Source organism: Labeo rohita, chromosome 1 (genome assembly GCF_022985175.1).
Source record: "Labeo rohita strain BAU-BD-2019 chromosome 1, IGBB_LRoh.1.0, whole genome shotgun sequence".
In the NCBI taxonomy this organism is placed as follows: domain Eukaryota; kingdom Metazoa; phylum Chordata; class Actinopteri; order Cypriniformes; family Cyprinidae; genus Labeo; species Labeo rohita.
The window spans coordinates 48,323,860-48,395,948 of record NC_066869.1 but is presented as its reverse complement, the minus strand read 5'-3'; the positions used below and the strand labels follow the sequence as shown (position 1 = coordinate 48,395,948).

Sequence of the window (72,089 nt, the reverse complement as noted above, 5' to 3'; positions counted from 1 at the left end):
TATACCAACCCATAGTTGGGTTACTAGTTGGGTTATTTTTAACCCAACATTTTTTAGTGAGTGCTTTCGCGCAACCGCTGATCCAGAGAGAGCTCTGGTCATGTAAGATAAGCTTTATCTTTGAACAAGCTTCACGAGCAGAATACAAGTGATTTTATTTCATTTTTTTTTGTTAAGTCAATTTAGAAAAACGTTTGGAGCATTTTTATTCATTAAATATAGGCTAAGTTTTTTTTTTCAAAGTAACGACCAAGCGGCCAGTGGAAGACTGATCTAACACATTGATCAAACAGACACCGTCTGTTGCCTTTTCAAATCATCACGACTTGTCTAAAATAAAATCTATAGGTAAAGGCCCAAAAGAGTTCAAGTATGAAACAAACTTAGATAATTGTGTGCTATTAGGCGCATATACAATCGTTTGTGTGGAGAGTGGAAGCTAAAGCCGCTTTGCAGGACATGGAGGCGCCAGCGCGATAACTTGCATTTTTTTTTCAGTGGAAACGATTTAAAATATTCCGTCATTTTTGCTCATAAAGGTAAAAGTAATACATCATTCGGAACTGTTAAGGGTCTACTTTTAATTATGTGCACTCACAATATCAACAAAACGTTGCAAATGGTGCTTTTATTAAATTTAAAAAAAAAAGCACTTTCCAATGCCTCAACAGGAGCGCTTCACAAAAATAAAACGAAACTCAGCGAATACCGTACTTCTTAGAGGCCCCCCCGCAAAGAAGGAGATGGGGCCCCTCCCACCGGCAGCGATGTCTTGCACGAAAATTCATCACTGGGCACCAGTTAACATTAAAGTATTTTTTTCAAGATATTTCAAATGTTTGCTGTTAAAACACGCTTCTTGTAAAAAAAAAATCGTTTTGAAAAACATACCTCTCATTTAATTATCACATTTAGAAATAGCTGATGTAGGCTAAAATACCGGTAGCCTAAATTAAAATGTTTAAAAACATTATAAGCACAACTAGGCTTTTATTTTATTCCCTTCTCTCCACACCAAATTGTTCACAACATTATCCTTCACAAAGACTATAACAGCACAGTGAGGCGCTGGTCATGCTGAATGCAGAAACTGACTATTTGCACCAAATTCATCATTGGGCAACACATATTGTGCACCTGAGTCTGTCTCTCCCATTTACATAACTGATTTATCAGTTAACATTGCGCTCCGGAGAATTGTCTTGATCACTTTCAGTTTCGAGAACGAATGATAAATTGTAGGGCAAAATCTGGTGATGATTTCCGCTTCCATTGAAACAGGTTGTCACCAGGACACAAAAACATAAATATATTTAACTTAAATCATTAACGAGTTAACAAAACAAAAGGGGGAAAAATATGCTGAATTTCGATTCATTGTGACACGATCCAAAGTTCACGTAAACGAGGCGGAAAGCCGTTTTCTTTATTTTGTAAAAGCTTTACAGTTTTCTTATTTTTTCCTTTCTTTCCTGTTTTGCCAAAGCGTTACAGTGATGAATGATATCTTGCTTGTATGAGCAACCAGCATTGGTATGACTAAATTACGAGTAACAGTTGGGAAAAAATGCAGTAATCGCGCTGGCGCCTCACGCACGCACACATTTTTGCTACCTTGATATTGCAGCCTATTCATTTTTAAAAAAACATATAAAAGTTACAATGTTTAATTTAAATAGTCAGTTGTTCCATTCAGCGTGACCAGCGCCTCAATGTGCTGTTATAGTCTTTGTGAAGGATATTGTTGTGGATAATTTGGTGTGGATGGAAGGGAATAAAATAAAAGCCTAGTTGTGTTTATAATGCTGCGACGAATGTTTTTCAAAACGATTTTTTTTTACAAGTAGCGTGTTTTTAACTAAGGCAAACATTTGAAATATCTTGGGAAAAATACTTTAATGTCTTTTAAAGCTTTGAAAGTTTTTTTCTTTCGTTTAAAAATCTGACCAAAATCTAGAAAAGATGATGCTGTATTGGCTATGACTAAGGGCAAGATAGGTTACCAGATCAAGACTCTCTTCGTGTTTTTTTTTTTTTTTCTTTAAAAAGTAGCCTAAAGAAAACACTAAACGGTAGCCTAATAATACAGAGAAACCCATGAACAGAAAATACCGATTCTGCTCGGAGTGAACCGTTTTTTTTTTGTTTGTTTGTTTGTTTGTTTTTTGTTTTAGCCCTGCTTAAAGCATACAGAGACCCGCACATGACATGAAGGACAAAAAATAAATCGTCTGCACGAATTTGTTTTCTCATTTTACTAAATTGTGCGCACGAATATTCGTTTCCTCATTTTACTGTCTTGCACATAACATTAATAAATCGTAACCAGGATTTAGTCGGATCAAATCAAATAATTTTTAAAACGAGGGAGCGAATAATACTGTGGGCACGATTTAAATTTTTTTCCTGTCATGTGTGGGGCTCCGTAAGCCACTTTAAGCGCAAAAATATCCTCTTTCATTACGGTGCGGTTGTCTTAGAAGTAGTGTTTATGACAAGAAATGTGAGAATTTTTCCCGGTTGTTATTTTAGAACATTAATCCCGCTCCACTGCACTACCTTTGCGCTCACGTCTCGCCTTTTTTGCAGTGTCTTTTAAAATGTCCTACAACGGGGCCCCCCAAAAGGTCGGGGCCCCCACGCACCGCGGGGGTGTCCCGTACGCCACTGCCTCACAGATATGATACATATATCTACAGAAAGCCTCACAGATATGATACATATATCTATAGAAAATTATTACTTAACGAAATAAAACAAATACTCTTTCACAAAAACAAAAACTCTTTTAATATGTAATCTTTAAAGAGGCATTTCTCTAAGGCGCATCCAAAGAGGAGATGGTGAGTCAGGATCGGCAATTTCATCTTTGCGACACTGACTCAGAAAACACTGGTTTATTAATAAATAATTCAGATATCTCCTTACTATTTCCCCCGACATTGTGATTACTTTTGCCGGTGCTTTGTGGCAAGTTTCAGCCTATTGCGTACGCTTGAACGCGGATCTCTTCCAGCTGCGCTGATTTGCTGCTGCTGCTGCTGGTGGAGACACTAAACGCTTTCCGAGCCGGTCTCGAAAGTGAAAGCGAAAGTCTTGTGTTGTTTCCACCAGCGCTGAAATTTGTTTTCAGCACCATAATTGGTGTATGTATAAAAGAGTCCCGAAGCCCGGCCCGCGTCTGAACTATGACGTGAAAATTGTCCCGAAGCCCGAAATGTATAATCTTACAGACTTTATAGACCCCCCCCACCCCCTGCCCCACCACACACACCTTCCCGGGCCCCCCCCCTTCTTTTGGTACGTTCCGCGATCCATGACTTGAAGAATGTTAAGGTCCAAACAACAATGGACCACACTGACATTTTTTATGAAAACAAAAAAAAAACTCACATTTCTCAAAATATATGCTTGTGTGTTTCACAGAAGAAAAGTCACAGATTTAAAAATACATGATTTACATAAAATACAGAATTGTCATTTTTGGATGAATTGTAATCAAAAAATAAAATAAAATGTTGTAAACAGACACAACAATAAAACACCAAAATAAAACATGCAACAATGAATTGCGTTTGCCACCATTTCCTAAATTTATTCAAACTGTTTGGTATTTAGAGTTGTCGATAAAGCAATAATTGAATATTACGTAATTGAGATGACCTGACTGAATAGGAATTTACATTAGCAAAACACACATTTTAAAACAATGGCAAAAGCATTTATTTCCTTCTAAATACATTGAAAGAACATAGTAAAATAAATTAAACTAAATTTAACTACATACCCACGGCAGAATACAATATGGATACAAGCCATATTTATGATCTAAAGGACACTGAGAGCAGAGGCAGTTTCCAGGAGTTCATGTACATGTTCATACTCATCACAACAGAGCATAATGATGCTCTGAGAACTTCCTTAATTCTATATTAATCCCTGTTTAAGAAACAGTTGCTGGGTTAGTGTTTCTCTGTTGTTCCTTTTTTGAAGAAAGAAACACACAGCAACATAGATTTAACACCATTCAGGGATCAAGTTCATTCAGTTTTTTATACATTCAAATTTGTATACATGGCAAACCACAAACAGGAAGTCTACACCCTCTGGCATATGGTAAAAGACATATTTTCATCCTTCAAACTGAACTTCTCAGGATCCATATGATCAGTTATTGGGGCACTTTCAGATTAAAAGGTTAGTAATGTGACCCCAGAGAAGGTGATCTGTTGTTGGTCTCAAAATCAACCAACATTAAAAAGACATGCATATGTGGTGCTTGTATTATTAAAAAAAGAAAAATAATAGAAAGCATATTTTACAATTTACATTGTAAATGACATAACAGATATAAAATAGTGCTAAAGTCTACATAAAGCAGTGACAATATACAATATGATAGCATACTTAAAATCAAAAATGAAACTATGACAGCATTAGTGAGCTATGAGTGAATCAAAACCGCACCCTTAACACTAAGGCGAAAGTCTAAGCAATACAGGAGTTTCTTATTTGGCTCGAAGCTGAGGCTTTAAAATGGGGAAATTTATTAGCGTTTCAGAGACATGGCTCTGAAAGCCCTTAAAACTCCAGAATGAAGTACACACAAAATACAACAGACATTAAAGTAAGGTAAGATAAAAGAAACAAAAATAGAATTTGTTTTTACATTTAGATTATAAAAACCTGGATATTTATTATCCAGCACAGTAATTGCACATTTGCACAAACTACAATGAATGACCTAAAATTACATTTTCTGTTTTTCTTCGAACTGCAAAAACGCAAAATTTTATATCATGAATTAATCTGAATAGCATTCAGGCCACATGACTCATATTTCTGGATAACACATTTGACATTTTGTCAAAGTAGCACAAAATGAATTGTTATGAATTGTAGTCTGGAAGCATAAGTGAGAACATGTTCACACTAATTTTCGCTGATAATAAAAATTGCAGACTCTGCTGATCATTCAGTAGTTGACAGTTTAGAGAATAACTATTCATGCATTTTTTAAAAATATTTTGGATCGTTTTATTTCTCAGTAAGCGAAGAATAGTTTCCCCTAGCAACTGATTTCATCTAAATTTAATTAAGGAACTGTCTATTTACACTGAGTGCAAACACCAAAACTATTTTTACCAACTCTATCCACAAACCTCTTAACAACAAACAGCATATTAATACTAATCAAACTTTATGTGATTACCATTACTGTCTGCATTAACTGCTATTAGTTGCTATTTCTACTTGGTACAAATAGTATACACTCAGTGTAAATAAAATGAACCCCGTATTTTACAGACAGACTACCTACACTGGGCATGTCACATCAAAAGCAAAAAAAAAAAAAACATTATAATTAATGATGGAAGAACCACAAATGATTGCACTATTACTGTCAAAAATGGATTTGCACCCAAATTTGTACTGAGAGTCTCAAGTCATTGCTGCATCTTGAGTTAATGAACAACATTCGTTACATCTAGTTAACAGCTGTGCTAGCAAGTATAATGTCGCCCATGGTGATCATTGGCTATATTCACACTGGCAGAAGATATCACATTTTCTTTGCACAACCACATTCAATTAGTAGTATGGCTGTGACTGCTCTGTCTCAAATCAGGCATCGAGATGAACACACCTAAAGTTACAGCTGTCAATGCAAATCTCCTGTTTGCACACCAGCCTCTTTCTGGTGGGCACCAGAGTCATTGAAGGTCCAAGAAGGAAGCTGGTAAACATCGTTAAGCCTCTGTCATACCACCAGCAAGCTTCTGGAGGACACTTCGAAGTCAAGATGCCACTCTAAGACTATCATCACAAAAACTACAAGGGCAGATAACACAGATTGCCAAAAACATCACAAATAACACACTGATTCAACTGATGAAATGCAAACAGTGTGGATAGTCTGCAGCAATTTAACAAAGGGGTGATTTATGAACACAGGCAAATAATGTTGAATAGTTCACAAATATTTCTTTAAAAAAAAAAAAAAATAAAAGTAATTCACATTCATACAATATTTACCACTCATGTCTAAAAAGCAAAAAAAAAAAAAAAAAAAAAAAAAAAAATTAAAAATCCTTGTGAAAAGTGATAAGATGAAAAGTCCTCATTCTGAAGTTTCTTGACCAAACTCTGGAGACATTCTCAAAGAAGCAGAACTGTTTTTTTCTAGAAAGTAAAATAAGCCATAAGCATTTGTATTTGGAGCAGCAAAGCTGGAACTATCTACTAAACAACATGCTGACCTAGCAGCAAATGATTTTCTTGATTCTACTTATCAAATTACTGCTACTGAAATTGAACATGACATAGTATGAACTTACCTAGCAATACATTTTTATGACTCAGCTGAATCCGGAGTTTTTTCTGTGGTTTTAGCCATAAGCATTTCATCTATGAAATCACAATAATAAAGAGGAGTTAAGGACAGATTATAACTAAAGTGTCAAAAACACACTATGTTCAGAGAAAACAGAGTAAAGCATTATAAACATCACAGTACTTCTGTTAAAATAAAGCCAGTTTTTCTGTTTCTGTCATTATTACGATAACTTGATAACATTACACGCTTTAAAACAATTTCCATAATCCGACCTGTGCCGTCATCTGTCCTTTTGTTCTCCTCACCTTCATAATGAACAAATAACAAACAATTAGACATGCATTGAAATGCAACTCTTTTTGTTACAAAAAGTTGGGAACTAACTAATGCCTCGTGTTCAACTATCCATACTCTAATCGTTCTGTAATTTAAACCATCTGAATTTACTCAGTGTGTCAGAGTTACTAATGATTTATGAAATATACAATTAAAGATGGCTTCAGAACTTAGAGTTAGCGTCACTGAGAATATGTTTCAGATATTTCTAGATTTTCTGCAACAGATTTATTTTTCTTACCGTTGGCATATACCGCTTCTTGCTCAGGCTGTGCATCTTCATTTATTATGAGAAAGGAAGATTCAGTTTATCAATTTCATGTACAATGGTAATGAATAAATTACTACTACTAATAAACCGCTTTAATTACAACATATAATGCACACCCATTTTTTTTTTTTCACCCAGAATTATACCTTTCATTTTTTTTATGAATAGCAATTAATGTTTTAATTCTCTCGCTTTGTTTATTTTATGTCACTATTACAGCATAGCATTCAAATTTTAATACAGTGAACTTAAACATAGTATGTATGATTTCCTTTTACGTTTTGTAAAGAACTGCACAGAACAACAGAATAAGTAATTGTGTCATTTTATGTTCACGATCACATCTAATAATTGTGATTAGATCAAATATTTATGATGGAAGTGCTCAATTATGTTGCTCAAAAATTTAAGAGCATGCCTGAAATATAATATTTTAAAATGCTTTAGGGCAAATGATAAATACGAATGTTTAAAAATTACATACTTTTCTTTCCATCCAGACGTTTCAAAACCGCTGAAGAGAGAAAAATTGTAAAATAATTAAATGTTAATTAAATCACCCATATCAAGTATTTTACATGACGTTATTGGTTTGGCACATGACTGAATTTCTTTGGAAGACAATCACTCCAAAACAAACATAAACATACCTCCTATACATGGTTTATCTCCTAAGTGTTCAAAAACTAATCCTGTTGTAGAAAAAAAAAACACAATTATAAATCAACCAAAAATAGAGTATCCAACAGAAAGTGCTAATAAGATTCCACAAGAAAAATGCTTTACTCCACTTTACTGCATTAATACCACTAGAAGTGTAAATATTAATTCAATCTGTCTCCAAAATAAGGCATGCAGAAATACAGTAATAGCCAAAAGTGATGTCCAGAGGGAACATTCACATAATATTTGCTTTAAGTGGCCCTAATAGTTTAATTAAACCATTACAATATGAGGAACGAAATAAGAGGAAGACATTGGTTAAGGTATTTGCCTGACAAAACTACTTGGCAAAAAAGGCATACTGCAGCTTATCATGGTAATATGCATTTTATTTTAATATGCCTAAATAAATAAATAAATAAATGCACAGAAAAACAAAAGGTTCACAGGAAATTAAGTACAGGGAGCACATACAGTACTGTAGTTCTACACCCTCCAAGCACAACTATGCAATATGCTTTGAAAATCTACATCAACATAACATTAATATGTTTGATTAAGGGGTGAACATATCAATTTTCCTAAGCTGGACATCACTTTTGGCCACTACTGTCTACATAGGTTATAAGTTTATATACAATATTTTACTCTCCTTAAAAACAAAACACAGTAAGAAAACCTACCATGAAATGTTGGCCAGACCTTATACAGGAGAACAGGGAGGCAGAACAAAAAGAGGACTAGGATGAAGAGCACGATGAGAGGAATCCACCAAGGTACACTCTCTGAAGAAAAAGAACATAAAGAATAATCATAATATATAACATGCACAGCTGAGTCATAATGCACTCTAAATGACTAAATAACAATCTGCTGGTCAAAACTATCAGCAATCACAGAAACCAAAATGCATCAACCTTTTTTTGATTATATGTTTGGTCATCTGGTTTGGAAATACAATATAGATGAAAAACTATACAAAATGATTAACCATCAGTTGGATTAATTTACAGTCAAATACACTGCAGAAAATGAAAGAGTAAATGAAGATGCAATGTCCCATTTTCAGAACATTATAAAACCTAAACACTTTCTAATGATAGTGACATTTACTGTGATTTTCTGTCTATTACCAACTCAAATCAATTCAATTGAACTCAAGCATTTGTAAAAAGTGCATTTTTGATTATCTTTTGTGACATCAGTACTAAGTTTCGCATCTGTACCAATATCAAGAAAAATAGTACTAAAGCCAATAAAATAATGTTTGTCTTCATATTTTATTCAAATACAGTAAATGTATCTGCCTTCTGAAATGACTACTTTTCATCTGATGTCATTAATCCTTCTTATATTTCAACAACCTGACTCCATTCTGGTATGTAATGCCCACTTTTTACAATCCAATCACTTCCCAGTGGATAAAATCAAATCACACCCTACATTTCTCAACAAATAGATCTGATAAACGCATCAGATTATGAAAGTAAAATTGGTTGTGAATCAGTCCAGCAAATGTGTGTTTTCAGATTTCATAATTATCAAAAAAAATAATTCTCTAACAAAACAAAGTGTGATCAGCCACCAGTTCAACTATGACTGTTCTCTATTATGCAAATATCTCTTAGGACCATCTAAACATAAAATCGAATCTGACACTCAGTGATTTTAGTAAATGATGCTTAAGTATATCACAATCTTACCTTCAAACAGATCTCTCTTATAGACCGGATCACTGGTCGCATTACTCACAGCATTCACAACTGTGCATGTGTAGTAGCTTTCAGGATTTCCATTTTGTTTAACTGTGATGAACTTTCCTTTCGGATGGTGATTTGCAATCACCAGATTTTCTCCAGCAGAATTCTTCCAGATGATCTGTCCATCGTACTCGCAAATTAAATACACAACATTAGGGAGATTATCGGGCCTATCTATTTTTATCTCAGGTTTGGGGACCAGTGCTGTGAAAGAAACAATAAATAAACATGTTAAGTTCCAGTCCACAGAAAAAAAAAAGTGAAATGAAAAACATCAACACTAACTTTGAAAAAAAGTCTTGTAACAGAACAATGATGGTTTTAATTAGTACCATAATAATACTATGGTACTAATACAAACTATGACTTAAAAATGACTGTCATACTAAACTTATTTAGGCTTACCATAGTATGACATTACAGTCATATACCATCTGTGTTAATCAGTGTAAATGTATCAATGTAAAGCTTTTAAAGTATTTTAATAATTAATATCCACTCACGCAATAATTCCAATCTGAATCTTTGTTCCTGCTCTTTACTGTTGATGTCGATGGTATAAACTCCACTATGATTCTTTTTTAAATTTCTAATTGTGATTTGTCCAGTCGTGGTATTAAGATCTGTGATTTTTTGGAATCTCGGATTCGGGATGACAATACCATCATCATCCCATTCAATCGCCTTGGTAACAGCAGTGCTGCTTATTTGTTTCCATATAATGCTGGTGACCGGAGGATTTAATTTGCCTGGACCAAAAGACACTTCACCACCAAGTGCACCAAATACTTCTTTCTCATTTTGGCCTAGTGAATGAAATGTGAAAGACTACGTTAGTCAATATTCAACAAGCAAATGTCTAAGTTAGTTACTAATAGCTTCCGGTTAGCACGTCAACAAAAAGTACCCGATAATGTACTGTATTTAGATACAAAATGCCATATACATACTGTACATAATAAACAAAGCAAATAAATGTAATTATTATCATAAAATATTACAATAACCAAAGTATAACCATCTAAACTATAAACCGCACCCTTTCTGTAGCGGTGTAGGCCTTGGCCTGTTGCTAATCACTTTACACAAAACTAGGCCACGACAAAGACTGTGTCGTGGATATAATTACGTTTAATACACCGCTATCATTTGGTAGGCGTAAATAATACACAATATTATAATATATGTTAAAACTAAACGGCTTTGAGCTAACGTTAGCTAAACATGCCGCGCCGTCATCGAGAAAATAAGGTTAACCGAAATATCAAGTACCTGAAGCAGCTCCTATGGCGTTAAACACGGCGAAGATCACGATCGTCCAGTATCCCAACGGCAACATTTTCATAAAAAGTACTCTTTCATGCGTTCTCCTTGTATATTTTTGCTAAAAGCGTTCGAGGAGCACGCCCCAGAAGGCCAGAGAAACGGACGGAGACTGTTGCGGAAATCAATCGAAACAAAACTGAAAGTGGGTAGGTTTGCAGGATTCAGCTGAAGCGGTTTATGTTGCCATCTTGTGGCCGTTCGATGTCAGGACCTCTTTAACCATGTATTAAAACTCAACTGTTTAAAACGATTAATTAAAAAAAGATTCTATATGGAACAAATTTCCTAATTTTATTTATTTAGGAAAATTTGAGGTAATTTCACCAACAGGCTTTATTATACTGGTTTACAAACTAGTGACGTTGATTTATTTGGAATAATCAGAATATTGTTTACAGAAAATAAATTCTTATTTTTTGAGAGATGGTATTTAAATAATATACGCTATACTTTGTTAAGCAGTTGGTAGAATGGCAATGCCATTCCTAGTGGTATAAAAACCTTTCATATATATAACAATTCTATCTCAGTAAAAGTGATTTTGATTGTTGAGGACAAATTCAGTCTTATAAATTGATGGCACTGTACAATGTTATGTGGAATCTTGTTTGGTCTCTTCCACAAAAAAAATTATTAACAAACAAAATAAACGGTGCTACCGTTGTAATAGTTCATTTAATAAGTATATACAAAATATTGATTTTTTTTTTTAATTTTATTATTAGTATTTTTTTTTTTTTTTGGAATGAGCTATACCTATCTCTAAGAAATATTGAGATATTTTGTCCTCTTGTTTGCGGTATTGCACAGTTATATTCTTGTTATAAAGTATTGAGGCATTAATAATAATAATAATAATAATAATAATAATAATTAACCAGAGTATTTCTTCAAATTTGACATTTAAGAGTGTTTGCTTTAGGTGTCCATTCTGCCAGCTACATTGATCCTTAGAGAATAAAAAGAACAACAACTGAAAACTAACTTCCTATAGGCTATTTTGTTATATAACTTTGTTGCTTTCAAAAAGCAAATAAATAAATAGTTTTACAATATTTGTAAAAATTGTTATATTCTGCAAAGTTACAGAGATATTAAATTGGTTTGGTTTAATTTTAAAATCAGCAGATGGTTTAATTTCTTCCGTCCACTCTAATGCTATTAAAATAACCACTATCTCTACTGTATATACAGATATCATTAGTAATTATCTTAGCAGTTTTATGCTTAAAAAGACGGATATAGCTATGTAGCTGCAGCTGTTTGTCCAGAGTATTTGGAAGTGTTTTTATATATTCATAAACACTGAAAATATTCACTCTCAGTATACTGAATATACAATATACAAAAATATGCACTGAAAATGTATTGAAGTATCAATTTAGCACTTTAAAAGGTAAAAAAAAAAGAGGCTTTTATGCATTTGTATCTGAAAATGAAAATATAAAAACATGCATTGTGAGAAAGTACAGTTCATATTACATGTTTATTCTGTGCACAGGCAAACTGACATTGAAAACTACTGGCCTGGCATGCATAATACATCATTTTTGTGGATCTGTTTGAAGTTGAATTGTAATATCTTGCTGCATATAGAACATTTAATTCAGTCTGTCTCTCAGTAACTCTCTACTCTTACACCAATCTTGGCCTAAAGAAAAATTAGAACATTTTTTAAGAGATCTCATCCCTCCTTGAAAATAAAACATTTGCATACATAACAGCGGATTAATATATTCAGAACTGGATATAAATTGAAATTTCAAAACTGGATATAAATGAGATTTCAAAATTATCTGCATGGCTCAGCAGACAGAGGGTCAAAAAGCAACAATCAAAGTTATGAAGGCACAGATGGTTAAGAGCTCCAGTTGCTTCAGTAAAGCTGTGATTTAGAGGCGATGACCATGCAAATGGGTCCAGAAGATCAACATGTGGCTTTGCATCCATGATGAGCAGAACTGTCTGGCTTGTGGCAGCGTCAGTCATTCACTCACAAATGTCATTTCTGAGGGATGGGGAAAAAAAACAAAATAAAATTAAAGCTGCAAGCAGCGATGAACGGGCCCTCGCACCCGGGCTCACCGCCGACCGGTGGCTTTAGGGAAACAGCGAACGGTGGGCACTATGCTTTTAACATAGTAAATTTAGGAGGAATATATCAAAGTCATTTAGATGTGCCAAACTTCATGCTGCCAGCTGGTGGCGCTATGCCTATAACTGAATATTGGCATGTAGACGTCTTCAGGTCAGCGCTTTTATCAAACATATGAAGTTTGGTGCAGATTGAACATGGTATGCTTGAGTTAGTGTAAGACAAGTCATTTCCTGTTGCCAGCTGGTGGCGCTATAATTGTAATGGAATATTGGCCTTTAGATGTGTTCAGGCCAGGACTCTTATCGAACATATGAAGTTTGGGGCAGATCGGACATTGTATGGCTGAGTTACAACAACTTCCTGTTTCATGGCATTAATAGGATGCATTAGCACTTAGAAAGTGTGTCTAGCATATTTAGCACAATATGGCATATTTTGCTGTGCTTTTAATAGACCATCACAGTGTTAAACATGTCACTTCCGGTTGCCAGCAGGTGCCGCTATGACTTTAACTGAATATGAGCATGTAGATATCTTCAGGCCAGGACTCTTATCAAACATGTGAAGTTTGGGGAAGATTGGACATTGTTTGCAGGAATTGCAACAACTTCCTGTTTCATGGCTTTAACAAGATGCTTTAGCACTTAGTAAGTGTTGCTAGCATGTTTGAGTGTGTTTTTAGCAAGTTTAGCACTCACTGGCTTATTTTTGTGTGTTGCTAATAGTGTATCACAGTGTTAAACATCACTTCCTGTTGACAGTAGGTGGCGCTATGACTATAATTGAATATTGTATGTAAATGTGTTCAGACCAGGACTCTTATCAAACCTGTTAAGTTTGGGGCAGATTGGACATTGTATGCCTGAGTTACTGTAGCTTCCCGTTTCATTGCATTAATAACATGCTTTAGCACTTAGCTAAGTGTTGCTAACATGTTATAGCATGTTTCTAGCATGTTGCTACCCTATTTAACACTTGTTGATATTTCTAAAATGTTGCGTTCATTACAGAGTGCAACATCTCACTTCCTGTTGCCAGCAGGTGGAGCTATGACTATAACTGAATATGGGCATGGGCATGTGTTCAGGCCAGGACTCTTATCAAACATGTTAAGCTTGGGGCATATTGGATATTGTATGCCTGAGTTACAGTAACTTCCTGTTTCATTGTATTATTAGCATGCTTTAGCATTTTAGCTAAGTGTTGCTAGCATGCTTTACTATGTTTGTAGCATGTTGAATATTAAGTTTGGGTCAGATTGGACATTGTATGCATGAGTTACAGCAATTTGTCTTTGTATTAATATCATGCTTTAGCTCTTAGCTAAGTGTTGCTAGCATGTTTTAACATGATTCTAGCATGATCCTAGCCTATTTAAAACTTGCTAACGCTTTTTAATATGTTGCTAGGAGTCCGTAACACCGTTAAACATGTCACTTCCTGTTGTCAGGAGGTGGCGCTATAACTATAACTGAATATGGGCATGTATATATCTTCAGACCAGGACTCTTATCAAACATGTGAAGTTTGGGGCAGATTGGACATTGTTTACATGAATTACAACAACTTCCTGTTTTATGTCTTTAACAACATGCTTTAGCATTAAGTAAGTGTTGCTAGCATGTTTGAGTGTGTTTTTAACTACTTTAGCACTCAATGGCTTTTTAGTGTGTTGATAATAGTGTATCACAGTGTTAAACATGTCACTTCCTGTTGACAGTAGGTGGCGCTATGACTATAACTGAATATAGGCACGTAGTGTTCAGGCTAGAACTCTTATCAAACATATTAAGTTTGGGGCAGATTGGACATTGCATGCCTGAGTTACAGTAACTTCCTGTTTCATTGCATTAAGAGCATGCTTTAGCATTTAGCTAAGTGTCGCTAACATGTTTTAGCATGTTTCTAGCATGTTGCTACCCTATTTAACACGTGTTGATATTTTTAAAATGTTGCTAGGCATCCACAACAGTATTAAACATGTGACTTCCTGTTGCCAGCAGGTGGCGCTATGACTATAACTGAATACGGGCATGGGCATGTGTTCAGTCCAGGACTCTTATCAAACATGTCAAGTTTGGGGCAGATTGGACATTGTATGCCCGAGTTAAAGTAACTTCCTGTTTTATAGTATTATTAGCATGCTTTAGCATATTAGCTAAGTGTTGTTAGCATGCTTTACTATGTTCGTAGCATGTTGAATATTAAATTTGGGTCAGATTGGACATTGTGTGCATGAGTTACAGCAATTTTCTTTTTCTTTGTATTAATAGCATGCATTAGCTCTTAGCAAGTGTTGCTAGCATGTTGTAACATGACTGTAGCATGTTGCTAGCCTATTTAAAACTTGCTAATGCTTTTTAATATGTTGCTAGGAGTCCGTAACAGTGTTAAACATGTCACTTCCTGTTGTCATCAGGTGGCGCTATGACTATAACTGAATATGGGCACTGACATGTGTTCAGGACCAGACTCTTATCACACCTGTGAAGTTTGAGGCAGATCGGACATTGTTTGCCTGAGTTACAGCCACTTCCTTTTTCATGGCGACACGTCAAATTTTGTCAGGCCGCCACGGACACGCCCCTCGACGAAAACTCAAAAGCTTCGCAATTTAACATCGCAAGGGCCTTATGATAACACTCAGCAAATTTGAAGATGATCGGATAAAAACTGTAGGAGGAGTTCGTTAAAGTACGAGGCCTGAAAATGGCAAAAACTGCACAAAAATCGTACAGGAAATTCGATATAACGGACTTCCTGTTGGGTTTAGGATGTTGTACCAGGAGACTTTTTTGTAGGTATTGGTGTGCTACACCTGTGTACCGAGTTTCGTACATGTATGTGAAACGCAGCTCGAGGCGCACTCCGTTGAAATTTTATAGGTGGCGCTATCGAGCCATTTTGCCACACCCACTTCTGAAAACCATATCAGATGTAAATTTTCACCAGGACTGATGCGTGTGCAAAGTTTCATGAGTTTTCGAGCATGTTTAGGCCCTCAAAAAGACTTTTTACTTTGGAGAAGAAGAAGAAGAAGAAGAAGAAGAAGAAGAAGAAGAAGAAACAGAGCAATTCCAATAGGGTCCTCGCACTGCAGTGCTCGGGCCCTAATAAACAGAGCAATTCCAATAGGGTCCTCGCACTGCAGTGCTCGGGCCCTAATAAACAGAGCAATTCCAATAGGGTCCTCGCACTGCAGTGCTCGGGCCCTAAAAAGCTATTATTTCAATGTAAATTTTAAATGTTGATCACAAATTGAAATCTACTTGACTTGTCTTTGATATCGCACATGGGCATTCTTTTCACAAGGAATTAAGAAAAACGTACACTGGAAGATTCAGTCATTTACAGTAAACATGAAATCATAATTGACCCTATTTACATTCCAGAACGCTGCTGCCAGGATTCTGACTAGAACCAGAAAATCTGAGCATATTACACCAGTCCTCAGGTCCCTACACTGGCTTCCAGTTATATTTAGAATTGATTTTAAAGTACTTTTACTCATCTATAAATCACTCAATGGCCTAGGACCTAAATACATTGCAGATATGCTCACTGAATATAAACCTAACAGACCACTCAGATCATTAGGATCGAGTCAGTTAGAAATACCAAAGGTTCACACAAAACAAGGGGAATCCGCTTTTAGCTATTATGCTGCCCGCAGTTGGAACCAGCTTCCAGAAGAGATCAAATGTGCTAAAACATTAGCTACATTTAAACCTAGACTCAAAACTCATCTGTTTAGCTGTGCATTTACTGAATGAGCTCTGTGCTTCGTCCGAACTGATTGCATTATGTATAATCATTTTCTGTGTCTTAAATTTATTTTAAATCAATTTTTAAATCATTTTTAAATCATTAAATCAATGAGTTTTTACATTTTACATTTTTTGTTTTAATTGTTGTGATCATTGTTTTTATGATTGTTCTACTTCCTTTTTTGTGATTATTGTTTTTATTATTGTTTTTATGATTATTCTACTTCCTGTTATGTAAAGCACTCTGAATTACCTTTGTGTATGACATGTGCTATATAAATAAACTTGCCTTACCTTGCCTTGCCTTATTAATAGAGATTCCAAGTTTTATTGTGAACATTTCATGAGAGCATGTTATTCTGAAAAACAAACAAACAAACAAACAAATGTTTATCTTTATAATCAAAATGCTCTTTCCTTTTCTGCTGATATCACTCAGGCTGCACAGGCTACTAGATAATGTTAACCATGGTATGGTTTTGTTTAACAATCTAATCAAAATTCTTTTTTTAAAGGTTCTTTTTTTTTCTCACACAGATTATCTGGTTTCACACAGAAATATGTGACAAGCGGCAAATTATCTCGAGTTTTAAAATGCTTGATCTGAGTTTGATATTGATCTGACACTTGATATTTTAGTACCTAATTCTAATGCAATGACATTCAGATATTTTAAGTGTGAATATGAATACTTGTTGAATGTAACTACAATTTCTGAAGAGAAAAGAGAAAATAAGACGATTTTCCTCTTCAGTAAATGATGCTTAAGTAGGCTTAAAATAATTGGTTGCCCTGCTGCTGTAACGCGGTCAATGAGGGAGTCGTAGGCGGGGGATCCATGTGCGACAATCTTTAATAAAGGGGAAGTCGAACAGGCGAGGGTCAAACAACAACAAACGTGAGCAGAGCAGATAATCCACAAACAACAACGATAATCCAGGCAGGGGGTCGAAAGGCAGGCAGCAAGAATCACAAGGAGAGGTAAACAGTTCGGTCGGCAACGGGAAGACAATAAATACAAGGGAAAAACGCTCAGAGTTGTTAGTAAAACTAGCCAAAACTTCGCGAGGGAAAGCCCGCGAAGCGAGTCTATAAATGGCCGCCGGAGGGAAGTGAACCGGAGGACCCAGAACCGGAAGTGGAGTCCCAGGCACGGGATGATGGGAAATGTAGTTAAAAGTCCGGGGAGGGTTCCCGCTGGCGGCGGGCAGAGGGAGCCACAGAGACCGCGTTGGTGACAGAGCCCCCCCCCTGCGAGCGACTCCTGGCGCGAGGAGGTGCCCGGCGCTGGGGTCTACCTCTTCTTCGGGGAGCTGGCCGATCTGGGTGGAGGGCGTGGAATTCCGTAGTGAGGGCTGGGTCTAGGATATCCCCAGCAGCGACCCAAGATCTCTCCTCAGGGCCGAAGCCCTCCCAATCGACCAAGTACTGTAGGTGACCTCTCCGGCGCCGGGAGTCCAGGATGGTGTTAACACGATACACCTCCTCGCCGTCGATGAGAACGGGGGGAGGTCCCTGGGGAGCGGTCTCGTCTAGGTTCTCTCCTCCTTCCGGAGCGCCAGCGGGCTTAAACAGAGAAACATGAAAGGTGGGTGAGACACGGTATTCTGTGGCCAATTCAAGGCGATATGACACCGGGGTGATCTGTTTGATGATTTTAAACGGACCCACGTACATGGGACAAAGTTTTTTGCAGGGGAGGCGGAGGCGCAGGTCCCGGGTCGATAGCCATACCCACTGGCCGGGCTCGTAGGGGGGGTTAGGACGGCGCCTGCGGTTGGCCTGTTCCTGAGTTCGGCGGATGGCTCCCTGTAGGTGGACGTGAGAACGATTCCAGGTTTCTTCGCTGCGCTGGAACCAGGAGTTGACTGCTGGGAGATTGGATGGCTCCCCTGACCAGGGGAATAAGGGAGGCTGGAACCCTAGGATACACTGAAAAGGGGTGAGGTTAGTGGCAGGTTTATACAAGGAGTTCTGGGCATACTTGGCCCAGAACAGATATCGGCTCCAGTCCTCCTGGTGATCCTGACAGTATGAGCAAAGGAAGCGAGTCAACTCCTGGTTCAATCTCTCAGCCTGGCTGTTGGCCTGTGGATGGTACCCTGAGGTGAGGCTTACGTTAACTTCCAGGAGGCGGAAAAATTCTGACCAGAGCCGTGAGGTGAATTGGGGGCCTCGGTCCGACACAATATCCTCTGGAAGGCCGAAAAATCTGAACACCCAGTTGCAGAGGAGTTCGGCCATCTCCATGGCCGTGGGGAGCTTGGGAAGGGGTATGAAGTGGCAGCCCTTGGAGAAGCGATCTACCACGGAGAGGATGGTGGTGTATCCGTTGGACGGTGGCAGATCAGTGACAAAGTCCATGGCGATGTGGGACCACGGGCGCTGAGGTACAGGTAGGGGTTGAAGCAGTCCGGCGGGTAAGCGACGAGGGACTTTGGCTGTATTACAAGTGGCACAGTCACGGATGAATTTGATGGTGTCTTGGCATATGGTGGCCCACCAGAATCTGTTGCCGAGTAGATGTAAGGTAGCCTCGATACCTGGGTGCCCCGAACTGGGTGTAGAGTGGACCCTGGCTAGGACTTGTGGTCGAAGGGATAGAGGAACATAGGTGAGATCTGCGGGGCAGTTGGCAGGAGAGGGGTCCTGGGTCTGGGCCTCAGCAATTTCTGTCATGATGTCCCAGGATACGGGCGCGACTATCATGGTGGTAGGCAGGATTGACTCTGATGAGGCTATGGGTTGTCCGGGCATCGTAGATACGTGAGAGAGCATCCGCCTTGGTGTTCTGCGTGCCTGGCCGGTAAGAGACCTGGAACTGAAAGCGGGTAAAAAACAGGGACCATCTGGCCTGACGATGGTTGAGTACCTTGGCCGACCGAAGGTATTCCAGGTTTCTATGGTCCGTAAGTACGGTAAAAGGGTGTTTGGAACCCTCAAGCCAGTGTCGCCATTCCTCCAAAGCCAGCTTGATGGCCAATAGCTCGCGATTGCCAACATCATAGTTTCTTTCGGCGGGACTTAGCTTGTGTGAGTAATAGGCGCACGGAAACATCTTGGCCGGGTCACCTTGTCGTTGAGATAATACCGCCCCTACGCCGGTACTGGATGCGTCCACTTCCACGATGAAGGGTTTCTCCGGGTCTGGGTGATGGAGAATGGGTGCGGTGGTGAATCTTTGACGAAGGTCGTCAAAGGCCTGGAGGGCTGGTTGGGACCAGGCGAGGCGGGAAGAACCCTTCTTAACCATGGCGGTAAGGGGAGCGGCCACGGAGCTGAAATGACGTATGAATCGTCGATAAAAGTTGGCAAAGCCGAGGAAGCGTTGCAGTTCCCTGAGAGTGTTGGGGCGTGGCCATTTCAAGACTGCATTCACCTTCTTCTCGTCCATGGCGACCCCATCAGCATTAATGATATATCCAAGGAAGGAGATGTTGTCTTGGTGAAATTCGCATTTCTCCTCCTTAGCGTAGAGCTGGTGGGCGATTAGGCGCTGCAGAACTGATCTGACGTGTTTGATGTGCTCGGTGAGGGAACTGGAGTAAATCAGGATGTCGTCTATGTAAACGATCACCCAGCGGTTGAGCATGTCTCGGAAGACTTCATTAATGAACGCCTGGAAGTAGGAGGGGCTGTTGGCTAGGCCGAAGGGCATGACCCTGTACTCGTAGTGCCCCGATGTGGTTGAGAAAGCCGTCTTCCACTCGTCGCCTGCCCGGATTCTGATCAGATTATAAGCAGAGTGCAAATCCAGCTTGGTGAAGATCCTGGCAGACCGCAGTTGTTCCAGGGCTGAAGGGACGAGTGGCAGGGGATAGCGATATTTAACGGTCACCTCATTCAGCCCCCGGTAGTCAATGCAAGGACGGAGGCCTCCGTCCTTCTTCTTTACAAAGAAGAAGCCTGCTGAGGCCGGTGAGGTGGAAGGAGTGATGAAACCTTTGGCCAGTTCCTCCTGGATGTACATGTTCATAGCTTCCGACTCGGCCCTGGACAAAGGGAACACCCGTCCCCGGGGTGGTGTGGCTCCCGGGACGAGATCGATGGCGCAATCCCCTGGCCGGTGTGGAGGCAGTCGGGTGGCCTTGGAACGGCTGAAGGCCTCGAGTAGATCATGGTAGACTGATGGTATGGCGCTGGGGTTGGAGTGAATGCCTGGTGTGTCGCGTGGGTGAGTTGTGGTTTGTAGGCAGTGCTGCTGGCATTGGGGTGACCAGTGGGTGATGGTGCGGGTGGCCCAGGCGATGGAGGGTTCATGTTGGTTCAGCCAGGGGTAGCCCAGGATGATGGGTGACTGCGGAGATGTGATAATGAAGAAGCGTATGGTTTCCTGGTGAGACGGTTGAATCCAAAGGCTGAGGTCGGTGGTGGTGCGGAGGATTCTTCCGGAACCTAGCGGTCGCCCGTCGAGGGCTGCCACTGCCACATGAGGGGAGCAAGAGAGAGTGGGAAGGCCATTAGCATTCACGAAATCTGCATCAATGAAATTTCCAGCCGCACCAGAGTCAATTAGGGCGGTGGTCTCAATGACGGAGTTATCACTTCCGATTCTGACCGGTATAACACAAGAGTTAGTGAGGGGTTTGGGAAGACTCACCGAGGTAGGTTGGCGTAGTGGACGGGTAGGACAGTTGGCCCGGATGTGACCTGCCAGTCCGCAGTAAAGGCAGAGATTTCTTCGCAGCCTTCTCTCCCTCTCCTCCAGAGTCAACTTGGTTGCCCCCAGCTGCATCGGTTCGGGGGGAGCTTCAGTGTTGGGTGAGGTTTGAGGTACCGGAACTGGTAGGCGGCCTGGCTTGCGAGCCCTCATGATGTTATCCACCCGGATGGAGAGATCAATATATTCCTCCAGGGAAAGGTTCTCGTCGCGACAGGCCAGTTCTACTTGAAGGTCTGGATGGAGCCCCTTACGATAGTGTAATTTCAGTGGTCCGTCGTTCCACCCGCTCTGAGCAGCCAGGGTCCGGAAACTTAGGGCGTAATCCGCAGCAGTCCTCCTGCCCTGCCGAAGTGTCATGATCTGCTCTCCTGGCTCGCCTCCCTCCGAGCTTGGCTGGAACACCTCCTTAAATTTCTGCAGAAAGATAGCGAAAGAGGGAAAGGTGGGGCGATCGAGTCGCCAAACTGCAGTGGCCCACTCCAAAGCTCTCCCACAGAGAAGAGAACACACAAAAGCAATTTTAGACTCATCGGTGGGATACAGGTGCGGTTGCTGAGTGACGAACAGCGAGCATTGTAGGAGGAAACCTTTACACTTGGTAGGTGAGCCATCGAACTTTTCAAGAAAAGCGAGGCGTGGACTAGAGGTTACGGGCTGAGCCCCCACGGGTGTTGAAGTCGTAGGAGGAATGGCGGGCGGCGCCGTCAACTGTAAACCCTGTAGTGCTCTTACCAGCTGTCCGGTTAGGTCGGTAAGGCGATCCAGCTGTTGTTGGTGCATGAGAAGGGTGGATGCCTGAGCCGTCAGCTCCGTGGTCAGCTGGTGCACGGTCGCAGAGGCAGTCGATGGTACCTCAGGGGTGGAGGCGGTCGCTGGATCCGATGACGGCGAAGTTTTCTGTAACGCGGTCAATGAGGGAGTCGTAGGCGGGGGATCCATGTGCGACAATCTTTAATAAAGGCGAAGTCGAACAGGCGAGGGTCAAACAACAACAAACGTGAGCAGAGCAGATAATCCACAAACAACAACGATAATCCAGGCAGGGGGTCGAAAGGCAGGCAGCAAGAATCACAAGGAGAGGTAAACAGTTCGGTCGGCAACGGGAAGACAATAAATACAAGGGAAAAACGCTCAGAGTTGTTAGTAAAACTAGCCAAAACTTCGCGAGGGAAAGCCTGCGAAGCGAGTCTATAAATGGCCGCCGGAGGGAAGTGAACCGGAGGACCCGGAACCGGAAGTGGAGTCCCAGGCACGGGATGATGGGAAATGTAGTTAAAAGTCCGGGGAGGGTTCCCGCTGGCGGCGGGCAGAGGGAGCCACAGAGACCGCGTTGGTGACAGCTGCCTTACATTTTTAAGTTCAGTCAACTCAAATAAGTTTAGTCAACTTGAAATATTAAGTTGTACTATGTAACAACTTAGATATTTGTGTTTGTTAAACTTAAAAGCTGGGTAAGTAACCCAGCTGCCTTAAAATTGAAGTTGAATCAACTTAACATTTCAAGTTGAATAAACTTTTTTGAGTTGACTGAACTTAAAATTTTAAGGCAGCCAGATAACAAATTATTGACTCAAGTTGACTCAACAAATAGTTTTTTTTTACAGTGTACTTCCCTGAGGACTCTCTAAATCTCCTTCTGAATTGGAATTTTCTTTGTATAAATGTCTTAAAACATTACATTTTGACAATTTTATTCAAAAATGATTGACGTTACGTTAAGTGTATAATATTTTAGTAGTCCACGGATTAGTTGCTAAATAAATAAATACCAACCTATTACACTGTAAAAAAAATATATATATATATTTGTTGAGCCAACTTAAAATAATTTGTTACCTGGCTTCTTTAAAATTTTAAGTTCAGTCAACTCAAAACAGTTTAGTCAACTCAAAACAGTTTAGTCAACTTAAAACGTTAAGTTGGACAAAGTGACAACTTAGATATTTTGATTTAACTTAAGATGTTAAGGCAGCTGGGTTGCTTACTCAGCTTTTAAGTTTAACAAACCAAATTTTTTGTTAAGTCAACTCAAATATCTAAGTTGTCACTTTTTTAATTGACTAAACTTATTTGAGTTGACTAAACTTAAAATTTTATGGCAGCAGGGTAACATTATTTTAAGGTGACTCAACAAATTGTTTTTTTTTTTTTTTTTTTTTAATACAGTGTACATTGTTACCATAAATCAACTTTTTAACAGAACATTTTTACTGGAGAAATAAATAAATATTTAATAAAAAGATGAACTCATCCAATCTTGGTTAAAACTAAAATGAAGCCGAACATTTTATGAAAATTTATTGTCATTTATACATATTTTATGTGCTTGTTTGTTTGTTTGTTTTTCCTTAAAATAAGCATTTAAAATATGCTAAAACTACAAAAATTAGTCTGACATTGATGTACTCTGTAGATGTGTAGCAAAGGGGTCCTTTAGAGTGACAGCTGCCCCTGATATTCCCTGATGTTATTACATTTTAATGAATGTCTGATGGTGTTGACAATAAGTGGGGGCACAACTTTAAAACCATCTTAAATACGCATGTGTCATTGAAAAACAACCTGGCTTTCATATGAGATAAGATAAGTATTTATACGTTTATAAGCGGTATAAGTGTTGCTTTTGATAAAACTAGCTCTTTTTCATAATTACAAATTATTTTTAGCCATTTTATAGCACATCGTAACAAGCAGGACTCGTAGGAAGCGTGTAAGATCCAAGTGCGAGCTTTATTTACAGATCGCAGTCAGACAGGCAGGGTCAGTATCCAGACAAACAGAGTAACGAAGGCAAAACAATATCGTTATCCACAAAACAGGCAGAGTCCAAAAACCAGCGAGAGCAGTCCAAAAAGTAACAAATAAACAAGGAAAAACGCTTGGTAGAGTCCGCAAGAGCAAAACAATACTTTGCGCTTCCTGTTTGGTGTAGGCCTCCTTTTATGGCCACCAAACAGGAAGCAACCAACGAAGCAGCAGAGGGAGCAGCAACAGTCAGTCAGCGGGTGAGGGCTCCCTCTGCTGGCGTGGCGTTACACACATGAATGAATGAACCCTTCTCTGTGGGCACATTGTAGTGAAAAGACAATAAGTGTCATAGATTTCATATAATAATAATAAAATTAAATTAAAGGGGATAATTGTGTTAAATACATTCTATTATTAATCCCACATAACATTTACAATTGAAAATATTTTCTTTTTAAGCCCAATAGCAGTTACAATCGCTGTTTACAACTTATTATGACCTAAAGAGCCTGTAATTTAACATTTTGCAATGACAGAAGATTTTGGACCAAAATGTACTATACTATAATGATAAAACATAACTGATCAACATCACAGATTCTTTATGAATATTCATACACATGAAGGTTTTCACACATGTAACCTATTACATAATTAATAACTTAATTATATCTTAATAATTTAGTTCTGCCACACAAAGAGTGCAACTTCTCAACATTAAAGTCCCATAGAGTTTGCAAATACATCTATATAAATAAGACTGTTGAAAATGGAAAACAACACCCAAACAAACAATTTTGCCAATATATGCTAGTTGTTTGGCTGTTTGTGTGCTGAAAAAAAAAAAAAAACTGTCAACAGAGTTTTGTCAAACATCAACATGTCATGATGACTTGTACTGTGTTTTTATCATAGTGTTGCAAAACAAAGGACTTCTCACCACAAACAGGCTTTATTTTATAACCAATAAAAACTGTCACTCAATACATTGCAATCTCACAAAGTTCCATTATAATGAATACATTTCTCATTTATATTGGGTATACACTTTCTTTGTTTCAATGAGAAGGATCACAATGACCAATCAGAGGTGTTCGAGAAATCAACAGATATGTCTGTGACTGGCTACATTGCCCAAAGGGAGAGGCTGACAAATCAATTGAGATGCATGAGAGTTTGCAGACTTGAACTGATTGTTCTGCACAACTAACATCTTTTGTTGATGATTCTGCATAACTGCCAACTACTTGCAAAACTGCAGACTTTCTCTTCTCTTTTCTATTTTTCTGTGATCAGAAATTCTTTCTGTCCCCTCGCACTGATTGTGAAAAGGTTCTGGAACATTTGCTGTTTTCAGAAGAGCAATGAGTTGCCAGTACAGTCTCGTATTTTTATTCCTCTGTGGATTTGCTGAGATACATTTGCTGAGATACAAAAAAAATCCCTTCATTTTTAAGGGTTTACTATTGGCCTAAATATATTTTGTTGCTGAGATAAAAAGTTACATTGAAGTTACATATTTGTTGAGATCATATTTAAGAGGCAGTTCAGGTACAATACCTCAATTACAAATACCTCAAGGCAGTTCTGAATTATTACCAGCTCAGCCAGGAGCTGAGAATGATCTCATAATCTGCTCAAGGCTGCCACATACAGGCTTTATAGTAAACTGTTTACCAGTTTTGTTAACTGTCTACTACAAGGACTTTACAGGCTGTTCATATACTGTGGATATATGATTAATAAATGTTTTTACATTCAGGAAAATATTTTGGTTAAAGTTCAGTTATAGTTGGCACATTTTCATTGGATCAATTATATTCTTTTTATAGACTAAAACTGTGGAATTGTCATCAGAGTAAAACTGACTAAAATAAATGAATGACATGACAAAATACTGACTCAATTTAAAGGACATTTTCGTCAAAAGCTGCAAAAATGGTTTGTACACCATGAGTGTGAAAAAAACACAACCAAAAGGACAAATCCGAGAAAAAAAAAAAACACACCACTTTACTGAGAAACGGCAAATAACCGTAATGCTAATGACTATAAGACACAAGTGATGACAAAACTCTACACACAAATCCCTGCGTTTCTCAGTGCTTACACCATGTGGTCATTTAGAAAGCACTAGCATTCAATATTGTTCACTCAAGTCTGCAAAGTTTGAGCTCAATTAGCACACAATTACCCAAGTGGAAACACTAGGAGTCAAAATGTATCACACACCAATCAGAACCTTCGATGGAGATAAAAAGGCCAAAGTCGGCTTACAGTGTGTTTGAGGGTTTGTGTTTCATGTCTGAGAGCAAAGTTTGTTTTTTCAGCAAGATTAGGTTGTTTTGAGTGGAGAGCTTCATTTTGACCTGAGTATAGTAAGTTCGGGGAATTGAGTTAGAAGTTACGAATTTGTGTTTAGAGTTTTGTGATTTTTTTTTTTTCCACAGTCTTTTGTACCTCTCAGATTGACAGATGTACCTGTGCCTTCTGTGCACTTTCAACTGGCTTATATGTTGTATATTTAAATATTTCGAAACAAATGTGAAGAATATTGAGTTACTGTGACAGCCGTGTTGCAGTTGTGCTTAACTTTTGCTTTCTTGTGTTTAGGGTTTTGCATCACAAGTTCATCACAGAGCAAATTGTTTCTTAGTGAGTGAGAATGTGTTTAGAGTTTTGCCAAAAGTGTGCATTTGATCTGCAAACAGCGTCTAAACTGCCTAAACTTGTTTAACGTTTTGCAGAAAGACTGGTTTATTTGACAAATTGGTTTAGGCTTTTGGAAATTTGGTTTAGAGAATGGGGTTTAGTGTTTTAGCAATTGTGAAAAACTGTAAGTATAATCATTATCCACTCACCCATAACTTCCAAACTGAATCTTTGTTCCTGCTCTTTACTGTTGATGTCAATGGAATAAACTCCACTATGTTCAACAGTTAAATTAGTTATAGTGATTTGTCCAGTTTTCTCATCAAGAGTTGTGATGTTTTTGAATCTTGGATTTGGGATGTTAAAACCATCATCATCATCCCATCCAATCGCCTTGATAACAACTCCAAAAACTGGACCAAGACAGAGTCTGTCGTGAATATAATTTTCTAAACTACACCCAATCATTCGGTACTGTGAATCTTACATCTTATCTTATCATAAAGATAAATCTTACCAAAATGCCTTCACATTTTACATTTAACAGACTATTTTATGCAAAGCATTTTACGCTGCATTTAGTAAGTAGAGTCTAGCCTATTGGTTCGTACAATCCCTCTGAAGTAAATAAGTTTTATTAAGAAATAAATACAATCATTGTTATTGACAAAAATCACTTATTTTATTTTCAAAGGTAACAAAGATGTATGCCTATATTAGTTATGTAACCACATTCTCAATACAAAAAAAAAAAAAAAAAAAAAAAAAAAAAGCCTGTTGAGTCCTTGTATGTGATTTTTATTGAACCTTTTTAACTATGTAACATTAGAATATATAATAATATATTCAGTGATCAACATGGAGTGCTTTTATATAGGGTTAAATGAGGCAAATTAAAGTACATTTGAATGTGAACAGAGTAAAGTGCTGGTACTGTGCTGTGAATTCTCATTGTGCATAATACAACCAGTGTATCAACATGAATAACAGTCTTCCAAGGAAAAAGAAATTCTCTGTAATCGTTAAAAGAAGTGCCCTAGTAAATAAGTAATAGATTTAAAATGCATTTATTGTATACTAAGTATAGTTCAAGTCTATTAACATATTTAACATATTGCGCGAGACTTCTTATATAAAAATTGTAATTAAACTTTATTTGGAGTACTAGTTGTGCACAATGCACATTTCTTAATATTAAGCCTACAATATGTCTCACAGTTTTTCTTGATTGCTAAAACACTATAACCAGACTTTTGAACTAAAATTTCAAAACCATAATGCCATTTTTCAAAAAGCACACCCATTACCCTGAACTATAAACACTGTTCCCCTGCTTTAACACATGAGTCAGATTTGGTGAACTGTTACTGCAAAACTCTACACACAAATCCCTACGTTTCTCAGTGCTTACATCATGTGGTCATTTAGAAAGCACTAGCATTCAATATTGTTCACTCAAGTCTGCAAAGTTTGGGCTCAAATAGCACACAATTACCCAAGTGGAAACACTAGGAGTCAAAATTTATCACACACCAATCAGAACCTTCAATTGAGATAAAAAGGCCAAAGTCACCTTACTGTTTGGTGCTTTTCTCAGATCAGAAATTAAATTCTCAAAACTACTTGTTCAACCTCCACATCATCTAGTCACTTGTGCACATCATAAAATGTTTCTAATTTTTTTTTTAAAAGTTTGCTTTGGTACATTCATGCAACTGATTTGTCTGCGGTTTTCTTACATTATCAGTTCCTATTGTCATGTTGTTCAAAATGTGTTACATGTATATAGTTCTCTGTGCTATAGTCTTACCCCTCAAAACATCAAGTCATTAGCTCATCGTATGTCTTTACAGTAAATGCCAATAGTTGTCATGAACTGTCAAGCATATTCTACACATTTCTATTAGACTTTTTGTAAATTTGCCATGAATTGTTCAAGTGAATATTGACTTTCACTAATGTAGAGTCTACAGATCAACCAATGATAACGCAGTTCTCTGAAATAGATCAAAGGTACATCTCAGCATCTCATGAATCTTCAATTGGAAAGCATATGAAAAGTTCAGATGCAAAACCAGCTAAAAGCCATCTCGGTCAAAAATGAGATAATGATACTGAGTGAATTCTCTCAACACATATTATACGTCCATCAAATACTTTTTCTTCAAACTCGCTAAAATACCAGCCTCAGCCCAATCAGAAGTACCGGTACTTACATAGAAACCTATACATCTGAGCCTGATAAAAATGCATTTTTTAAAGAAAGACGTCAGATGGATTTAGCTGGTTTTGCATCTGAACTCTTCATATATAGACAGAAGACAACACAAGACTTACAAATTCTGACAGTGGACTTTCTAATTTACAATTTTCTATTTCATAATGACTTTGTAATGTATTTTCATTTTATTTATTTATTTTTATTTTTTTTTATCAGACCACTAGTAAAAGTTTAACTGTAAATCCTATCCGGTCTTTCTCAATTTTCAATATCCCGCATACAATAATGTGTCATTTTGAAGAGGAAGAGTAGGAGGTGAAAGAGGACGAGGAGGAGAAGGAGGAGGAGGACGACGACGACGACGACAATAACACGGAAGAGAAATAGGAAGGGCAAGGGCATAAGAACAAGTAGTCTCGTATATTTTAGTTGATGCATGCCAGGGTTGGATCAGGCATGCAAGAGGATTTTACCTCCGCTGCCTGTCCAGGGCCAATTTAGTCTGTGATGTCGAAGAGGTTGTTTGGCCTGTCCCAGATCAAAGACAGGATGCTGGGGCAGAATAATTTTTGTTGTTTTTTGCTGTTTTGTGCTGTTCTCTACAGTACAATAAATTAAGGATTAAAACATTTGCAAATGCATACATTTGTTATCTTTATCATGTGAATTTTTCTCCCAAGCAACACTTATTAGCAGCTTCGTAGTATTGTTTTGAATTGATCTCATCAGTGTGTAAAACTGTGTTGTAGTGTGTGTGTGTGTGTTTGAGGGTTTGTGTTTCATGTCTGAGAGCAAAGTTTGTTTTTTCAGCAAGATTAGGTTGTTTTGAGTGGAGAGCTTCATTTTGACCTGAATATAGTAAGTTCGGAGAATTGAGTTAGAAGTTACGGATTTGTGTTTAGAGTTTCGCAAAAAAAGAGGAATAATTTCAAGAAATGTGTTTAAGCAATTGAGAAAAACTGTAACACCAACCAATCATGCTTTTACTATAGGCTTGGAATAATCACCTTTTTCAAAATTATGTTTGGTTTTTGTCCAACTACACATGGTTGATATACACTACAAGTCAAAAGTTTTGAACAGTAGCCTGCATTTATGTGAGCCAAAATACAGCAAAAGCAGTAATATTGTAAAATATTTTTTAAATATTTTAAAAATATTTAAAATAACTGCTTTATAGTCGAATATATTTTAAAAGAAATATATTGTAATATATACAAAAAGCTAAATTTTCAGCATCATTAATCCAGTCTTTAGTGTCACATGATGCTTCAGAAATCATAGTGTGCTGTTCAAGAAACATTTATTATTATTATAAATATTTAAAACAGTTGAGTACATTTTTTTCAGGATTCTTCGATGAATCAAAAGATATAAAGTTCAGCATTGGTCTGAAATAAAAAGCTTTTGTGACATCATACACTATACCATTCAACAGCTTGGAGTCAGTATTTTTATTTTTATTTTCCGGGAAAAGAAATTATAGAAGTTAATAATTTTATTTAAAGACGCTTTACATTGATCAAAAGATTTCTATTTCAGATAAATGCTGTTCTTCTGAACTTCCTATTCATCAAAGAAACCTGAAAAAAGTCTACTGAGCTGTTTTCAACATAAAAATAATAATAATAATAATAATACATGTTTTTTGAGCAGCAAATCAGAATATTTGAATGATTTCTGAAGGATTATGTGACTGGAGTAATGATGCTAAAAATTCTGCTTTGAAATCACAGGAATAAATTACATTTTAAAATATATTCAAATGTAAAAATTATTTTAAATAGTAAAAATAATTGTAAAAAAAATTGCACTGTATTTGTCCTACTTTGGATCAAATAAATGCAGGCTTGGTGAGCAGAAGAGAATTCTTTAAAAAACAATATCTTACTGTTCAAAAACTTTTGACTGGGAGTGTATTTCTTTTCTTTCATACTGTGTAATATTTTATTCACAACCACAAATGCTTACAGTAAAAAAAAAAAAAAGAAAAACAAAAAAAAAAATCTTGGTTTCAATCTTGCTTTCTTGTTTACTGTGAATTTTTCAACATCTTTCTGCCAGTTACTTTCAGTCTTGTACAGAAATGTACATAGGAGCTCATGAAAGAAGAGTTTAGGTTTTGAATCACTGTGTGTATATGATATATTCAAAAATATAATATTAAGGCAAAGGTGTTTGCAACCTAAGACAAATGTTTGCTTTTGAGATGTGTTTGTGATATTTTGAATGCAGTGCTTCATTCTGCAAGAGATGTAAGGCATTTACATTTTGTGTGTGCAATTCTTGGATTTGTGTGTAAAGTTTTGAAAAATAGAGGCAAAGTTTTGAAAATGTAAGCAGTTGAATAAAAACTGTAATAGATGTTTTTTTTTTTTTTAATGTTTGGTTAAAGGTCAATTACAGTTTGACAAATTTTTGCTGGATAAATTATTATCTTTTTATTGACTAAAATTGTGGAATTATCAACAGAGTAAAACTGACTAAAATCAATGACATGACAAAACACTAACTAAATTTAAAGGACATTTTTGTTAGAAGTGCCAAAAATGGTCTGTACACCATAATGGTGAAAAACACAACCAAAAACAAATGCAAGATAAAAGCCACCACCATTTTGGCCACAACAAGTACTTAAGTCATGTTGTGACCGACTAAAAGACACAACCTATGACTAAAAGAAAAATCGGTGACAAAATGAACACTGGGGCAGAATGAGCTGTGCCTGGATGAAATGAAGCTGCATTCTTCACATCTTCACCTAATGAATGAAACACGAGAGATTATGTTAATGAACCTTCAAACAAGCAAGTCTCTGTTAGTACCACCTGCTTAATTTCTAGACAATCACTAGAACAAAAAAGTACAATAGTAAACATGAAAATCAGTCTTTTGCTGTCATTCTTTTAAATGAATGATATTTGCTTTGATATTTCATTTAATGTAATGACATTCAGACATTTGGCATAGGTGTTCAAATACTACTAACGTCTAAAGAAAGGTGCATCTAAGTACCACCGGAAACTACCCAAAATTAATCAGACTCACTAAACTGCTAAGTAAACTGCTGTCTTACCTTTAAACAGATCTCTCTCATAGACCGGATCACTGGTCTCCTCACTCACAGCGTTCTTGAGTGTGCAGGTGTAGTAGTTGTCTGGATTTCTTTCGTTTTCGACTATGATGAACTCTCCTGGCAGATGGTCCTTCAAGCCCTCCAGTGTTTCTCCAGCAGAATTCTTCCAGATATTTGTTTCACTGTAGCCACATCTTAAATACACAACATCAGGGTTTTTATCACTCCTTTCTATTTGTATCACAGGTTTGGGGACCGGCGCTGTGGAAGAAACAAAGTAAAACTTAAATGATGCAATCAGACTGTAATATTATAGTATTTTGATACAAATCAAAACGCAATATTTTTACTTAAGTGTCTAGGTTGTGCACACTCATAACCTGGCAAAATGCAACATTTATGCCACAATCATTGCAGTACATTAAAAATCAATTGCTTTTGTCTAAAAGAAAAGTTACGACTGCAGCGTGTTTATACTTGACTGATGATCTGTGTTCCACATCTGCTAAATAAAACAGGTTAATATTTCTGAAATAAATATTTCTGTGGAACGCATTAGTTTGCACAGAGGAAAGTCCAATCTAGGACCTGCTCTGTACAGTTTAAGAATCTGTACTGCTATAGCAGCAGAGGACGACTATTATTTTGTTAAACAGAACTGAAAAACAACAAGATGACGTCACATGTTCTGGCGTCTCATGATCGATGTGGAAAACTAATTTTGAAGTCCTTTAGCCATTTTCTATCCGTGAACCAAAAAAAAATTTATCATGGTATTCTTGGAAGTACTTACTTGATACACCATGGTATTTATCAAAATATAGTAAAGTACCAAGATATCACAATCCGACACAATTACATTACAATTACACTATTAATATTAATGAATATAATCAATATCCACTCACCCATAACTTTCAAGCTGAATCTTTGTTCCTGCTCTTTACTGTTGATGTCAATGGTATAAACTCCACTATGTTCAACAGTTAAATTAGTTATAGTGATTTGTCCAGTTTTCTCATCAAGAGTTGTGATGCCTTTGAAACTCGGATTCGGGATGGTAAAACCATCACCATCCCATTCAATCGCTTTGACAACATTTCCACTGCTGCTTCTCTGTTTCCATATAATGCTGGTGACCGGAGAATTTATGTATGAAAAGACACTGTATCACCCAGTGCTTTAGTCTCATCTTGCCCTAATGAGTGTAATATGAGAGAAATATTTTATGTCCAGCAAGCAAATATCTGTTATTCACTACAGTCATTTATACTTTGTATACAATTAGGTTACACTTGAATATAATTTAAAATCAAATTGCTTTAGGGTCGACAAAAACAGAAATTGTGCAACCTTCAATAAAACCTTTAAAAATCATGTACCTGAAACAGCTTCTGTGGAGATAATCACAATGCAGATGGCAACCAACGTCAAGCACTGTAGAAACATTTTTGTTGTACAAAGGACATGTTAGTAGAATTTTCTTCTATTTTGCTCTGAATGTCTTTTACACACCCAAAACTGACGAGGTGTAAGAACAGAGAACATATAGGAAGTAGGGGTGGTCCGAATACCATTTTTTGAGCTTCGAAGCTTCCGTAGTAATCAACACCGAATAGTCGAAGCTTCGGAGGGAGGCTATTTAAATAAAAAAAGAACGGAAAAAAATGGCACGGTGTTTATATATATATTTATGTTTATATAAATGATTTATAAATAAATATACATATAAATTATATATAACGTTTGTGTAAATAGGCCTATATATAAAACACATATGTATATAATTTTGAAACACAAAATAAATGAGGCTCAAACATTATTAACAAACGTGCGTGTTTATTTTAGCACTTCCGTTAGTGAACAAGCAGCCAACAAAACACTAACATAAATCAAAGAAATAATACATTTAAATAAGAAAGTAGCCTAAATAAAAATAGTTAAATAGGCCGTTAAACAAACATTCGTTGCAAAAATTCCTAACAACCTCGACAGCTCATCAGAATTACTGGCCCGAGTCCGACTGAAGCCGGTCTTTTTTCTCTTTCTCTTCCCCATTACACAGCTGCTGTTTTTATTCGTAAAGTGATTACATTTATTTTCGTTTCTTTCGTTTATGAAGTTAATTTAGAAATATATTTGGAACACTTTTTATTTGTTAAATTCAAGTTTTTGTTTTTTAAAGTAACGACCAAGCGGCCAGCGGCAGAAAGATCAATTTAACCTTCTCAAGTCATCACGATTTAAATTAAAAATCCATAGATATAAAAAACTTAAAGCATATCACAATATTAGTTTAATCGTTTAACCTAGATAAATGTATGCTATTATGCGCATATCCAGTCGTTTGTGTGGAGAGTGAAAGCTGAAGCGGGCTTCATAATTCACGCAGGACATGGAGGCGCCGGTGCGATGTGAAACTTAATTTTTGCTCATAAAGGTAAGAGTAGTATATCATCCGGAACTGTAAAGGCTCTACCTTAGTTTGTGTGTACTCACATTATCAACAAAACGTGCTTTTAAAGAAAACAAACAGGATACGCTTTCTGACGTTGAACAGGAGTGCTTCACAAAAAATTACCAAAACGCAATTGCCTCAGACACGATTAGAAAACGAAATAATTCAAATTCAAAACAAAACTCTTTCATTAGCTATGGGCCTAACCATAAAAATGCATTCAGGCATTAAAGTCGCGTCCATTGAGCAGATGGTGAGTCAGGATCTTCATCTTTGCGACAAATACTAGTTTATTAATAAATTATTCGAATATCTCCTTACCTTTCCCCCAGACACATTCATGGTAATTATTTTTGCTGGGGCTTTGCGACCAGCTTTAGCCTATTGCATGAATTCGCGAGGTTGTCATTGCAACAGTCACAGCCATAATTTTGCTTCCACCATGTAAGTGGGCCCGACTAGTACTGTCTCTCAAATGTTGCTCAATCTCTTTCTTTGCTTTCTCTGTGTTGGTGGTGAAGCAGTCTGATCTTCTCCATTCATATTCAAAAGGGATGAGAACCGTTTAGCGGAGGATGCCAGGTGTATGAAAAAAAAATAAAAAACGAATATTCAAATCTTAAAATTTAAAATCGAATGCCAACCCACCGAAAAAATATTCGAATAATCGAATATTCTGGTCCAGTCCTAATAGGAAGTTCGAAAACAGAAACCACAGGTATGTGGTATTGGTTGCTACTGCTGCTGTCTTGTGTACATACATGGCAAATGCTTGATGTCTGACCCAAGGAAGGAATGCCCCCAACCACAACCTACACTATTCACTAGAGCAGTGGTTTTCAAACCGGTCTTTGAAATCCACTGCACTAGAGTATACATGAAAAGTGACTGTTTGAACTGTTTGCTGTGTTTATATTTCCCAAGACTCTCTAAATCTCTTTCTGAATTTGAATGTTTGCTTTATGTAAAATAACGCCCCCTTTAAGAGTAAAAGTGTTCTTTTACTCTGAAGACTTAGATTAACACTGATAAGATACGTCAGATGAACTCCATGAGGGTTAAATGTTGAACTCTGAGGCAGCGTTAATTTGTAAGCACTTTTAATACTGTTAATTTAACACTGGGCAGTGAGAATTATATACGTAAACACCAGGATAGTGTTGAAATGAACTCTCACAAAGTTTAATTAACACTGGTGGTTTTGCTCTGTATGAATATTCAAACAAACATAGTAAATACGACTATAGACCTATAAACTATTCAATAGTTATTCAAAATGATATACACAATGAGAGATTATAACATGATAGACAAATGTGTGGGTTACATACATGATATGGAGTTATGCAATAGACGGATATTTGTTTATAAGTCATTCTGAGATAATTTTGGTGCATCTACTTAAAAGAATGTGAGGACGTGCTCTGTGAGGACCAAAAGGCCTAGATGGAGTCTGGCCCTCGTCCTGGGTGGGGGAACCCACTCAAAGAAGTCTCTTCTCATGATTTTCCTCATGTAATGGTCATGACGTGCTGTTTTTGACCATTAATATTGGTCACTCAAGTTTGGGGACCCGCTCTGTGAAAAAAACAATGAAAAAGTTTAACAGACCACAGACAAACTGCACACACAAAACAAAATGAAGTCAAGTGTGGGGAGCCTGTTGACCTATAAATTCGTATCACGTGAAACAGTGTGACCAATAGAAGATCATAAGATTCTGCAGAGTTTGATGTGTCATATCCCAAATTTTTATCTACTCAAAGTCCACCCAATATCAAAACAAGTTTTTGGAGCTTGAATAAATAAATGCTTAGTTTTAAGCTATGAAATTTTAAATGGAACCATGTATGTCAAAATAATCAAGGCAAATTTGATTTCTCATGTCATGACCCTTTAAAAATTACAGCATTTGTAGCCATTTTATCAAAAGACTAAAAACCTCTCCAAAACAAGTGTTTTACTGAACATGAGAAATACTTAAATGTGTAAATACAACAATAAAACAGAAACATTATTATTAGACAGAATGAGTAACAAGTAGCAAGATTCTGGTGGATGAGTGATCTTCCAGCATTGTTTTATGTGTGCATCCATATTCTCTGGGGCATGGCAAATCAAGACCAGTCAATCTGAGCAATCAAACCTATCCAAGCGCATTTCAGCTGTAAAACAGTGTCTGGCTGGTCTCTACACATCATCTCTTCCTACACATTCGAGATCTATGCTGTGTCCTAATACACATATCATCTGTCCTGTTAAAATGAGCATCCTAAAAGTATCTTAATTGTAAAAAAAAAAAAAAAAAAAAAATCATTACAGCAATATTGAGTTAAAAAGATTTGCATTTTAAAGTATTTGAATAATCAATATCCACTCACCCATAACAGTCATTTTGAATTGTCCCTGCTCTTTAGTGTTGATGTCAATAATGTAAACTCCACTATGTTCGACAGCTAAATTAGTTATAGTGATTTGTCCAGTTTTCTCATCAAGAGTTGTGATGCCTCTGAATCTTGGATTTGGGATGTTAAAACCATCCTCATCCCATTCAATCGCCTTGACAACAATTCCACTGGTGCTTCTGTGTTTCCATACAATGCTGGTGACCGGAGGATTTATGTTGGTTGGATGAAAAGACACTGTATCTCCCACTGCTTTCATCTCTAATGAAATATGAAAGAATATGTTAGTGAACATTCAACAAGCAAATTTCATGCCCAAAACAATCCAACCCTTTCCACTTAATCTGTACTGCAGGAAGCTGCCTCCTTGTCATTTTTGGCTTATAACAACAATCAAAACAATGTCTAAAAGCTGCTACAATAGCTGGGTTTCCATCCAAAGTTACGAATTTAAGTTATGTGCAAAGATTGGAATATCACATAGAACATTTACGAATAAGCACCAATAGGCGGGTTTTGCCATCCGATAGCGCAAAGTCACATGACTTTGATGCGGGGAATTTTGAGAAATTCATTTGGCAAATGCTTTTCCATCTCCTATTATTCGCATTAACCCTTTTTCGCACAAGTGAAAAACCACCTCAAGCGAGCGTAAAAACTTTGTGAATTAAGGGATTTTTAATCAAAATGTAACATTTACATCACTTGTTTCTGATGCGATACTTCAAAATGGGCATAAAAACAGAGTGATGGAAACATAGCTCATGTGTTTAGTAAAAAAGCTTAAAAACCCAGAACCAGTGAGGTCAATATTCAGTGACTCGGATCGGGGGCACAAAAAAAAAAAAAAAAAACCTGATTGGGACATCCCAACTGATTACCAATACTGTTTTTGTTTCGCTGCTCGTTGCATGTGTTTATGATGTTATTGTACTTAATTTCATTTGGTTTGAAGTTTTTCAACTGTATTTCATTGGCTTGTGCTTGTACTCTGCATAGTGACAAAGTTTCATCTAATCTAATTTGGAAATTAAAAGCTTCTCTTATACTTAGCATTATTCTGGTTGTCAAGTCATTATGGTTTGAGTTAAAGGATGAGGTCCTTGCGTATCTGCTTGTTTGTGCGATATATACTGTTGTACCTATTGCAATTTGGTAGCATAAAAAACAATGAATGTTAATTAATGCTTATTAATTATATTTATCTAGGTACATACAGATTTATATGTTGTATGGTGTCACTCCACTGTCTTACCTTTAAACAGATCTCTCTCATAGACCGGATCACTGGTCTCGGTACTTGCGCCGTTATCTAGTGTGCATGTGTAGAAGTTTTCTGGATTTCCTGTGAATTTAACTGCAATGGACTCTCCTTTCTGATCCAGCTGTGAGCCGATCAGTGTTTCTCCAGCAGAATTCTTCCAGATGATTTTGTCACTGTAGTCGCATCTTAAATGAACAACATCAGGTTTACTTTTGATCTTCTCTATTTTTATCACAGGTTTGGGGACCCGCTCTGTGAAAGAAACAATGAAAAAATTTAAACAGACCACAGACAAACTCCACACACAAAACAAAATGAAGTCAAGTGTTGGGAGACTGTGGACCTATGAATTTGTAACACATGAAACAGTGTGACCAATAGAAGATCATAAGATTCTGCAGAGTGTGATGTCATATCCCAACTGTTGCAGTGTCCGAAAAATTTGTATCTACTTAAAGTCCACCCAATTTCAAAATGAGTTTTGGGAGCTTGAATAAATAAATGCTTCGTTTTAAGCTATGAAACTTACAGGACATTTTGATGGAACCTCGTATATTTCAAACAATCAAGGCAAATTTGATTTCTCATGTCATGACGCTTTAAAAATTACAGCATTTGTAGCCATTTTATCAAAAGACTAAAAACCTCTCCAAACAAGTGATCTGAGTGTTTTACTGAATATGAAAAATGAAAAATGTGTAAACACAACAATAAAACAGAAACATTATAATTAGACAAAATGAGTAACAAGTAGCAAGATTCTGGTGGATGAGTGATCTTCCAGCACTGTTTTATATGTGCATCCATATTCTCTGGGGCATGGCAAATCAAGACCAGTTAATCTGAGCAATCAAACCTATCCAAGTGCATTTCAGCTGTAAAACAGTGTCTGGCTGGTCTCTACACATCATCTCTTCCTACATATTCGAGATCTGTGCTGTATCCTAATACACATACCATCTGTCCTGTAAAAATGAGTATCCCAAAAGTATCTTAATTGTAAAAAAAAAAAAAAAAAAATCATTACAGCAATACCATGTTAAAAAAAAATTGCCTTTTGAAATATCTGAAGAATCAATATCCACTCACCCATAACTTTCAAGCTGAATCTTTGTCCCTGCTCTTTAGTGTTGATGTCAATAATGTAAACTCCACTATGTTCAACAGTTAAATTAGTTATAGTGATTTGTCCAGTTTTCTCATCAAGAGTTGTAATGCCTCTGAATCTTGGATTCGGGATGTTAAAACCATCATCATCCCATTCAGTCGCCTTGACAACAATTCCACTGCTGCTTCTGTGTTTCCATATAATGCTGGTGACCGGAGGATTTATGTTGGTTGGACGAAAAGACACTGTATCACCCACTGCTTTCATCTCTAATGAAATATAAAGAATATGTTAGTGAACATTCAACAAGCAAATTTCATGCCCAAAACAATCCAACCCTTTCCACTTAATCTGTACTGCAGGAAGCTGCCTCCTTGTCGTTTTTGACTTATAACAACAATCAGAACAATGTCTTAAAGCTGCTATGTGACAATAGCTGGGTTTCCATCCAAAGTTACGAATTTAAGTTATGCGCAAAGATTGGAATATCACATAGAACATTTACGAATAAGCACCAATAGGCGGGTTTTGCCATCCCATAGCGCAAAGTCACATGACTTTGATGCGGGGAATTTTGAGGAATTCATTCGGCAAATGCGTTTCCAGCTCCCATTACTCACATTAACCCTTTTTCGCACAAGTCAAAAACCACCTCAAGCGACCGTAAAAACTTTGTGAATTAAGGGATTTTTAATCAAAATGTGACGTTTACATCACTTGTTTCTGATGCGATACTTCAAAATGGGCATAAAAACAGAGTGATGGAAACATAGCTCATGTGTCCAGTAAACAAGCTTAAAAACCCAGAACCAGTGAGGTCAATATTCAGTGACTCGGATCGGGGACACAAAAAAAAACCTGATTAGGACATCCCAACTGATTACCAATACTGTTTGTGTTTCGCTGCTTGTTGCATGTGTTTATAATGTTATTGTACTTAATTTCATTTGGTTTGAAGTTTTTCAGCTGTATTTCATTGGCTTGTGCTTGTACTCTGCACAGTGACAATAAAGTTTAACATAATCTAATTTGGTAATTAAAAGCTTATCTTATACTGGTTGTCAAGTCATTATGGTTTGAGTTAAAGGATGAGGTCCTTGCGTATCTGCTTGTTTGTGCAATATATTCTGTTGCGCCTATTGCATTTTGTCAGCTTATTAATATAATCTAATTAAATTTATCTAGGTACATACAGATTTATATGTTGTATGGTGTCACTCCACTGTCTTACCTTTAAACAGATCTCTCTCATAGACCGGATCACTGGTCTCGGTACTTGCGCCGTTATCTAGTGTGCATGTGTAGAAGTTTTCTGGATTTCCTGTGAATTTAACTGCGATGGACTCTTCTTTCTGATCCAGCTGTGAGCCGATCAGTGTTTCTCCAGCAGAATTCTTCCAGATGATTGTTTCACTGTAGTCGCATCTTAAATAAACAACATCAGGGTTACTTTCGATCTTCTCTGTTTTTATCACAGGTTTGGGGACCCGCTCTGTGAAAGAAACAAAAAAGTGTAACAGACCACAGACTCCACACACAAAACAAAATGAAGACAAGTGCGGGGAGACTGTGGACCTATGAATTTGTATCACATGAAACAGTGTGACCAATAGAAGATCGATATAAATTTGTAAACATATTCTGCAGAGTGTGATGTTATATCCCAACTGTTACTAAAAGTTCACCCAATTTCAACATGTTTTTCAAGCTTGATTAAATAAATAAATGCTTCGTTTTAAGCTATGAAACTTACAGGACATTTTAATGGAACTACGTAGATGTCAAAAATCAAGGCAAATTTGATTTCTCATGTCATGACCCTTTAAAAATTACAGCATTTGTAACCAAGGTAGCCATTTTATTAAAAGACTAAAAACCTCCCAAACAAGTAATTAAGTTTTACTGAACATGAAAAATGCTTACATGTGTGAACAACAATAAAACAGAAACATTATTATTAGACAAAATGAGTAACAAGTTGCAATCAAAACTATCCAAGCACATTCCAGCTGTAAAACAGTGTCTGGCTGGTCTCTACACATCATCCCTTCCCACAGTACCATACCCGAGATCTGTGCTGTTGTAGGCGCGTGTTGCTGTTTCATTGGTTTTGACGCGTAGTTCTTGAACTTATTGACAACAAATGCAATGTCCATACCTTTGGAAACTTCGGATATTCCAATCCATTTATTGTCCTATTTATTTTACAAAACAAAAAAAAAAAAAAAAAAAAAAAAAAAAAAAAAAAAAAAAGCAAAATTAAACAACGATTAGTCCAAGTTCTTCACGGGCAAAAAGTTTGTTTGACCTTTTTCGGCGCACGGACTCCGAGTTAATCTGAGAGCATAAATACACTATACACCCTCCAGTGGCGTGAAAGAAAATTACAACCAAAAAAAAAAGGCTCCTACACTCCAGCCCCTAATTGTTTATGACTGGGAGAAAAATAAACAATTCAATTAACCTTATTTACATAAGGAGCCATGAGTTACAACAACAAATACATGATTCATACCCATTTTTTGCAATCAAAATAACTATAACTAATAAATAATGCATTCATGAAATCATCATCCATGTCTTCCGTTTCTATTAAAAGACACATTTTTGTTATTGGTCTTGTTATAACACTTATTTTAGTTTGGATTTTTGCAGACCTAACTAAACCCTTTTGATCTGAGAACGTTTCCAGCACCTTTCCAAGCATCCAAGAATTGCGAGGGGCCACAGTGTCTGCAATAAGAACAATGTCACCTGGCTGAAAATTTCCATTTTTGCCTTTCTTGGAGTAGAGGTAAGTACTCTTTTATCCACCTCTTCCAAAAGAGGTCAGAGAGGTATTGTACCTGCCTCCATCTTCTTCTTGCGTATTGGTCTTTTTCATTAAACAGCCCAGGAGGCAGGATAGGCGTTTTTCTCATTGTAAGTAGATGGTTGGGAGTGAGTGGCTCCAAATCGTTTGGATCATCGGATACTTTGGTAAGGGGTCGATCATTTAAGATAGCCTCTATTTCACACAACAAGGTGTGCAATCCCTCATCGTCCAATGTTTGCTGATGTAGAACTGAAGACAATACTTTCCTTACCATTCTTATGATGTGTTCCCACGTACCTCCATAGTGCGAAGCTGCAGGAGGATTAAAACTCCACTTGATGCCTTTGTGTGCCAAGGTTTTCTGAATCTTGGTTTGATTCAAGTCTGCAAGGGCCTTTCTCAATTCTCCTTCCGCACCAATAAAACCATTGTCAGATCTTAAGTGGGAAACTTGTCCTCTTCTACATACGAACCTGCGCAATGCATTAATGCAGGAGTCGGTGTCTAAAGCATAAGCAACCTCTAAATGGACTGCTCTACTGGCCATGCATGTGAAAATCACGCCACGAGAGCGCGGCCTCTTCTTACTTCAATTGGACCGAAGTAATCCACTCCTGCATTGGTAAACGGAGGTAGATCTATGGTTAACCTTTCTTCAGGTAAGTCAGCCATCAGTTGCTCACCTAATTTTGCTTTCTGTCGCCTGCAGAAGATGCAACTCGAAAGGATTCTCCTGGCAGCTGCATTGGCGTGGGTGATCCAGTACTTTCTTCTTAATGTTGAAAGCATATGGTTCCTTCCGCCATGACCAATCTGTTGATGGTCATGGACGTGCTTAAGGATAAGCTTAGAAATATGCTGGTCTTTGGAGAGAATTACAGGATGCTTTACCTCTTCTGGCATTGCAATCTTACACAGCCAACCACCAACTCTTAACAGTCCATCTTCAAGAATGGGATTTAGTTTGTAAATGGTACTATTTCTTCCGATTTTAGATTTCCCAGATTCTAATAAAGCAATTTCCATGCTGAACCTCTTTCGTTGGCAGAATTGGATGATGGCTTTTTCTGCTTCAAACAGGTCATCCAAAGACAAGCATTGTCCTGTAACTGAAGTCTTAACTTCCTGCATCTTGCGTTCCACATTGCTCGAGTCGTCTGATGCAACCATAGCCTGCTTTCGTTGGCTGCTCAGCTCCAGTAAAATGCTCTTTAACTTCAGCAACCATGCTACTGCTACTTTGAGTCGTTTCCACTCAGAAAAGTATGTGATCAATCTATAAGTGGCATTATTGGCGTCTTCTACAGATACAGGATTTGTTGTGAGCTCCCTTTTAATTTCTGGATCATCATCAGGAATGCTTATTGCAATGCTATGATCTAACCATTCTTCTTCTGGTTTCCACAGAAACTCTGGACCATTTAACCACCTCTTGCAGGTTATGAGTTTCTGAACTGCCATTCCCCTAGACGCATCATCTGCTGGATTTTGAGAAGTGTGGATGTACTTCCATTGGGTCACATCCGAAGCCTCTCTGATAACAGATACCCTGTTTGCCACGAAGGTACGAAACCTTTTGCTCTCATTCTTTATGTATTTCAGGACAGATGTGCTATCAGTCCAAAAACATGATTCCCTTAAGTCCAGCTGAAGTTCCTTTCTAAGCATTTTATCAGTGCGAACAGCTAGAACAGCGGCAGTTAACTCTAGTCGAGGAATGGTGACTGGTTTAAGAGGTGTCACTCTAGACACCTAGAGTAAAGCAAAACATGCACAGCTGGGTGACGAAACTGCTCCAAACAAATGAACAGTCATTCGATATTCAATGATGTCTTGTGTTACGTCACCATTGGGCCACCACAGGAAACGAAGGAAGTCTTTATCCTCACTAGTCACTCTAACTTGATAGAACATGGCCCGAACATCTGTCATAAAGGCAACTGGTTCCTGTCTAAACCTTAAGAGAACTCCAATTAACGAGCTTGTCAGATTAGGGCCTTGCAATAACTGACCGTTCAAAGAAGTTCCCTTGAATTCTGCTCCACAGTCAAAAACAACCTGCAACTTGCCTTTGCGGGGGTGGTACACTCCATGGTGCGGAATGTACCAAACCTTACCATCATGTCGCTCATGCTCCTGCTTTGGCACTTCTTCAGCATAGCCCTGATCAACCATATTATTGATGAAGTCTGTGTATTCATGTTGGAATTTCTTGCTCTTTTCAAATTTTTTCCTTATTCCAAGAAAGCGCTCCTTGGCAATGGAGAGATTATTTGGCATATTTACATCTTTGCTTTTGAAAGGAAGCTTCAAACTGTAGTGTCCTTCTTTGAGGTTTACAGACTCTTTCATTATCTCCATAAACTTAACATCTTCTCTAGACATTTCCTCTTTGTCTTTCAGCATGTTCTCATTGAAATCATGTAAATATTGCTTTTCCAATAGCAATTCCAATCTTTTTACATCAATTCTGTTCACTGTAGCAGTACAACCTTTACTTTGACAACCGCCAATGGAACCATTTATAACCCACCCCAATAGGGTTCGAATGGCATATGGCCCATCTCCATGACTGTTCACAACTTCCCAGGGCTCAAGTAACTTTGAGGCGTTGGTACCAATCAACAACTTTACATCCGCTTGAATGTATGGAATGTGAACAGTATCAAGATATGGCCACTCCTCGAAGTCTTCTTTCTTGACAGTGTTAGCTGAGCTCACAGGCATCTTGCTTTGTGTGTAAACTTCTGGTAACCTATAAAAGTCTTTGCCAGTGAGGCTTGAAATCTCCAAATTATTAACAACATAACTTGTGACTGTTGATTTGGGACTCATCGTGAGCAGTGAGATTTTTGTCTTGCGTCCATTTAGATTCAACCTTCGCATCAAACTCTCTGAGCAAAATGTAGAAGTACTGCCTGTATCCAAAAAGGCATAAGTTTGAATAACCTTGTTGCCTAATGAAGACTTAACTTGTACTGGAAGAATAGGAAGAATGCCACTGCTGTTCCCAGCCCCTGCATGATTACATGCCTGTGCAGACACAAGTGCATTGTTTACGGTTGGTGCAGTTTTTTCAACACGGTGACTATCATCAGTGTTAACAGCTGTATCAACTTTCTGTTTTAAGTGTATATGCATAACAGTAGGATGCTTTTGGTGGCAGGTTTTGCAAGTTAAACGCCTTGTGCACTCCTTGCTCAGATGTCCAGTGTGAAGGCAGCCAAAGCAAACAGCATTTCCCTTTAAAAAGTTAACCTTTTCCCTGTGCTTTATCTTCTCAAATGGTTTACATTGTTCTAGAGAGTGATTTTGAGAACAAAACAGACAAGTGACAGGGTTACTCAGTCTGCTCTTAACTTGGTGAGTTGAATCTTCAGTCTTTACCTTCATTTCCTTGGCTGTGTGTCTGTCAACATCAGTAACACTAGTAGTAAAACTGTTACCTTTAAATTTTGACTTTGATAGAGACTGTGGATTCCGTTTGTCCACATCCTTAGGCTTACTGATCATTCCCTTTTCCACATTCTGGATGTACCCAAATATTGGATCTGAGATGATTTTAACTTGATGCTCAATAAAGAAGACAAGATCAAAGGCAACTCTTCGATTACGTTGATCCAGAAGATCACATGCAACAGTTCTCCATTTCTCTCTTAGTTTAAATGGAAGTTTTGAAACCACTGTTCTCATATTGGCTGGCATATCCAGTTCCTGTAAGTACTGCACCTCTGACATCGCATTACAGCAACCTCGCAGAAAAACTGCATAATCTTGAAGAGCCGTCACGTCTTCTCCTTTAATCATTGGCCACTGAAGCACTTTCTCCATGTAGGCAGCAGACACCACATGATCATTTCCAAAATGCTGCTTAAGCATAGCTTTAGCTGATACATATCCTCTTTCAGGTCTCATGTTCATGCAGCTACGAACAATTTCCTTTGGACGTCCCTTGGTATATCTTTCTAAGAAATACAAGCAATCTCCTTTGTTGTTTGTCTTGTCTTCAACACAAAACTGAAAAGTTTTCATAAATGAGTTGAACTGCAAAGGATCTCCATCAAATATTGGAATTTCACAGGGAGGAAGGTGGCTAGCCTTTTGTTGCTGTATTAGCAACTCTGTTATTTGCTGTTGCTTTTGAAGCACATTTAGCACTGAAGGAGACTGTTCCCCAGTATTTGAAGAAACCTGTGCTCCTATGGTGGATCCACTGGGTTGTGTACGGCATGTTGCAGCTTTTCTGTGCACTGGAATAGAAGTTTGAACAGGTTGTTGCTGTGCACTCTTTGAGGTTGGTAGTAAAGGTAAGCCATCATAGCTGCTTGTTATAACCACTGGCGGTTTATCAGAACTGCGAAATGATGCCGTTGACTTTGGTTTTACTCCTTTGTTAATATAAGATTCCATCCCATCTGATACCAAACTTTAAGTGGTTTGTTGCTCAAACATTTTGAGGACTGATAACTTTGCAGTGGAAGCTGCTATTTCAGCATCAAGCTCTATTTGTTCATTTTGCTTCCTTAATTTTTCCACCTGCTCTTCAATATCATGTCTCTCTTTCAAAGATTCCGCACGTGCAACAAGAGCGGCTCTTTCTGTCTCCACCTGAATGCGTGCTTGTTGGACAGATGATTTGGATTTAGTTAAGCCAGACCTACTGCGTTGGCTTGACGTATGACTGCACACCCGAGTTCCAACATTGGAAATACTATCGTTAGGGTTGATTTCACTATCAGTGCACTGATTGTCCTCTTGATGCTGGCCCATCCATTTATTGACAACAGTAGAAAACTCCTCAACCCACAGCGATTTGGCTTTAAACCATGTTTCATGTTTCTCTCTCTCATCACTTGGTAATAAAACTAATAAAGACTCGTGGGCTTCTCTTGCCTCTTTGCACTGAGCTTTAAACTTTTCAAAGGTGCTTTTAACATCTCTTTCATTGTCAAAGCTAGTCATAAGACCATTCAGTGTTCTTTTAAGATGAGCTGCCTTTTTTAAACTTTGATTTTCTCAGCGTTTGCAACATATCAAGTTTATGCAATAAACCTTTTTAGTAAGTTTTACCTCACGTTTTTGAACCGATTGGTCGAATTTACCATTACCCTCTACATCTTGTGATTGACCCTCGTCAGGACCAGTCAAGATACCATGAGCTTCACTTTTATCTGCCATTTCGGACCTTAAAACACTCACTGTTTGTTCACATCACATACAAAAATACATACGTAAACACTGTAAACGTGAACAAGATAAACCATAACAAACAGTTTTTTTTTTTCTTTTTTTTTTCTTTCTTTAAAAATGTCACATCTCATACCTTGATATTCCACCGCGTGTGCAGTCCGTGAATGAAGAAACAACGGCGTCCTCGTGTGATGCTCCTTAGTCCCTGCAGACCTCACAGTACATCCAAGGCGGCAACCCACAGCGATAATCCACAACGAAATCCACGAACGGGCATTTAAATCCAACCACCACTTTCAAACGAGCCATCAACGTTCTTTCCTCCTGCAGATCAGTCGACCTGTCCTATAGTCTCCAGTTTGATCTGGTTCAGTCCGTTGATGCAGGCATCCAAATCAAAACCAGCTCCAGTTGCGGTCAAACTTTTTGACTTAATTGTGTAGGCAAGCGTTGCTGTATCATTGATTTTGACGCGTAGTTCTTGAACTTATTGACAACAAATGCAATGTCCATACCTTTGAAAATAAAACTTTGGATATTCCAATCCATTTATTGTCCTATTTATTTTATCCAAAACAAAACAAAACAAAACAAAACAAAAAACAGCAAAATTAAACAACGATTAGTCCAAGTTCTTCACGGTCAAAAAGTTTGTTTGACCTTTTTCGGCGCACGGCCTCTGAGTTAATCTGAGAGCATAAATACACTGTACACCCTCCAGTGGCGTGAAAGCTAATTACAACCAAAAAAAAAAAGGCTCCTACAGCTGTGTCCTAATTCACATACCATCTGTCCAGTTAAAATGAGTATCCCAAAATGTAAAAAAAAAATCATTACAGCAATATCATGAAAAAATGTCTTTTAAAGTATAATTAGATATTAAGTATAAGTATTACAGTTTTTCTGAAATGCTAAAACACATTTTTTAGAAAACATCACTTATTTTCTCAAAACCTTAAACACACCTTATTCAAAGGTTCAAACTAAATTCACTCAACCCCTGACGCTTCAGGCAAAATCAAACAATTGCTTCAAAACCATTTCACCTGTACTCAAAATCAAACAAAGCTTTCAAATCATATACATATTAGTCAATACTGTACGCACTACAGATCATTCTTTAGACACTACATCAAAAAATAGAGAACACAGTGCCCAGTTCATGTAGTTATATAAAAAAAGAATGTTTACTGTATATAGTAATTATGTAGCAATAAAAAAGATGCATAAACATACACACACTCAAAAGAAATCACACCAAGTTTGGTGAATATACCAAAAAAAAAAACAAGGAAAAATAAAAATGTGTGTGTGTATACATAGCTGTATCTATATCTATCTATCTATCTATCTATCTATCTCTCATACATAAGTGTGTGCATTTTTCCTTTTTTGTGGTATATTCACCAAACTTACTGTAGGTATGTTTCTTTCTTAGGTGCGATTGTGTACAGTAAAATCATCTTAAAGTATATTATATATATATATATATATATATATACACACACACATATTGTCACAAATCTGGTCCTGATTCTCAGTCTGCTCGTACATAAATACATACATACATATATATATATATATATATATATATATACAGTCAGGTCCATATATATTTGGACACTGACACAATTTTTATTATTTTAGCTGTTGACTAAAACATATTCAAGTTACAGTTATACAATGAATATGGGGTTAAAGTGCACACTCTGAGCTTTAATTTTTAGGGCAATCTCATCAAATTGGTAGAAAGGTTTAGGAATTACAGCTCTTTAATATGTACCTCCCCCCCTTTTTCAAGGGACCATAAGTAATTGGACAGTTGACTCAAAAGCTGTTTCATGGACAGTTGTGGGCTATTCCTTCATTTTTTCTACATCAATTAACCAGGTAAAAGGTTTGGAGCTGATTCTAAGTGTGCCATTTGCATTTGGAAGCTGTTGCTCTGAACCCATCATGCAGTCAAAGGAGCTCTGCATGCACGTAAAACAGACAATTGTTAGGCTTCAAAAACAAAAGAAATGCATCAGAGAGATAGCAGGAACATTAGGAGTGGCCAAATCAACAGTTTGGTGAATTCTGAGAAGAAAAAGAACACACTGGTGAGCTCAGCAACATAAAAAGGCCTGGACGTTCACAAAGGACGACAATATAGTGGATGATTTGATGATCCTCTCCATGGTAATAAAGAAGTTTTACAACATCCAGCCAAGTGAAGAACACTCTCCAGGAGGTAGGTGTGTCACTGTCAAAGTCTACAATTAAGAGAAGACTTCATGAGAGTCATTTTGTCAAAAAACATTTAAAAAACCCAGACCACTTCTGGAAAAGCATTTTTTGGACTGCTGAAATTAAAATCAACGTGTACCAGAATGATGGGAAGAAAAAAGTATGGAGAAGGCTTGGAACAGCTCATGATCCAAAGCCTACATCATCATCTGTGAAACATGGTGGAGCAGTGTAATGGCATGAGCATGCATGGCTTCCAGTGGCACTGGGTTAACGGTGTTTAGTGATGATGTGACAGAAGACAGAAGCAGCCGGAAGAATTCTAAAGTGTATAGGGATATACTGTCTGCCCAGATTCAGTTAAATGGAGCAAAGTTGTTTGGGCGGCTCTTCATAGTACAAATGGACGATGACCTAAAACATACAGCAAAAGCAACCCAGGAGTTTTTAAAGGTAAAAAAGTGGAATATTCTGCAATGGCCAAGTCAATCTTCTGATTTCAAATTGACTGAGCATGCATTTCACTCGCTGAAGACAAAACTAAAGGCAGAAGGACCCACAAACCAACAACAACTGAAGTCAGCTGCAGTAAAGGCCTGGCAAAGCACCACAAAGGAGGAAACCCAGTCTATTGTGATGTCCATGAGTTCCAGACTTAAGACAGTCATTGCCTGCAAAGGATTCTCAACAAAATATTAAAAATGAACATTTTATTTATGATTATATTTATTTGTCCAATTACTTTTGAGCCCCTGAAAATGGGGGGTCTGTGTATAAAAATGGTTGTAATTCCTTAGCATTTTATGTTATATTTTTGTTCAACCCCTTGAATTAAAGCTTAAAGTCTGCACTTCAATTTAATCTTGACTGTATTATTTTAAAACTATTCTAGTGGCATACAGAGCCGAAATTATGAAAAGTGTGTCAGTGTCCAAATATATATGGACCTGACTGTATATATATTCACACTCGTATTCACACTCTTTTGTACCTCTTAAATCAACAGATGCACCTGTGCCTTCTGTGCACTTTCAACTGGCTTATATTTTGTATATTTAAATATTTCGAAACAAATGTGAAGAATATTGAATTACTGTGACAGCCGTGTTGCAGTTGTGCTTAACTTTTGCTTTCTTGTGTTTAGGGTTTTGCATCACAAGTTCATCACAGAGCAAACTTGTGTCTTAGTGAGTGAGAATGTGTTTAGAGTTTTGCCAAAAGTGTGCATGCGATTTGCAAACAGCATCTAAACTGCCTAAACTTGTTTAAGGTTTTGCAGAAAGAGTGATTTATTTGACAAATTAGTTTAGGCTTTTGGGAATTTGGTTTAGAGAATGGGGTTTAGTGTTTTAGCAACTTTGAAAAACTGTAAGTATAATCAGTATCCACTCACCTATAACTTTCAAGCTGAATCTTTGTTCCTGCTCTTTACTGTTGATGTCAATGGTATAAACTCCACTATGTTCAACAGTTAAATTAGTTATAGTGATTTGTCCAGTTTTCTCATCAAGAGTTGTGATGCCTTTGAATCTCGGATTCGGGATGTTAAAACCATCATCATCCCATTCAATCGCCTTGATAACATATACACTGCTGCTTCTCTGTTTCCACATAATGCTGGTGACCGGAGGATTTATGTTGATTGGACGAAAAGACTGTGTCACCCACTGCTTTTGTCTGATCTTCACCTAATGAAATATGAAAGAAAAGGTCAGTGAACACATTTCTGTCAGTAGTTTCCGGATAGCAAGTAGCCTATAATCCCACTGCGCAATGTGACGTCGTAGTGACGTGACCCTGACCGACGGACCCAATATAGACATGATCTGCACGTCTATCCGACGTCCAATGTTTAGTGGGATGTAAAATATCTGGCCATAGTATGACATCTGAATATTATAGCGGTATAGGAAATGTCATCGAACAAAAAAAATGTTAATGGTACAGCCATCTCAATCGGACTAATTTACACACCCTTTTCAAGTAGGCACTGGGTCTGAGGCTAATAACTTGAAACCGTAATGCGCAAAAACTGGACCAAGACAGAGTCTGTCGTGAATATAATTTTCTAAACTACACCCAATCATTCGGTACTATGAATCAGGCTACAATGCTAATATATAAGCTGACCAGATTTCTAAAATGAAAACGGGGGATATTACCTAGCTCAGTGGTCAAAATATCACTTGTTATTATCAACGAATTAAAAAAAAAAAAAAAAAACGGGGAAAATGTTTTTATTTATTTTTTTTATATTGTTGTGGGTTCCATATATTAATATCATAATTGATAATTACAGTGATGTTTGAAGATCAAACTTTTCCATAATCGGAGTTTTTGTCCTAACTAACCGCACTCGACTGCGACACACGCTGAATTTCTGTTTTTAAAACGGTTTCTATTTCTGCGACGTCGCGGCTGGAACAACAAGATACAAACTATGACAGTTATAATCTGATTATGTGCTTTATTCAATGTTAAAAGTGTCTAATGTGAGTTTGAATATCATATTGCGTGACATGTATACCCATACTGAAAGAGACTATAGATAATTTACATCAGATCTTGAAAATAAATGTAAGCAAACATATAGCCTAAACACATAAATTACCTGAAACAGCTCCTGTGGCGATGAACACGGCACAGATGACGGCCGTCGAGTATCTTAGAAGAAACATCTTAAGACAAAGCACAGCTTTTTACACCTTTCTTCTGTATTTTCACTCGGAATGCGTTTCACAAACACGCCCGACTCTAAAGACGAATCTCAAAACGAAACTGGAACAAATGGGCGTTCGTGAGGGTTCAACGTTAGTGGTTCAGTATGTTTGTTGTTAAATGCGGATCATTGTGAGTACTTATCCTCACTAAAGTGGCAGGATATGATCATATCAAAACACCCAGCATAGCCTAAATCAATGTATGTACTAATAAATATTTACATACATAAATAATCTGGCCTCTGCTTTAGGACGTGATTTTCAAATGTATCGCACCTTTTTTGCTGTGAACCTTAAATCTTATCTTATCATAAAGATAAATCTTACCAAAATGCCTTCACATTTTACATTTAACAGACTATTTTATGCAAAGCATTTTACACTGCATTTAGTAAGTAGACTCCAGCCTATTGGTTCGTTCAGTCCCTCTGAAGTAAATAAGTTTTATTACAGTTTTTCTCAATTGCTTAAACTCTAAACACAAATCCGTAACTCAATTCCCCAAACTTACTATATTCAGGTCAAAATGAAGCTCTCCACTCAAAACAAATCAATCTTACTGAAAAAAAACAAACATTGCTCTTAGACATGACACACAAACCCCCAACACACACTTCAACACAGTTTTACACACTGATGAGATCAATTCAAAACAATACTATGAAAACTGGTAAAACTTGGGAAAAAAATTTACATGATGAACACAACAATTGTATGCATTTGCAAGTGTTTTAATCCTTAATTTATTGTACTGTAGAGTACAGCACAAAACAGCAAACAACACCACAAATAATTATTCTGCCCCAGCATCAAGCAACCTCCTCAACATTACAGACTAAATTGGCCCTGGACAGGCAGCGGGGGTAAAAGGGCAGCTGGTTGTCTATTAATTACTATGTTATCCATTCGTGCTAGTGATAAGTTACGAGAATAGGAGTAATTTGAACGACGGTTGTTTCATGTGACGTTTTGCAGAATTCAAAATTCAGTGAGAAGTAAACAAAACACTTCAAACGAGGAGATCGTTTTTAATTTCGTAAACGCTTAGCATATACTGTAGGATATTTTATTCTGGACGCGGTACATTCGAATGAGGAGCTCAGAGACACCGCCGCATTCACGCTAGAGAGCGCGCAATCCGGTCAGTGTACAAATAACGGATGGAAAAGAACGCTACATCTTCAGACGGGTTCTTTTAAAATAACTCTTTTTAACTTGACACGGCGATTTTGAAAGCAACTATGAGTGCTAAACTGTAGTCAAGCCGTAGCATTATTTGTTAGAAATACCTGGTTGCGACGAAAATAGTATGCGTGCTTAGTATGATAATTACGGTAATGTGCAGGCAGTAACAAACAACACGCATTCTGAGATTGTCAACGAGTCTTTAGCAAACCCATCACCCCCACCTCCTCAAGCAGAGTATATATAACATTGAAACTTATTTAAATGTAAGTTAACGATCTTAGTTTTAAAATACCAGATGTTTCCATTTACATTACATAAGAAAAAAATACTCTATACATTTGGTTTTGTTTGTTCATTGTTCACTGATTTTTGATTGATGGATAACACTTTTTTATTAATTTAGAATACCAGCTGATGACTGCTGTGCAGTGGAAATGTAAGTTCAGATGCTTTAGTTTATGTTTGTTACAAGTGCTATGTTTGTGACATAACAGACATTCTTTACATTTGTGTTTTATACTTTGCAGAGAGGATCTACTTAGATAAATGTAAGATAATTGCAGTAAATGAGACTTAAAAGCATTTATTTCATTTTCTTCCACAGATCGATCATCTTGATAAAACCTCAGTATATCATCAGGAGCAACAGGTATTAATTTTGTGCTCCTTGATATGTTTTTTCCCTCCAAAAATGGACAGTCTCTGACTTAAATTTTATCAATCACCAAAGGCCACATTTTCAGCTAAAAATCTTCTTTGCTGTTCTGCTGAAGAAAAATACTCATGAACATCTTGGGTGGCGTAAGGGTGAGTAAATTAATAGCTAATTTTTATTTTTGGGTGAACCTGTTTTTTTTTTTTTTTTCCAAAATTTTCAAAACCCTATTCCTTTTCAAAAAGTGTGTTTATGGATTGTGTCCTTCAAAATGTTAATAGCCACTTAATGTTTGTTCTTAGATCTTTGCAGGATTCAGTCGCATATCTCGGATCTGAGTTCTGCGCAGCACTGGACACAGACTCTGCACTTTTGACATTTTCTAGAAAAAAGGATTTTAAATTTCACATCAAGTTAATTAAAAGGTATTTCTTTATCATGTTGACTGTAGTTGTCATCTTTAAATCATGATTTGCTTATGATTGTTATCCTTAGCCTGTCTCTATTTTTTCATAGTCATCTGATGTTTCCACTGCAGTACTTCAGGGCCTTTCAGTCATCCTGGAGGATGACCCACAGGAATTTTACAGGATGTGTTTCGTAAGTATTACTGGATTTTCTGCTCTCATCATTTTGTTTTATTCAATATGAATATAGTTCTGGTTATGAAAAATTGTCAAAGGTTCTGTGTATTTTTTTTTTTTTTTTTTTTTTAGTTTTGCAGTAGATGCTATATTTGTCTTTTGTGAAACAGTTTATTACTGAAATTGGTGTAAATGCTTTAAATTCGTGAAATTGTGTTGAGTGATCACAAACATCATTACACACTTTGAAATAAACTTCTTGAAATAAAGAGCCTAGTTCACCCAAAAATGGAAATTAGCCCATGATTTACTCACTCTCAAGGCATCCTAGGTGTATATTATGGCTGCACGATAAATCACATGTGATTGTCATGTGCATCTCGACAGTGAAGATGGTTCTGTGATTAGTAGTAAATCTCTATCACATGCATTCAGATGGAGCGGAATTTAATACACAGAGCCTTAGTTCACTGACAAGCTACGCAATATCGCGTTCATAATCGAATGCGATTCACCTGCGCGTATGAACGCGATATTGCGTAGCTTGTCAGTGAACTAAGGCTCTGTGTAATCACATAACCGTCTTTACTGACAAGATGCGCATGACAATCGCATGCAATTTATCGTACAGCCCTATTGTATATGACTTTCTTCTTTCAGACCAATACAATCAGAGTTATATTAAAAAATATCCTGGCTCTTCCAAGCTTTATAATGTCAGTGGGTGGCTGTTTCTGTTCAACAGTTTAATGAAGTGCAGTAAAATGCGTCCATCCATAATAAAACATGCCTCACACGGCTCCGAGAGGTGAATACAGGCCTTCTGTAGCGAATATATGTTTTTGTACGAAAAATGTCCATATTTAAAACTATACACTTTTCTCTCACTTCCGCTAACTGCCATAGGCAGAAGCCATCCCGGGCAGCTGATGTAGGGTGTACGTGTACGTATGCGCCGGTGATTAGTGACAAACATGGAAGCACAGGACAGAGCGAAATGAAACACCAGTAACGAATTAGAAGTACAAAACAAAGATCCATAAAGAAGAATGTAGGAGGATTTCACTATAAACCAAGAGCAGACTGGTTTTCTTTTGCTAAAGTAAGGAAACTTTGCTTCCTTTGCTCCTGTAAACAAACTTTTCTTTGCTAGTCGAAACTTACATTTTGACTAGCATATTTACACCAGCGCATGCACACAAACGTCCTACAACATCCACCTGGAAAGGCTTGCACGTATGACAGTTAGTGGAAGTGAGAGAAAAGTGTTTAAAACTTTTTAAATGTGTATATTTTTCTTACAAAAATGCATCAATCCACTACAGAAGACCTTTATTCATGTGTGAGGCACATTTTATTATGGATGGATGTGCTTTCTTGCACTCCTTTTGAACTGTTGAACAGAAACACCTGCCCATTGCCATGGAAAGCGTGGAAGAGCCAGGACATTTTTTTAAATGTTACTCTGATTGGATTGGTCTAAAAGAATGAAGTCATACACACCTAGGATGCCTTGAGGGTGAGTAAATCATGGGCTAATTTTAATCTTTGGTTTGGGTGAACAAACCCTTTAAGATAAAATCATGTAAATGATGGGTGTGATCCATCACTCCATAACACGAGAGAAAATGCTCTTAGCATTCTTAGCATGTTGTAAAAAAAAAAAAAAAAAAGTTCTGTGAATTCACATCAATAATGTTGAAAACAATGTACAAAACATTTAGTCCATGGAACTTGTGTGTTATATTCCAAGACTTCCAAGACAAGGCATGCAGTAATAGTTGACACAAATGATCATTTACACTTTTGCTCTGATTTAAATCATGTATTGTGAAATGTCACTGTCACACTATAAATCTCGTCATCTCTCTTTGGTGATCATAATTTAAAGCTTAATTACATTTCCTTGTACTTGATGTTTGCACAGATCATTGTACACTCACTCTGGTCATCAATATGAATCAGTTTGCTTATAAATTAAAAGCATTAAAAGTTCCTTGTCAATATATGCTTTTAGAACATTTCCAGTATTGAAATGAAGAAATTTACACTCTACCTATTTTATTTCTCTACTTAGGATGTGGATGCAGACTTCAGTCAAGCAGTTGTAGACCTGCTCACAGTTCTACCAGAGGACATGCCCTCATTGTGGATGCAATAAAGGCAATCATGGAGGGAAGAATTGTCATGAATGGGTTTTAAAGGCCTGTATTTTATTTTTGCTGTTCTGTTTGCATGCCATTCTGAAAATGCTCTATTGTTTAACAGTGTTCCAGTGGGTCCAGATAATGTTATGACAACAAAGTGCTGTTTAGTTAAGAAGTCTGTAAAGAGTATTATAAGAACACAGATGTTTTAAAAGCTAATTTTTATTATTGTGATATTCTTAAAGTTTTTTACAAAAATAAACTGTTGAGAATTTCAAACTTGTATTAAGTTCATTTCATGCTGGTTGAACGAATAAAAATACGTTCAGTTTACTTAAAGAAAATGTGGAAACCGATTGCACGAAATGTTTTAAGTTCCCATATTTTAAAATGGCAGATTAAATCCATGTTGAGAATAACAGCATTTAAGATGTTTGCACAACACAAAATAACACTGCTAGCTAAATAGAATTAATAAAGTAATCTTACTATTAAATCTTAAGTAAGATTAGTAAATGTCCTGGAGTATGTTAACTAGAAATGACATTAAACCTACTTGATATTTATTAGTTAATTTACTCTGTAAGAGTTTGCTTTCTTTACTTTAAACTGATTATTAAATTAACTTTAGTTTTACCTTTAAGTTTGCTTTAACAAAATAAGGCAATTGGTTTCCAAACTTTTTTTTAAGTAAGCTGAACTTATTAGGATTTACAGTGTACTGGACAGGAAGTTCAGCTACTAGTTTGTGATGTCACAAGTACAGCTAAGTAAACACTATTGCATGGCCAACAATTGAATTTCACTCACACTGTTTTAATGACCCTGACAACGAGTGCATTCAGCATTGGGGAAAAAATTTGCATATTTTTACTCAAAAATAATATATTTATGGTGTGTTTCTTGTATATTTTGAAGACACCCTTAATTAATTTGTAATATACTTGTAATACAAACAAAGTACACTTTAATATCACTAATCAAGCATGCAATTAGCTTACAGCATATACTTACTTAAAGTATACTAAGTATACTTGAAGTTGTTCCAATTTAGCACATAAAAGTACACTAAATACACTTACAGTTATGCTTTACTACAATTTAATTACAACTAAAATATACTTAGCACAAAATTAGTTGTTCCAAAATAGCACACTTCAAGTTAACTAATCAGTAACACACTTGAAGTATACTGACAATTAGTCTGGCTGCAAGTATACTTAGCATATTTTTTTTTTTTTTCACTAGGGTACTTAGCATATTTTTTTTTTCACTAGGGATGACTTTTAAACATTTTGTTGAAATATCCCTAATGAAAAAAAGTATACTTTATTGTATTTGTAATATATTTCCTGTTTCAATAGTACATTGCAAATATACAAACCAAAAATTGTACTAACTTTAAATATATAAAAAGTGTATTACCACCATGCTTTTACCTATTTTCACAATACAACTTTTAACACACTTTAAAATAATTGTAATTTAGTATATTTTCTAAAAAATATATTTTCTAAAAATATACTTGAAATGTAGTTTTGTTTGTTTTTAAAAGTGTATTTATTTGCGCTTTATTTAAATATATTTTAGTATTATTTTTAACTGTGTGCTGAAATGTAACAATGCATTGAAAGTATACTTTTAAAGTACATTATTAAATAACTTGTTAGTATGCTTTAAGTTAAATTTTGGAGTAATTTTTAAGTGTACTTCATGCTTGCAACAGAAAGTAATAAAACATGATAAATGCATAAATGCAAGCCCATTTAAAACATTATTAAATGAAGTGTATGCATACAAAAGGCTACTCTTGTAATTGTGATTTAAGTATTTTAATAAATTTATACAATGTCACAGAGAGGTCCATGTACATCAATGCATTTATATTTTTTATACCAACAGCACACCATACGAACACAAAAAAAAAAAAAAAAACAAATAGTATTCCTTGCTGTAAAAACACTAGTAAGTTTACTCTATTTTAACCAAAATGTTGAGTTTACTAAATTTTTTTTATTGTTGCTGAAATATTAGAACAGATATTTCCCATAACTAATGAAATTTAAGTAAAATTACTCAATGTCCAAGACATGCTGTTAAGCATGCGCCCTGGGCGACAATTGCCCCTCCCCCACGTCGCAGAAGCACAACGGCTGAGGATTCAACGTGTTTGCAGAGGATCTATTTCGGTAAAATCAAGGTAAAAGCTTTTAATTTAAGTCTCATTTTCTGTTTTTTTGCTTGTTAGTCCTTATGATGGTTAGATTTTATGCACTTTGTTGCATGCTGTTTTGTGGAACATCTTAGCCCATTCAAAGAACTCAAATACGGGTTGACCCTGCACATTATTTGAAGCGATTTCTGTTCAAACCAGTTAACTTAATGTCCGCTTCATATCTGTAAAATTAGCTGCTGGTTGTCTATTAATTACTATGTTATCCATTCGTGCTAGTGATAAGTTACAAGAATAGGAGTAATTTGAACGACGGTTGTTTCATGTGACGTTTTGCAGAATTCAAAATAAACAAAACAAATTCAATTTCGAAGTAAACAAAGCCCTTTTATTCTGGACGCGGTAACACTTCAAACCATGAGAGAGCTAGAGAGCGCGCAATCCGGTCAGTGTACAAACGGATGGAAAAGAAGGCTACATCTTCAGACGGGTTCTTTTAAAATAACTCTTTTTAACTTGACACGGCGATTTTGAAAGCAACTATGAGTGCTAAACTGTGCCCCCTAGCGTATAACAATGAAAACACGGATTCTCAGAGCACAAGTATATAGCTCAAATACTTGAACTTTTTCTAAGTATACTTAAATGTAATTTTAAGTATTTCTCTGAGAACCATATAAAGTACATATCTGAGAAGTACATAAAAGTATACTGGAAGTATTTTTAGTTTAAAAACATGTCCCCCCCCCATCCGAGGGTTGTCCCCCCAAAAAAAATGATAAAAAAAAAAAATCGCACTCTCTGTTGTGAAAAATATATGTATGTATACCTAAAATAATTGTGTAAGTAGAAAAAAACGCAAAAAAAAAAAAAAATGCATTTAGAAACAGTTGAGTTCCCCCTCCCCTTCCTCACAGTGGTTTGGCCCACTGCCTGCTTTCCCAGTTCAAGTCAGGTGTGTGCCTGCGGCTCAATTAATGTTGAACTCCAGTAAGTAGGGTATTTTATTCACTTTAAATAAAGCGATTCTCTTTAATGTAGTTGATGCAGACTCATTCATAAATAAGTTGCGGCAAAAATGCTGATTACCGATGTAATTTTCCATGAATCTGCTATATTAGCGATTAAATTATTACTTATCTAGTTAACGTTAGCTTGTTTACAATAGCTTGTTGCATAGTGCACTGCAACTAACACGACAAAGCCGTTTCCCATGCATTGTTTTATTTGTGACGACTTGGCATAATGTTAACTTAACATTAATGGTCACAATTAGCATATTGTTTAGCTGTGCATTTACTAAATGAGCACTGTGCTACGTCCGAACTGACCCCACTGTATTTTTTTGTATAATCAATATCTATTCTGTTCTAAGTGTCTTAATTAATTTTAAATACAATTTTAAACCTTTTTTTAATTCCTTGTTTTTATTGTTGTAATTATTTTTTATGATAGTTCTCACAATAGTCACAATAACAGTCATGTTTAAATTTTATTGTATGTTGATGGCTTGACTGTAAACAACATAACAACAATGCAATAAATAGTTTTGAAGAAAAATCTGCTTTGTCATTGAACCTGAGAAAAACTTTGAAAATAACCATAATGGCGCAGTCTCCATGCTACAATAATAATGATAGAAGCAAAGTTTTTCACTGTGGGGACATATCTTTATACAATTTGACTGTATTATTTGTGTCCCCTTTAAAAATTGCTCATGAGAAATTTTATATTTATTGTCCCCCCCCCTACTGTTAAATGAAATTTACGCCCATGATTACATTTTAAATCAAGTAACTTGTAATCTGTAACCAATTACATTTCCAAAGTAACCTTCCCAACACTGCTAATAGCGCACTTGAATAAACTTCTTTTTTCGTAAGGGACAGTATCTTGTACTGTAAATCAGGCTACAATGCTAATATATAAGCTGGCCAGATTTCTGAAATGAAAACCGGGGATATTACCTAGCTCAGTGGTCAAAATATCACTCGTGATTTATTTATTTATTTTTTAAAATTGTTGTGGGTTCCATATATTGATGTCATAACTGATAATTACAGTGATGTTTAAGCTTTCCCATAATCAGAGTTTTTGTCCTAATAGCTGCCGACACGCTAAATTTCTACCTTTGAAACGGTTTCTATTCTATAACTATAATATTCTATTTCCTATATCTATAACGGTTTCTGCGAAGTCGCGGCTGGAACAACTAATATGAGTTTGATATCATATTGCGTGACCTGTATAGCCATACTGAAAGAAACTATAGATAATTTACATCAGATCTTGAAAATAAATGTAAGCAAACATGTAGCCTACATTAACACACATAAGTTACCTGAAACAGCTCCTGTGGCGATGAACACGGCACAGATGATGGCCGTCGAGTATCTTAGAAGTAACATCTTAAGACAAAGCACAGCTTTTTGTACCTTTCTTCTGTATTTTCACTCGGAATGCGTTTCACAAACACGCCCGACTCTCAAAGACGAATCCCAAAACGAAACTGGAACAAATGGCGTTTATGATGGTTCATAGGGTCATGGTTCAAGTACTGGCAGCTCATTACCTGGTCTTTGTACCGTAATTAAACAAACTGTAAAACAGTCAAGATTCAAAACTTTTTTCCTTAGAAGAGAAAACAATATTGTTTAGAGTCATCAATTACTCACCCTCATACCATTCCAAACCCATAAGACTTTATTTCATCTTCATTTTATTCAACACAAATAAAAAGCATTTTTAATGAAATCTGGGTATATACTTTCTGTCCCTCTATTGATAGTCTACGCAACTACCACTTTCACTGTCCAGAAAGGTATAAAAACATCAATAAAGTATGTGACTCCAGTGGCTTGACAGACTTTTTTCAAAGTTATGCAATTTATTACAACTGAAATGTCATTAAAATGATACAATTTATTATAAGGAATGTATTATTTCCCCTTTATCTGCATGTTTAATCCAAGTGCCATTTTGAGATTTTAAAAAAGCTCAAATATTACATGGATTTTTTAAATTGTTCATGCAATGAGTAGCAACTTGGTTTCCTTCATTTCAAACCTCATTCAGGATTTCTTCACAGGAAAATCCTAAAAGAAATGTGTTAATAAATATCATAGCTTATTATCTTTCAAAGCCATCCGACTATTCTCAGTCCTTGCATGGGCCCATGGAAAGAATTATGAACATGAAGCCAATTGTATGTCCAAGTTTATTCTCCCACATTAGATTATACAGATCCATTGTCAGGGTGTGGTGTTACATATGTGCGTCATACAAAACAAAAGATGTATATAGAAGTATAACCGTTCTGGGAGAAGGATAGCTTCTTTCCAGAGGCATCCTGTTATTCAAACTATATTTATATTAAAAACAAAGAGGTACAGGGAGGGAGAATACAGTAGACAGGATGGAGAGAGAACACGTACAGGAAAACTCACAGTAATATCTGGCAGAGAGTACAATATAATCAAACAGTTCCCCCATTTGTTTATATAATAAACATCATAAAGGCTCTCTGCCCAATTCATTAACATCAGATCAACATTTTCTCATTCCACTTAATCTCTGCACATTTAACAGTTCTGTTCATCATAGCACTTGCAAGCATCTTTACTAACTTGAGAATCAAGACAAAAATCATTCTGAGTATTCACTACTTCCTTTGCTTATGCTTCCTAAGCATTTCTATTCACATTCAGTAAACCTAAATCAATCAACATTATTATCAGAGATATATGTGCAACATGATATTCCTACTGTATCACACTTTGCCTTTTTGTCATAGTCTAGTAGGTTTGCAGTGCAGGAAAATGTAAGCCTTGTAGCTTTTCCTTGGCCTCAGACTCAACAATATGGTTGGCTAGTCACTACCACATGTTCATAGCAGATGTATTGTATATCTTCATTATCTAGCCAGTTTTCCTCACCCATATTTACAAAGAAATATGTACAGGTGAGCAGGCTTACAGTACAGCCAGGCGTGTTACCAATTTTACAGCTGTGGCCTAATAATTTTAGTAATAGTCTTGCAAATTCTAGTTTCCTTCTTTCAGATAATTCTTAATCAAAGCCTAATATAATGGATTGCAACTGAGACAAAAAGTCAAATGTCAATGCATTGCGTTGCATAATACCTTGTTCACATCTTTGGTTTAAAAAGGTTACGAATATCTCTTCAACCTCAGACAGGTTTTCACCAGGACAGTCAGATGTGAGCCACCATAAGAAATAACCCCTAATGGCACCTGGACTTTTGCTGTATTGAGGACTTACTGCAGCTCTCAGGCTTTTAGTGTCATTTGGTCCATTTTTTTCCACTTATATAATTAATATTGTCTTTTTAATTTTAGCCTGTGATAGTAATGTATCCTGTGTACGGCGATCTAACAAATTTACTTTTAAAGCCTATATCAATTTTAGACCTATGCAGTGACTCGAATCAGCTAAAACAACATTTATTAGTAATGTCATACAGATACAGAACATAATAAATCTTTTGATAAATTTAAACCTCACTGTAATTTTTTCATTCCGCGCTATATCAGGATGTTTCCAGGATCAAGATGATTTAATCAGCCTCTCTTGCATTCTCCTTTTTCTTCTCAAACACTGATGGAGTTGCTCCTCAATTTTTCCTTGATTCAGGCAGGCTCTTTTTCAGTTGGAGCAAACAGTGGGCTTTTAAACCACCAGTTGAGTTTGCTCATTCTCCTTGTTGGTCCCCCTTGGGGGCTCTTCTGCCTCTGCCAGAATTAGAAGCACGCCTATGAACTCAGGATGCTCCGCCATGTATCTCGCTCCATCACTTGGACCTTCCAGATTAGTGGAGTAAACCATCCCTGGTTTCAGCAGAACTACTTCTACCTGTGAAAGGACACCTTAAAATCCTTTTGTTAGAGACAACACGTTTAGTCATCATCCATTTGATCCTTACTGAGGTGACCTGTGAGGAAAATTCATGTGGACCGAGGGGTGTCTTTTCTTTAATTCCCCCTTGTATATCACTTCTGAGTGATATACAGTGACTTTCAATTCAGCTCAATTATTTCTTTGTTGTTTAAAGGTGTCTCACTATCCATCAAATCATTTCTGCCTTTTTATTAAGGCTTTTCACCCATTAATATCAAGTTTTTTTCCTGTGAAACACTCAGCCCACATGTAACATGTTAACAAGCACACTGTATTTAATACATTTGACACAAAATCAGTTTGATGAAATCCATCATGACATCCTACTGGCAAGCTACTAAATGTAGGCACTGTGGCATTCCCCTTGCAACAGTGTCTAAGCGTTGGACTAAAAGAGTTGGACGATGTCCATCACAATGGGGTTGAGTTTCACATTGTGATCATGAATCCCGATTTTTTTAATATTGTGTCCAAATAATATTTTGAGTCTAGGCATGCCATAATTAAAAGAACCAATTTTAATTTCTAAATATAATTCATAATTTAACTGTGCACTTTAATTTCATCTTTATTATCTCTTTCTATTGCTCATGAGCTGCTCTAAAAAGATTGGAAATCTCAGCATGACCTTGGATCCATGACAACCGCAATATCTGGGTAGGACAGCATTTGTAATTTCAATTCATTTGGAATTTTAAAGTTATTTCTTAAATTCAGCCCTAAGAAATATCTATTAAATCAAGATGGAGTGACCGATTTCATTGGACACTTTGTGGCCTTCTATTCCCCTATTTTATTTTTATTTTTTCCTGGAACATCTATCACATTTATCAGCTTTAAAAGAAGCCCTATCTTTAAAGCAGAGTCCAAAACTCTTTCTGTATTTCACAGCAGCTCCTGTCCATTCTAAATCCAGTCTGTTTTATTATGGAATTCCTCTTACAGGGGGTGTAGCAGATCACTTATCACCTTTTCCTGTTTTCCACAGCCATAATGTCTCTTTCTTCATGTTGAATCGCCCATTGGCAACTGTCCCGGAAGTCGTCCGTTTCTTCTATAAAATGAACACTCAAGAGAACCGAATTGTAAACTTTGACCACAACTGCATATATGCAATCTGTGAAAAAGTCATTCTGTGCAACTGTCCAAAATGTAAGGAATCTTTATTTTATTTTAATAAAGCCAGTTCTTCTTTGCAGGAAAAGAGCAAGCAATTCCTTCTTGGCATAATGCCGAAAAGAGCAGTAACCTATTCTGACTGATCTGAGCATATCATACTTCTAAAATCCTTATAAATACATCAGCACGATGCATTGGAATATAACTATAGACTGAAATCTAGTAAATAGTCTACCAAATGTAACAACCAAAGTAAAGAAAAAAAAAATTTCCTCTATGTTTTCCCTTGTTATTATTAGCTGAGTACGTCTGTGTAAAGTAGTCACTCAATCTTGTTCTCATTGACCACAATGCAGAAGTTACTTTAGTTAACACAAACTAAAGTCTCATTCTCTGAAGTTTATCACATTTTAAGCTGTCCCCAGGAATAACAGACAAAGACTCCATACATCTAAAGATAACAAGATGTAATACAAGCTATATCTTTGAAGTCCTGTATGTAACATTATATTGTTTATTAATTTATCTATATAATTCTGTTGTGGCTCCCACTTTTCATAAAAAAGTATTCCCTTGCCAATGCATAACTCAAATGTTCTGAAATCATTTCAGCCAAATCCTCTTAATACAGTTGTACATTTCTGCTCTATACGTTGTGATCCATCTAATCAACAACATTGTATCATAATGTTGGCTTTGTTGGTGACTGACAATGCTTTTTACAAAACAAAGCAAGAGTAGATTCATTTCAAAACATCACTAAATCCAAGTGAACTTATAATTGCAAATAACCATTAGTTGAATTTGTACTAAACAAACTGCTGAAACATACTACTCTGCTGTTTCATCCATCCTGTCCAGATCAAGTGACATAGACAATTAGAAGAATTGTGATATAGCAATTTATTTGTTTTAGTGCCTTGCAGGGACTTCAGAATACCAACTTTCTCAAGTCATTTAAAAATAATTTAATCTTGGAAGGACTGAGAATATGTCGATGTGAGAACAGGTAACAAAGATAACTTTTCACAAAGCATCCATTCGCTTTTTTTTTACGAATGGGTAATGAAAAAATTATCTTTGGCAAAATATCCATTCTCCAACCCACATAGAAATCGTGAGGATAACCTGCAGGTTAACAATCGGACGTGAAACGATGTTCTTCCCGTATATCTTTCAGAAGACGAGGATAACCCACTCTTCAAAATATGGCAGAGTGTAAATTCATGGCACGAAAATATGATCAATTTCTTAACAGATAGCTAGAGTGATTCATTAATGACTATTTCTCACCTGTCTGTAGAAATTCCCGGAAAGACGAGCCCCCGTTTGTTAATAAATATCATAGCTCTTTATCCTTCGATGCCATCCGACTATTCTCAGTCCTTGGAAAGGAAAGGACGTGACATGTGGCCAAGTATGGTGACCCATACTCGGAATTTGTGTTCTGCATTTAACCCATCCAAGTGCACCCACACCAAGAGCAGTGGGCAGCCATATAATAATAATAATAATAATATTTTTTATTTATATAGCGCCTTTCCAGAGCTCAAGGACACTTTACAATGAATGTAACAAAGAAGAGATAGTAAGGACAAAACATTGAAAGAAACAGTAGTCAAGTAGAGAAACATTAGGTAAACAAATATACAAGAAGTCAAATATAACAAACTGGAAATACAAAACAAGACCTAAGAGTCAAACATGCAGAGTACAGGTTGATCAAGCAGAGCAGTCAGTTTATCAAATCAGAGGTGTAACATTCAGAAAACAAGTGAGTTTTGAGTAAAGATTTAAATTCTGAGATATTAGTGACAGAACAGAGTGAGCGTGGTAGAGAGTTCCAAAGTTTGGGTGCAATAACACTAAATGATCTGCCCCCCATTGAAGAGAGGCGGTACCGAGGGACAGCAAGAAGGCCAGAGTCGGAGGAACGTAGTGATCGAGTAGGGATGTAGGGGACAAGCATATTGCAAAGATAGGAGGGAGCTAGGCCATTTAAGGATTTAAAAACAAGGAGGAGAATTTTGAATTTTATACGGTATGCAACTGGGAGCCAATGGAGGTCATACAAGATTGGGGTTATATGAGCAGAACGTTTGGTATGAGTGAGTATTCTAGCCGCAGAGTTTTGAATATATTGTAATCTGGAGATGGAGCTGGCAGGCAGACCAATGAAAAGGGCATTACAGAAATCAATGCGTGAAGAGACAAATGCATGGATGACAGTTTCAGCGTCTTTGGTGCTGATGAAGGGACGCAGTTGGGCAATACGGCGTAAATGGAAGAATGCAGATTTAGTGACAGATTTAATGTGAGACTGAAAGGAAAGTGTGGAGTCAAGGATTACACCTAAATTTTTGACAGAAGTAGATGTTTTGATGTGAGAGCCAGCAATCTCACAGGTGAAACTGGTAGAGATGTTGCTGGTAAGTGCTGGGGTTCCAATGAAAATTATCTCAGTTTTGTCCATATTGAGTTTCAGAAAATTTAAGTTAAGCCAATCTTTAATGTCCTTCACACAAGCAGAGATTTTGTCAATTTGGGCGGATAGAGTAGGTGTACAGATAGAATAAAGTTGAATGTCGTCTGCATAAAAGTGATAATTTAGACCATGACGTTGTAAAATCAGACCAAGTGGGATTATGTAAATTGTGAATAATAGTGGGCCTAGAACAGATCCCTGGGGAACACCTCGCTTCAGGGGGACAGTGGGCGATCAAAAATCCTTAACAGGGATGTAGAATTGTCTACCTGAGAGATAGGAAGAAAACCAAGAGAGAGCAGTACCAGAAATACCCAGATCAGAGAGGCGAGAAATAAGTAAATCATGGGAGACAGTGTCGAAGGCAGAGCTGAGATCAAGTAGCAGTAATATAGACAAGGAGCCAGAATCACTAGAAAGCAGTAGATCATTCACTACCTTTACAAGTGCAGTTTCAGTACTATAGAGGGGGCGAAAACCAGATTGAAAAGGGTCAAAGAGATTATTATCAACTAGAAAAGACTGGAGTTGGGCAGCAACAGTACTTTCCAGTAATTTAGATATGAAAGGTAAATTAGAAATGGGACGATAATTAGACAGAACTGAGGGGTCGAGGTTGGGTTTCTTGAGAACTGGTGTAACTGCAGCAGTTTTTAGTGGCAGAGGAAGTGAAGCGGAGGTAAGAGATGCGTTGATGAAATGAGAGATAGGTGCAGAGATGGCAGAGTGACAAAGTTTCAGGAGAGGAGTAGGAGCAGGATCAAGGTGACACGATGAAGAGTTGGATTTCAAGATTAGCTTAGAGACAGATTCTGGGGTCGTCAGGGAAAAACAAGACAAAGACTGACTGGAAAGATTTGATGGATTGCTGAGCTCTGTATACGGAGCTCAGGGGTATACCAAGGAGAAGAGTGAGTAGCGGGGACATTTCTGGTCTTAATAGGAGCATGCTGCTGTAGGATTTCAGAAATTATAGAGTGGTAATTAGAAAGTATCACAGACGAAGAAGAAATATCAATGACATCAGAGAGGTTTGAAGAGACAATGGAAGTACAAAATGATACAGTATCAATAGCTTTCAGATTGCGGTATGAAATGACAGTCTTAAGGCATTTAGAATGCATAGGAAGATCGAGACAAAAGTCAAGAAGTTTATGGTCAGAAATACCGGTGTCAGAAGCAGAAATGGAAGTAATATCCCCCCAAGATGTACATATTAGATCAAGGGTATGACCACGAATATGGGTAGGAACGCAAACATGCTGTGTCAGATCAAAGCATTCAAAAACAGACAGTAACTGAGTAGTGTTGAAGCAAACTATATCAACATGAATATTAAAGTCACCAAGCAGGAGAATAGGGAATGACAATGAACAGGCAAGGGTTAACAGTTCACTGAGTTCAGAAAAAAAGCTGGAGAGGGCTTTAGGAGGACGGTAGAGCAAGATAATTGTGAGACAGTCAGCTTTCAATACCATATATTCAAACGAATTGGTGTTGTGAAAATCAAGTTGTTTCAAGTCGAAGATAAATGTCCCGATAAATGACGGCAAGACCACCCCCTTTGCCACGCATTCGAGGTCGAGCGAGATACTTATATCCATCAGGTGCAAGAAGATTTAACTGGAGAAAATCAGCCGGAGCTTGCCAGGTTTCAGTGAGAAGAAAAATGTCAAGCTTTTTGTCAGTGATAATTTCATTGAGATAAGGGGCTTTGTCCGATATTGACCGACAGTTCAGAAGTGCAAAATGACGATTTACAGAATTCAGATTAGCGGTGCGATGCTGGTTACCAGTGAGATGAATTAGAGAGCGATGATAAATAGTATGGTCAGCAGGCGGTTGTTTGGACGTGGACGATCTATAGTTAGTCCAGATGCACGGAAGGGCTTCGGGCTTGGAGAAAAAGGTACTCCTGAGCACACGCCGTGAGCGGTGTAAATACCGTGGGCGCCGGAGAATCCCTAGACTCCGGCAGTGTTCATACGTCATAGAGTCAAGACGCGGGTGGCAGTTCAAGGCCCTTAACTGCGATGGTAAATATCCAATATCCATTACGGAAGTGAGGTGAAAAATGAGGCAGAAAAGAGAAGAAAAAAAAAGAAAGAAAAAAAGAAAAACTTTTGCCCGAGGCATTATAGAGCAAGTGAGAGCCAGACACAGGCGAAAACTACGCTAGCCAGACCCTGAAACGCCACTTCACCAAAAAACAGCAGACTAGATGGGAGACAGCACCCCAAATAGCAAGCAGTAAACGAACAGCGCAACCGACCGAGAGAGCGGTGACTCACCCATCAGAAGAGCCACCGCGGTCAAGTGAGCCGCCATCTGCGAACACCCGGTCAAGTGAGCCGCCATCTGGAGTTTGCTGCACGTCTATTAGTGGAATTACGGTACGGAGACACGAAGTGCCCAAAAAGGCTGACGAACAACTATATTTCAGCGGCTAAAAATTAAATGTGCTCGGAAATAGGAGAAAAGTATTTACAAAACGTATTTATATTGTACATTATAGAAGATACAGTTATATTACATTCCAATAAATTATACTGTGGAGTTTTCTGGAAAAATAAAAGTCTGTGTACATTCTAACACTTAGTATTTGCTACTTTTTTTCTACATGCATTATTAAAATTTCTTTAGAGTTACCATGAACATTTTAATAAATTCTTTTTCTGAACAGCCATGTCTCTATCTGTGTTCACGATGTTTTAGTGTAGAATTTCACAGAAAGTGAATGGCAGTAAGCATTATATAGCACTCATCAGTTCTTCACATTTATGGAAAAGTAAAGGAAATTACGTGACATGTGGCCAAGTATGGAGACCCATACTCGGAATTTGTGCACTGCATTTAACCCATCCAAGTGCACACACACAGTAGTGAGTAGTGAACAAACACGGTATTGAGGTACCTTCAAACCCTGCCGGACCTGGGACCCGAAACCGCAACCTTTCGGTTACATGCCTGACGCCCTGACCATTAGACCACGGCTACCCCGTGCGTTTGTGAACTTGACAAATATGACAATTAAGTAACAAATGCAAATTGACCTGTTACTGAATTGTCATATCTGTCAAGTTCATGGGTCCACAAACTTCAAAATGCTATGGTGGAAATGACTGTAATTTTGTGTGGTGACAGTCAAGAGACTTGGGAATAAGCCCCCAGTGGAATTTTTATATCACACTCAAAGGAAGCTGAGCTATAGCGCCACCAATTGGGCCAATGAAGCAATTTGACGTTACTGAATTGTCATATCTGTCAAGTTCATGGATCCATAACTTCAAAATGCTATGGTGGAAATGACTGTAATTTTGTGTGGTGACAGTCAAGAGACTTGGGAATAAGCCCCCAGGGGGATTTTTATATCACACTCAAAGGAAGCTGAGATATAGCGCCACCAATTGGGCCAATGAAGCAATTTGACGTTACTGAATTGTCATATCTGTTAAGTTCATGGGTCCATAACTTCAAAATGCTATGGTGGAAATGACTGTAATTTTGTGTGGTGACAGTCAAGAGACTTGGGAATAAGCCCCCAGTGGAATTTTTATATCACACTCAAAGGAAGCTGAGCTATAGCGTCACCAATTGGGCCAATGAAGCAATTGACCTGTTACTGAATGTCATTTCTGTCAAGTTCATGGTCCATAACTTCAAAATGCTGTGGTGGAAATGACTGTAATTTTGTGTGGTGACAGTCAAGAGACTTGGGAATAAGCTCCCAGTGGAATTTTTATATCACACTCAAAGGAAGCTGAGCTATAGCGCCACCAATTGGGCCAATTAAGCAATTTGACGTTACTGAATTGTCATATCTGTCAAGTTCATGGATCCATAACTTCAAAATGCTATGGTGGAAATGACTGTAATTTTGTGTGGTGACAGTCAAGAGACTTGGGAATAAGCCCCCAGTGGAATTTTTATATCACACTCAAAGGAAGCTGAGCTATAGCGTCACCAATTGGGCCAATGAAGCAATTGACCTGTTACTGAATGTCATTTCTGTCAAGTTCATGGTCCATAACTTCAAAATGCTGTGGTGGAAATGACTGTAATTTTGTGTGGTGACAGTCAAGAGACTTGGGAATAAGCTCCCAGTGGAATTTTTATATCACACTCAAAGGAAGCTGAGCTATAGCGCCACCAATTGGGCCAATGAAGCAATTTGACGTTACTGAATTGTCATATCTGTTAAGTTCATGGGTCCATAACTTCAAAATGCTATGGTGGAAATGACTGTAATTTTGTGTGGTGACAGTCAAGAGACTTGGGAATAAGCCCCCAGTGGAATTTTTATATCACACTCAAAGGAAGCTGAGCTATAGCGTCACCAATTGGGCCAATGAAGCAATTGACCTGTTACTGAATGTCATTTCTGTCAAGTTCATGGTCCATAACTTCAAAATGCTGTGGTGGAAATGACTGTAATTTTGTGTGGTGACAGTCAAGAGACTTGGGAATAAGCTCCCAGTGGAATTTTTATATCACACTCAAAGGAAGCTGAGCTATAGCGCCACCAATTGGGCCAATTAAGCAATTTGACGTTACTGAATTGTCATATCTGTCAAGTTCATGGATCCATAACTTCAAAATGCTATGGTGGAAATGACTGTAATTTTGTGTGGTGACAGTCAAGAGACTTGGGAATAAGCTCCCAGTGGATTTTTTATATCACACTCAAAGGAAGCTGAGCTATAGCGTCACCAAT

The 72,089-nt window shown here is 37.2% G+C and overlaps 2 protein-coding genes and 1 long non-coding RNA gene across 5 annotated transcripts; 1 reads left to right on the top strand and 2 right to left on the bottom strand.

Annotated features, from left to right (window-relative positions):
- Window positions 1-6,338: 6,338 nt before the first annotated feature.
- On the bottom strand, window positions 6,339-10,836 carry LOC127171202 (SLAM family member 7). The gene is made up of 9 exons (XM_051119708.1): window positions 10,640-10,836; window positions 9,871-10,173; window positions 9,311-9,571; window positions 8,291-8,392; window positions 7,595-7,636; window positions 7,429-7,458; window positions 6,915-6,950; window positions 6,610-6,642; window positions 6,339-6,408 (listed from the first exon to the last, which is right to left on the bottom strand). The coding sequence occupies exons 1-9, from the start codon at window positions 10,710-10,712 to the stop codon at window positions 6,353-6,355; spliced, it is 936 nt and encodes a 311-aa protein (XP_050975665.1). The 5' UTR covers window positions 10,713-10,836; the 3' UTR covers window positions 6,339-6,352.
- Window positions 10,837-35,432: 24,596 nt separating this feature from the next.
- Window positions 35,433-61,344, bottom strand: LOC127171192 (uncharacterized). 2 transcript variants are annotated; one of them, XM_051119697.1, is made up of 7 exons: window positions 61,196-61,344; window positions 50,781-51,075; window positions 40,385-40,645; window positions 39,135-39,422; window positions 38,037-38,297; window positions 36,758-37,042; window positions 35,433-35,954 (listed from the first exon to the last, which is right to left on the bottom strand). In XM_051119697.1, the coding sequence occupies exons 2-7, from the start codon at window positions 50,998-51,000 to the stop codon at window positions 35,932-35,934; spliced, it is 1,338 nt and encodes a 445-aa protein (XP_050975654.1). In that variant the 5' UTR covers window positions 51,001-51,075; window positions 61,196-61,344; the 3' UTR covers window positions 35,433-35,931. The 2 variants fall into 2 exon arrangements, with proteins under 2 accessions (XP_050975654.1, XP_050975644.1); XM_051119687.1 differs by lacking the exon at window positions 61,196-61,344 and adding an exon at window positions 51,999-52,192.
- LOC127171262 (uncharacterized) lies at window positions 53,271-56,891 on the top strand. Of its 2 annotated transcripts, XR_007828487.1 has the most exons (7): window positions 53,271-53,558; window positions 53,699-53,731; window positions 53,900-53,944; window positions 54,026-54,102; window positions 54,253-54,375; window positions 54,467-54,550; window positions 56,612-56,891. It is a non-coding gene; the product is annotated as an uncharacterized LOC127171262 (long non-coding RNA). The 2 variants fall into 2 exon arrangements; XR_007828488.1 differs by lacking the exons at window positions 53,271-53,558; window positions 53,699-53,731; window positions 53,900-53,944 and having other exon boundaries at window positions 53,952-54,102.
- Window positions 61,345-72,089: the final 10,745 nt, after the last annotated feature.

What these genes read in the sequence shown, in the direction of transcription:
- LOC127171202 (XM_051119708.1), bottom strand. Translation starts at nt 10,712, where the DNA reads ATGAAAATGTTGCCGTTGGGATACTGGACGATCGTGATCTTCGCCGTG. An exon ending in TAAGAGAGATCTGTTTGAAG is followed by an intron (nt 8,393 to 9,310) that starts GTAAGATTGTGA and finishes CTTTTTCTTCAG; the next exon opens with AGAGTGTACCTTGGTGGATT. An exon ending in AAGGACAGATGACGGCACAG is followed by an intron (nt 6,409 to 6,609) that starts GTCGGATTATGG and finishes GTGATTTCATAG; the next exon opens with ATGAAATGCTTATGGCTAAA.
- LOC127171192 (XM_051119697.1), bottom strand. Translation starts at nt 51,000, where the DNA reads ATGTGGAAACAGAGAAGCAGCAGTGTATATGTTATCAAGGCGATTGAA. An exon ending in ATTCAGCTTGAAAGTTATAG is followed by an intron (nt 40,646 to 50,780) that starts GTGAGTGGATAC and finishes TTTCTTTCACAG; the next exon opens with AGCGGGTCCCCAAACCTGTG. An exon ending in ATTCAAAATGACTGTTATGG is followed by an intron (nt 35,955 to 36,757) that starts GTGAGTGGATAT and finishes TTTTTTTCACAG; the next exon opens with AGCGGGTCCCCAAACTTGAG.